This window comes from Muscardinus avellanarius (assembly GCF_963383645.1).
Source record: "Muscardinus avellanarius genome assembly, chromosome: 7".
In the NCBI taxonomy this organism is placed as follows: Eukaryota; Metazoa; Chordata; class Mammalia; order Rodentia; family Gliridae; genus Muscardinus; species Muscardinus avellanarius.
The window spans coordinates 32,022,678-32,094,766 of record NC_137793.1 but is presented as its reverse complement, the minus strand read 5'-3'; the positions used below and the strand labels follow the sequence as shown (position 1 = coordinate 32,094,766).

General features: G+C 40.0%; 1 protein-coding gene across 3 annotated transcripts; it reads left to right on the top strand.

The window, feature by feature from the left end:
• Positions 1 to 12,495: 12,495 nt before the first annotated feature.
• CSNK1A1 (casein kinase 1 alpha 1) lies at positions 12,496 to 57,180 on the top strand (the record flags this gene model as incomplete). Of its 3 annotated transcripts, none has more annotated exons than XM_080699507.1 (11): positions 12,496 to 12,618; positions 13,324 to 13,430; positions 29,392 to 29,518; positions 35,864 to 35,962; positions 38,310 to 38,393; positions 43,577 to 43,716; positions 45,244 to 45,322; positions 46,925 to 46,999; positions 51,646 to 51,752; positions 52,407 to 52,555; positions 57,128 to 57,180. In XM_080699507.1, 11 exons carry the CDS (start codon positions 12,496 to 12,498, stop codon positions 57,178 to 57,180), a joined length of 1,143 nt encoding a protein of 380 aa, XP_080555633.1. The 3 variants fall into 3 exon arrangements, with proteins under 3 accessions (XP_080555633.1, XP_080555634.1, XP_080555635.1); XM_080699508.1 differs by lacking the exon at positions 57,128 to 57,180 and adding an exon at positions 54,539 to 54,573; XM_080699509.1 differs by lacking the exons at positions 38,310 to 38,393; positions 57,128 to 57,180 and having other exon boundaries at positions 52,407 to 52,560.
• Positions 57,181 to 72,089: the final 14,909 nt, after the last annotated feature.

The window sequence follows — 72,089 nt, the reverse complement described above, 5'->3', positions numbered from 1 at the left end:
ATTACAAGCAAGTGCTACCACGCCTGGCTTGACTTTTCTTTTTAAGGATTAAAAGCCCAGGAAAAGCTGGGCGTGGTGGAATACGCTTGTAATCCCCGTGCTTGGGAGGTGGAGACAGGGTACTGGGGATGGACTCAGTTAAGGCATTTCAGTGAACCCTGTTAAATGAGAAAGTATCTTTCTTGACCTATATGACTAGTGAAACATTACCATCTAGTGTATGTGTGTGTGTGTGTGTGTGTGTGTGTGTGTGTGTGTTACTAGGGATTGAACCCAGGGGATTCTACCTCTGAGCTACACCCCTGCCTGATTTTTTATTCTTTATTTTGAAACAAGGTCTCACTAAGTTGCAAAGGGCCTCACTAAGTAACTGAGGCTGGCCTTGAACCCGGATTCTCCTGTCTCAGCTTCCCAAATGCTGGGATTACAAGCATGTGCCACCACGCACAACTGGGTTAATCTTATTTTGGAACAGTGACAAGCAGAATTTTTCCCCATTTCTAACAGTGACAAGAAGAATTCTTCCCCATTTTTAAGGCCTATATCTTTATTTCTGAGGGAAGACTTGAGTCATAAAAAATATGGAGGACTACATGAGATTACTCTTTCTTTCATACTTAATTAACTACGTGCTAGATTGAAGCCCCTTGACCTCCATTTTTTCCCAGGAAACTTATTTCCTCTCTCCTTCAATTAAATAAAAATATGTGTAGAGCTCGATTGCTTCATTGATGGACAACATATGTCTTGTTAGCTGTCATGAAAGGGACATTTCAATAGTCTTAGTACATCTTTGTAAACCACAGACTTGCAAAATTCTTGAGATTTTGAAATGGGAGGGGAGAAGGGAATTGCAATACTAAGTTTATTAGGGTTATGGCAATATGGTGGTTAGAAAGGAAAACTCTTTGGGGAAAGAATGAAAATATTAGTATTTAAATCTATGAAAATAAATTTAAGTGAAAAGAAGGAATATCTCATGAGTATGAATTTAATTATTATAAACTACCAAAACAGAATCAGAAGTTCTTTGTGATATCAGGGATTTTAAGACCAGCAGAATTTCTAGAAAAAAAATTCTGTGTGTGTGTGTGTGTGTGTGTGTGTTTGTGTGTGTATGTGTGTGTGTGTGTGTTACTGAGAATGGAACCCAAGGACATCTTTTTACCTTTGAGCTATACCCCCAGCCCTACTTTTTGTGTGTGGTATTGGGGGTGGAACACAGGGGCATTCTACCTTCGCGCTACACCCCTAACCCTGTTTTTTAATTCTTCATTTTGAAACAGACTCTCACTGAGTTGCAAAGGACCTTACCCACGATCCTCCTGTCTCAGCCTCCCAAATGCTGGGATTACAAGCGTGTACCACAACGCCAGACTCCTATTTTATTTTTTATTTTGTGTTTTTTGGTGTTGGTTGTTGTTATGGTTATTGTTGTTGTTTTTGTTTTTGGTGGAAAGAAGGAAAATAACTTTATTCATTACGGCCATACTGGGAAAGCAAAGTGAAATCCAGCACCTCAAATCCTGTTTTGGCTTGCTGACAGGAGCTTTAGGTTTAAGTAGAGAAAAAATATTCTTTTATTTTGGAATAGATTCTCACTAAGTTGTGGAGGGCCTTTCCAAGTAGCTAAGGCTGGCCACAAACCTGTGATCCTCCTGTCTCAGCCTCCCAAGTACTAGGATTATAAGAATGCACCATCATACCCGGCTTGGCATGGTGGTACATAAAAACAGGAGTGTGTGTGTGTGTGTGTGTGTGTGTGTGTGTGTGTGTGTGTGTTGCTGGGGATGAAACCCAGGAGCATTCTACCTCCAAGCTATAACCCAGCCCTATTTTTTTTTTTTTTTTTTTCGGTACTGGGGATGGAACCCAGGGGCATTCTACCTCCAAGCTACACTCCCAGCCCAATTTTTTATTCTTTATTTTGAAACAGGGTCTCACTGAGTAGCAAAGGGACTCACTAAGTAGCTGTCTGTGAACCGCGATCCTCCTGTCTCAGCTTCCCAAATGCTGGAATTACAAGTGTGTGCCACCACACCCGGCAACCCAGCCCTATTTTTTTACTCTTTTTTTTTTTTTTTTTTTTTTTTGGTGGTACTGGGGGTGGAACCTAGGGGCTTTCTACCTCCGGGCTATACTCCACATCTATTTTATACTTTATTTGGAAACAGGGTCTCATTAAGTAGCTGGGGCTGGCTTTGAACCTGTGCAATCCTCCGGTCTCAGCCTCCCAAGTACTAGGATTACAAGTGTGCGCCGCCACACCCGGCTGCTTTTCGCTATATATTTGTGTATGTGTGTGTGGTATTGGGGATGGAACCCCAGAGGGTTTCTACTTCTGGCCTACACTCCCAGACCTATTTTTTAAATATTTTATTTGGAAACAGGGTCTCACTCTGCTGTTGAGAGCCTAAGTAGCTAAAGCTGGCTTTGAACCTGCATGATCCTCCTGTCTCAGCCTCCCTAGCACTAGGATTCTAAGCATGCACCACCACGCCCGGCTGCTTTTTGCTAATTTTAACAAGTAAAAGTAAATATATATAAACACACAGGCATATATAATAGATATGCTGAGGCTCAGAAAGGAGGCCTGAACATGGAGGCCTCAAACATGCCTCAGAGGCAGTTTCTGACCTTATCTGCCCTCTGGTCTCTTGCTCCTTTCTCCTCCGAAGTGAGTAATAGAAACCAAATCCCTTTTAAGCAAAGCCAGTCATGAAAATTAGAATGAATATTCCAAACTTCCCCTGCTTGCTGTCTAGTAGTTGGCCATAAAGAAATTCTCTGATCTACCTTTTTGATACTAGGTCACAAGATCCCCCTTTCTGAAAGAGTCCCGCCCCATAAGCTGCAACTGAGGGGCCAAGAAAACGCTGAACCGACAGGCCTGTCTGGTTTCTCCACTCGGCCTATTCCCATTAGCTCATACTTTCTATGTTCTGTCACAATTCTAATATAGCTGTCCTGCTTCCTCAGACGAAAGCATAAAATCAAACTGCTTTCCCTGTGTCTTAGGGATTTTAGTATGGAGGCTCCCGTGTCATAAAAAGTATGACCAAATACATTTCTTATGGATTTTCTCCAGTGAATGTGTTTATTGCCAGTTTATTTCAGAAGACTCAAATATTAAGCCTTTAAAAGGATAATCGAAAATTCCCAAGAAGCAGGTGTGGTGGCACACTTGTAATCCCAGCATTTGGGAGGCTGAGACCAGAGGATCGCGGTTCTCTGACAGCCTCAGCTACTTAGTGAGGCCCTTTGCAACTCAGTGAGACCTGGTTTCAAAATAAAGAATAAAAAAAATAGGGCAGGGGGTGTAGCTCGGAGGTCAAATGCCCCTGGGTTCCATCCCCAGACCTGAAAATAAATAAAATAAAATTCCCAAGAAAATATCCCCCAAAGATTCAACATTTATATAGTAAAATATCAATCAATACCAGGTATGGTATTGCATGCCTTTGATCCCAGTATATGAGAGGGTGAGAGAAGGATTGCAGTCTCAGCAACTTAGTGAGATCCTGTTTCAAAATAAAAAATTAAAAATATAGGGCTGGAAGCCAGGTTTGGTGGCACACACTTGTAATCCCAGCATTTGGGAGGCTGAGACAGGAGGATTGAGGTTCGCAGACAGCCTCAGCTACTTAGTGAGGCCCTTTGCAACTCAGTGAGACCCTGTTTCAAAATAAAGAATAGCTGGGCATGGCGGCATACCCTTGTAATCCCCGTGCTTGGGAGGTAGAGACAGGAGGATCGTGCAGGTTCAAAGCCAGCCTCTATGGTTTAAGAGACCCTGTTTCCAAATAAAAATATAAAATAGGTCTGGGAGTATAGCCCAGAGGTAGAAGGGTTTCCAGGAACCCCGGTACCACCAAAAAAAAAAAAAAAAAAAAAAAAAGGAATAAAAAATAGGGATGGAGGTGTATCTCAGAGGTAGAATGCCCCTGGGTTCCATCCCCACTACTGCAAAGAGAAAAAAAAAGGGAAAAAAAAGGGCTGGGGATATAGCTCAGAGGTAGAATGTCCCTGGGTTCACTCCCCAGTAACTCTTCTCCAAAAAGATAGAGAAGAAAAGAAAAGACTATTACATGTGGCTGGAGTTGGGGGCGGGTACTAGGGGTTGAACCCAGTGGCATTCTACCTCTGTGCTATACTCTCAGCTACATCCCCAGCCCTTTTTATTTTTTAATTTGAAACAGGGTCTAGCAAGTCAGGTTTGGTGACACACACTTGTAATCCCAGTACTTGGGAGGCTGAGACAGGAGGATCACTCAGAGGTAGAATGACCCTGAGTTCAATCCCTAACACACACACACACACACACACACACACACACACACACCAAAAAACAAAAAACGGGGTCTAGCTACATTGCTGAGATCATCTTTGAACCTGTGATCCTCCTGTTTCAGCCTATGTACCTCCATGCCCGACTATATTTCTCTCTCTCTTTCTTTTAACTTTTATTAGTGCATTGCAATTATGTATCATAGTTACACAACATAATGAGAATTAAAGTAATACAAACATACATGCACACATCACTTGGTGTTTTCCCCTCTATATCCCACACACACACCTCATTCACATTACTGAGATTGGTAGTGATACCTTCATGTATGGACATAACCTTATTTTGTTTTTGTTTTTGTTTTGCAGTACTGGGGATTGAACCCAGGGGCATTCTACCTCCATGCTACACTCCCAGCCCTATTTTTTATTCTTCATTTTGAAATAGGGTCTCATTGAGTTGTAAAGGGCCTTGGCTAAAGCTGTCCTCAAACCGTGATCCTCCATTCTCAGCCTCCCAAATGCTGGGATAATAAACATGTGCCACCACGCCTGGCTCAGAACCTTATTTGAGTCTCCTTGTTCTTCCTTTCCCTACCTCCCTCCCACAATCCCCTTTAAGCATTCTTTGGCCTCTCTCTTTATTTTACTAAAGTCTCTTTTTTTTTTTTTCTATTTTCATTCTAACTTCCACATACTAGAGAAAACATATGACCCTGGACCCAGAGGTGTCCCGCCTCTGAGCCACATTCTCAGCCTTATTTTGTTTCTTAGTTTGAAATAGGGTCTTGATAATCCCAGCATTTGGGAGGCTGAGACCTGATGATCGCGGTTCACGGCCAGCCTTAGCTACTTAGTGAGGCCATCTGCAACTCAGTGAGACCCGGTTTCAAAATAGAGAATAAAAAATAGGGCAGGAGGTGTAGCTCAGAGGTCAAATGCCCCTGGGTTCCAGCCCCAGACCTAAAAAAAAAAAAGAAAAAAGTAAAAAATAGGGTCTTGATAAGTTGTGGAGGACCTTGCTAAACAGCTGAGGCTGGCCTGGAACCCGTGACCCTCCGGTCTCAGCCCCCCAAGTACTGGGATTACAGGCATGTATCGCCACACCCAGCTCTACCCTTGACTTTCTGAGATTGGCTGATTCCCCTTAGCTTCATTAATTTTCCTTAAAATGACATAATTTTGTTTTTTATGGCTGAGTAAAATTCCATTCACCTATTGACAGACACCTAGATTGGTTTCATAACTGGACTATTATAAATTGTGCTGCTATAAACAGGGGTATGCAAGTATCACTATAGTATTCTGACTTTAATTCTTTTGAAAAGATGCTGAGTAGAATGGCTTGATCATGTGGTGATTCCATCCTCATCTTGAGGAATCTCCGTACTGATCTCCATAGTCATTGTACTAATTCATAATCCTATCAACAGTCCATAAGAGATCCTTTTCCCCACATCCTTGTCAACACTTACTGTTTGTACTATTGATGATTGCCATTCTAATTGCAGTTTGATTCTTGGTGTAGTTTTTATTTAATTTCCCTGATTGCTAATGATGTTGAACTCTTTTTTTGTGGTTATGGGGATGGAACCCAGGGGCATTCTACCTCAGAGCTACACCCTCAGCCCTATTTTATTTATTTTTTATTCTTTCTTTTGAAACAGGGTCTCACTGAGGTACAGAGGGCCTCCCTAGTAGCGGAGGCTGTCCATGAATTGAAATTCTCCTGTCTCAGCCTCCTGAATGCTAGGACTACAAGCATATGCCACCATGCCCGCTCTGTGTGTGTGTGTGTGTGTGTGTGTGTGTGTGTGTGTGTGTATGTGTGTATGTTGCTAGGGATTGAACCCAGGGGCATTCTTCCTCTGTGCTGCAGTGATAGCCCAATATTTATTTATTTATTTATTTATTTATTATTTATTTATTTTTGGTGGCACTAGGGAGGGAGTGAACTCAGGGGCATTCAACCTCTGAGCTACACCCCCAGCCTTGTTTTTTGATTTTTTAATTTAATTTTATTTTATTTTATTTATTTATTTATTTTTGTGGTACTGGGGATGGAACCCAGGGACCTTCTATCTCTGGGCTACACTCCCAGACCTATTTAATACTTTATTTGGAAACAGGGTCTCACTAAGTTGCTGAGAGCCTCACTAAGTAGCCGAGGCTGGCTTTGAAGCTGCATGATCCTCCTGCCTCAGGCTCCCAAGCACAGGGATTGCAAGCGTGTGCCACCATGCCCAGTTTTTTTTTTTTATTATTTTATTTTGAAACAGGGTCTCACTGAGCTGTAAAGGGCCTCACTAAGTAACTGAGGCTTTCGCGGCCACAATGCTGGGATTCCAAGCAGGCACCACCACGCCCAGATTATTCTTTATTTTGAAACAGGATCTCACTAAGTTGCTAAGAGCCTAAGTAGCTGAGACTGAGAACCTGTATCCTCCTCTTTCAGCCTCCCAAGTACTGGATTACAAATGTGCACTGCCACATCCAGGGCATTTTTTTTTTTTTTTTTTCCCTAGGAATGAAACCCAGGGGCATTCTACCTCTGAGCTACACTCCCAATTTTTTATTCTTAATTTTTTTTTTTTTTCGTGTCTGGGAATGGAACCCAGGGACATTTGACCTCCAAGCTACACCCCCTGCCCAATTTTTTATTCTTTATTTTGAAATAGGGTCTCACTGAGTTGCGAGGGCCTCACTAAGTAGCTGAGGCTGTCCACGAACAGTGATCCTTTGGTCTCAGCCTCCCAAATGCTGGGATTACAAGCGTGCGCCATCACGCCCGGCTTATTCTTAATTTTGAAACAGGGTCTCATGGAGTTGCAAAGGGCCTCACTAAGTAGCTGAGGCTTTCCTCGAACTGCGATCCTATCTCAGTGAAACAGAGGTTTCTCCTGAGCCCCCCAAGATGAAACAGGGGGTTTCCTGGGAAGAAACCTGGTGTTTCATCAAAGATGAAACGGAGTTTCTTGAGAAGAAACTCGGCATTTCCTTACAGGGTTCTTTACTATGGTGAGCGAAGAATGACACCTGCAGACCTCAGAAAGGGGAGTAAAAGATTTATTGGAAGCAGCAGGAAATAAGGAAAGATGGCTGAACACCCCAAAGAGGCGGTTGGAACTCTTGGGGTCCAGCAGCTGCCTTCAGGACAATACTTGAGAGTAGCCCAAGCCGAATTGCCTTCAGTTGCAGGCTGTTTCTTCCAGAGTCCACTCAATCTGCCAGAAGGGAATAGGAAGAGGCAGAACACCACTCGGGCTGTTGGGTCTCTGATGTCCAGCTGCTGCCTTCAGGACTTTACTTGGGACTAGCCCAAGCCTAATGCCTTCAATTACAGGCGGCCTTTCAGAGTCCACGCGATCTGCCAGAAAAGAGGTGCAGGTCATCCCTAGGGGCCCTGGTCAGCCTTGATGCCCAGCAGAGGCCTTCAGGTCACTACCAAGAGTAGCCTGAGCCACGTGCCCTCAGTTGCACTCTGCCTTCTCGCATGGCTAATACGATCTGCGAGAGAGAGAGAACAGCTCCCCAAAAAGGGAGGGGGTCCCGAGAGGGAAAAACCCCATTTGCTGTCTGGCTAGGGGCCTTTGCCCGATGTTCGCGAGTCCTCTTTTGGGTTAGGGTGACTTTTGGGATCCCAGGAATTCTGAGAAGCAGTTCTCAGAATTTGCATAGGGTAACTGCAAGTCCTTGAAGAATCTCCTTTCAGGAGTGTCAGACTGGCTCTTGGGTTTGTTGATTAGTAAACAGATGGTTCTGTGTAGCTCTGGTCCTTCTTATCTCTGAGCCCTTGGAATTTCAGATATTTGTTGCCCCTCAGGAAACTCAGGAAATCAACTTTTTCTACCAAGGCCTCTTCCCTATCTGCCTATTTCCTTTCTATCTCCTCATCAGCCTCCTAAATGCTGGGATTACAAGCATGCACCACCATGCCTGGCTTTTATTTTTTATTTTAAAACAGGTTTTCACTAAATTGAGAAGGGTTTCAGTAAGTCTCAGTCTCTCAAGTACTAGGATTATAAGCATGTGCTACCATGACTGGCAAACATCTACCAATAGCACTGTTTTATAAAAGGACAATTTAATGACACATATGTAGAAAGATATAACCGGAGAATAGAGTACAATGTAAAACTAGGTAAATTCATTATATTGCTCTTATTTCTCTAATATCTTTATGGAAAACTCTGCTAGACTAACATTGTTCATACACAGACCATTAGGAATTACTAATTTACTTCATGCTCCTCTGATCCTACCATGTTAAGCAGTTGTATCAATAATAAAATATCAATTTTTGCCAGGTGTGGTGGCGCACTCTTGTAATCCCAGCATTCGGGAAGCAAAGACCTGAGGATGGCGGTTCTCAGACAGCCTCATCTACTTAGCGAGGCCCTTCGCAACTCAGTGAGACCCTGTTTCAAAAAGTAAAAAGACTAAAAAAATAGGGCTGGGTGTCTAGCTCAGAGGTACAATGCCCCTGGGTTCCATCCCCGGTACCGCAAAAAAAAAAAAAAAAAAAAAAAAAAAAAAAAAAATCAATTTTTGTACCCCAAATCCTGTTAAATGTATACCTTATTCCCTTATGGGCAATTACTGAAGGTGATTAACTATTTGTTTATATATATTTTTGGTACTGAAGATTAAACTCAGGGGCATTCTACCTCAGAGCTACACCCTATACTTTTTTTTTTGAGGATTTGGGGATGGAACCCAGGGGCATTTGACCTCTGAGCTACACCCCCTGCCCTATTTTTTATTCTTTATTTTGAAACAGGGTCTCATGGAGTTGCAAGGAGCCTCACTAAGTAGCTGAGGCTGTCCTCAAACTGAGATCTTCAGGTCTCAACCTCTCAAATGCTGGGTTTACAAGCGTGCACCACCACACCCATCTCCTAGACCTTTTAATTTTCTATTTTGAAGCAAGGTCTCACTAAATTGTTGAGGTTGACCTTGAGCCTGCAGCCTTCTTGTCTCACCCTAAGTACTGGGATTACAGGCATATCCCACCACACCAAGCTCAAGGTGAAGAATTCATTAAATTTTGGATGATTAGGATAGAAAATCTACAGAACAGTATTTATCTCTGGAAACCTTAAGAAACTTAAACGTGGTTTTCTTATCATTTTATTTATTTATTTATTTATTTATTTATTTATTTATTTTTGGTGGTACTGGGGGTGGAACCCAGAGCTATGCTCCCAGACCTTTTTTATATTTTATTTGGAAACAGGGTCTCACTAAGTTGCTGAGAGCCTCACTAAGTAGCTGAGGCTGGCTTTGAACCCACGCAATCCTCCTGTCTCAGCCTCCCAAGCGCGAGGATTACAAGTATGCGCCACCATGCCCGGCTTTCTTATCGTTTTATTTTAAACCAGAATCTAGCAGCAGAGAATAAGTTGGTCAAAACATGTTTTAGAATTCATCATAAAGGAATGATGTCTAATAATGGAGTTAGGCAGGCACCGTGGGCTTCCATCCATGTTGAATCTTAGGGAAGTCTCTTCCACAGTTTGGTCAAAATGATCTTCCATGCCAGGCGTGATGGTTCTTGTTGTAATCCCAGCATTTGGGAGGCTGAGACAGGAGGATCACGGTTCCGGCCAGCCTCAGCTACTTAGTGAGGCCCTTCGCTGCTCACTGAGACCCTGTTTCAAAATAAAGAATAAAAAATCAGGCTGGGGGTGTAGCTCGGAGATAGAATGCCCCTGGGTTCCATCCCCAGTACCACAAACAAAGCTGCAGTTAAAACTTTGTTTCCCCCCTCATTTCCATGAGATTATTTTGCTAGGATTACTTCTGTTTTTTATTATTTTATTTTATTTTGTATGGTTCTGGGGATGGTACCCAGGGGCCTCTACCTCTGGGCTACACTCTCGACCTATTTTTTATTTTGAAACAGGGTCTCAATAAATTGCTGAGAGCCTTACTAAGTAGCTGGGGCTGGCTTTGAACCTGTGTGATCCTCTTATCTCAGCTTCCTAAGTACTGGGATTACAAACCTGTACTACCACAACAGGCTTACTTCTGTTTAAATATTTACAACGGAGGCTAGATTCATATTATAGATAACATAAACAATGGAGCTTCCTTTCCTGAACATTATTTATGGAGCCCAATTTTTCCAGGTCAATGTATTTGTTAATAAAAATACGGTCAAGACTTTTTTTTTTTTTTTTTTCGGTCTGGGTCTGGGGGTGGAACCCAGGGGCATTCGACCTCCGAGCTACACCCCCTGCCCTATTTTTCATTCTTTATTTTGAAACCGGGTCTCACTGAGTTGCAGAGTGCCTCACTAAGTAGCTGAGGCTGTCTGCGAACCGCGATCCTCCAGTCTCAGCCTCCCAAATGCTGGGAATACAAGCGTGCACCACCACGCCCAGCTGGGTCAAGACTTCTTTGTGTGTGTAAGCATGGGGAAGTAGTGGGTTGTAGAGCATTCTACTTCTGAACTACACACCCAGCCCTTTTATCTGAACCAGAGTCTTCTTAGGTTTTTGAGTCCTGGGGTTCAAAACTGGGCTTCTCTGTTCTTATCCTCCCAAGTGAAGGGATTATAGGCGGACAGAACCATGCAGAACCGCATCGCACTCGCTCCTTTGATCATTTTTAGTAAATGTTTGTGTGAAGTTTCACACATGATTTTAACCAAAAGGCCGAGAAGCGATTACTGTGTAAAGTTTCAAAAGTTAATTTCTGTATAAGAAACTAATATAAGAAATTTCTGTATAAGAAATTTCTACCCTTTGGGTCAGATTTCAGCATGACGCTGATAAGATTCCTTGTTTTTGCTTTTTGGAAGGGGGGAGTTAGAACAATTTATCTGTGTAGTTTTTTTCGCTGTCAACTTTTTCAGTTAACTCTATCACTAATATTCTTTATGAAGTAGCTTTAAGGTTTTTTCCTTGAAGATCAAATTTATTAGTGGGAGGGACAATAAAGACAAAGGGCGGCAGAACAATTCCTGCTCCTTTTCCCCCATCCTGTAAAAAGAGGTCCTCCAGGGTTGGGGGTGTAGCTCAGCAGTAGAGCGCTTGCCTAACATTTGTGAGGCAAGGGATTCGATACCCAACACTCAAAAAAAGAAATAAAAATAAAAAGAGGGCCTCCAATACTCCGGAGAGCGCAGAGTCCTAATTTCCAGTAATCAGGTAGGCTCTGCCCAAACTGGGAACCCTATAGAATTCCTCATTTCCAGTTCGCCCAGGGCTGTTTTCCTTTCTTCCTCCACCAGAGGCGACAACGTCTTTCCAAACAAAAATTGAGGTGGGGAAAGGCTGGCCCCCGGGAGTGAAAAAAATTGAGGTGGGGAAAGGCTGGCCCCGGGGAGTGGCCCCCAAAGATAAAAGGTTAAAACCCGCCTCAAACAAAGAGCAAACGTCAACAGCCAATTCCCAAGGACGCCTGACGCTTTCATCTGTCGCGCTGAAAAACAAGGTGACCCCTCCCTAAACGGCTCTCTAAGCTCGGGGCCCCGCAGTCTTAGACCAGACAGATGGGAGGTGACTAACAGGTAGTAAGAGTAAATCATCCGCTGGCCGGAAGTGGAGGAGAGCCCGGGGGCGGGGGCGCGGGCTGCCGCGCCGCGCCTGCGCAGTCCGCGGGCGTTGCCGTGCGCACGCGCAGATGGGCGGTGACGCGGTGACGTTCGGAGCGTGGGCCGCGACTCTCACGGATCCGGTTCCGCCCTCCCTCTCGCTGCCGACCCTTCGGGGCTAGCGCCCGAGATCCCTTTCCCGGCGTGCTCTGCGCCGTGAAGAAGCGGCTCCCGGGGACTGGGGGCATTTTGTGTTGGCTGGAGCTGGAGGAACAAGATGGCGGCGGCGGCGGAGTGACAGGGGTCCCTCCGGGCCGGAGCCGGCGGCAGTGGTATCGCCGCCCTAACACACCGCGCCCTTTTCCAGCCCGCGACGTCGCCGCGAAGGCGAGGCAACGGCGGCCGCCCAAAAACAAGTGGCCTGCGCTAAGTAATCGCGAGAGCCTCTCAATAACCGCGGCCTGGCCGAAAGGAACCTGACCGAGCGGCGGCGATCCGGTTTCCTTTGGCCAGTTCTGGGTCCTGTAACGCCGGGGAAGGCCTCCCGCACTCAGTCTCCGGCCGCCCTCCTCCGCAGCCTGGCCCCGTGGCCGAGCCCCTGAGGCCTCCGTCTCTCCCTCAGAGGTTTCGGGGCTTGGCCCCAGCCTCCATCTTCGTCTCTCAGGATGGCGAGCAGCAGCGGCTCCAAGGCCGAATTCATTGTCGGAGGGAAATATAAACTGGTACGGAAGATCGGGTCCGGCTCCTTCGGGGACATTTATCTGGCGATTAACATCACCAACGGCGAGGTAATCACCTGGGGTGGGGTTCATCCAACGCCGCGCGTCTCCTCACCCCCAACCCCCAAACTGCCGGGGCCTCTGCCCACATCTCGCACGCACCGGGGAGCCCGGGGTGAGCCACTTTTCCGCGATAAGGAGCCTCCCCCGCTGTCTTTCCCTAAAAGGAAAAGAGCCCGATAGGAAGGTTGAGTAGACTCTGAAGTTTCCTATCTTGCTAATGCCCCATAAATTTGCCTTGGTTCGCTTTATATATATATATATATATATATATATATATATATATATATATATATATATATATATATTTTAGCCGTTTATTAAGGTGAGTAGGGCAAAATCCTGTGGTCCCTATGTTTTTATCATTTCTGTATTTAATTGTATTGCGGTTCTTCCGACTAACACCACAGTTTACGCTATCCTAGTAACTGGGCCCTAGTTCCTTCAAAATCTCATTACGTTTAGAGAGGTTGCCTCTTTTCTGGATGAATCGTTTCCCTGCACTTTAGAGGACGTGCGGATTTCGTCACTACCCCCTGAAGAGGCCTTTGAGGCTGGTTGTCTCTTTTTATTAATTACAAAGAGAGCGTTCTCTTCCCTGTCATTCACTTTCTCCTTGTAGTCGCGACTTAGAGCTTTGCTACGGTCTCCTCTCCCAAAGTGACATTGAATCCATAGGGATTTTTATGCCATCATCCCCTCTTTCCCCTGCAGGAAGTGGCAGTGAAGCTAGAATCTCAGAAGGCCAGGCATCCCCAGTTGCTGTACGAGAGCAAACTCTATAAGATTCTTCAAGGTGGGGTTGGCATCCCCCACATACGGTAAGAGCCCCTAAACACACAGGCGATCCGCGAAGTACGGGATGGTAAAATGGGTATAGGCAGGTAAAGGGACCAGCTAACTCCAGGTGTTGGTATTGAGTTGTATGGATTTGCCTGTAGCTGGTGGTTCCCTGTGAACCATGAGTCACCGGAATCATTGAGTAAATTTTAGTTTTCCAACTTAGTTGAAATTTTCGGTTTTGTTACACTCCGCTCCATTTAGCTTTTCGTCATTTTTTCCTCTTCCCGAGGCTTATTTGCAGTTAAGTATGCAGGTCATCTTTGATCCCTACCCGGACCAGTTGGCTGCTGCTTTCTTTCTGGCGGCACCTCTGATGTTCTTAGCTTTGTCCAGTAAGTGGATTTGAGGGTGCCCAAGTGACCGTGCTCAGCCAGTTCAGGTTGCTATTGGAGCTGGCTTGGGAAATGGCTGCTCTTTTGTTGTGTTTTTGTTCCAACATGTCTTCCTCCTCCGCTTAGAAAATGGCGGAACGACGTGACTCAACCCCATATTTCTACCCTTTTCTCACTTTGGATTCAGAAGTTATCTTCTTGATTCCCCTATTAGCCACCCAGAGTGAATTAACCCCTTGAAAAGCCAACAATAAAGGTTGGGGGGGAGGTCAAGGAAAGAGGTGATATAATGACAGTATGTTTGTGATCTCTGCAGCAGTTGCGACATGAAATATAATGTGTAAAATCCTTCGTATTCTTCTTAAATATTAAATATGTTAGTTACCCTTTTCTTTCGTGAATAGTCATGTTGGGCACATTTTAGTTTGTATTAGATTTATGGCTAATGGCAAAGACAGTTTGAGCAGCACCAACAATGTTGAGATTTACCCTAGTTGCTAAAAGAAAGCTTCACTTAACCACAGTTTGATGAGTAATTTTAACCTGTTGAATTATTTTGTCAGTGAAACTTCCCATCAGGGAAATTGTTACCTTTTTTGGACGGGATATTGGTAAATGCAAATAGAACTAATAAGGGGAAAGATGGCCAGATGTGTTCTTTTGAATATTTAACATTCAAGCGTTTTAGAGTTAATTTTTTTAACTCTTGAGACTAAATAACCTCTTTAGAGTAGAAACTAAAATATGCTTTAAAATAGACATTTTTCATCACATATTTTTGGAAAACAACATTGGCAGAAAATTGCACAGTAGTTGAGAATTAAATGATATATTTACTGTGTCCTCTTCATTTCTGTTTTTTCAAGTCTTGAAGTACTGGGTTATATATTAGTTTTGATGTGGAAACAACCAAACCAGCACCATACTTTGCAAAAATTCCAATGCTTATAGACATTTTTAATGGAAAAATTGATGATATATACTATTGGTTATTATGAAGTCTTTGGGAAAAAATTCCAAATTTATCTTACATAGTAAAGATGAGTGTGAAATCTGAAATGATCCAGATTTGAGATTTTTAATGATTACCATTTCTTAAAAAACCTACTGTGTAGAAAAGTAAGACTTGGTCTGTGCTGTTTTGCTTTCCATCGCTGTAGTTTTTCCAAAAATTTCTTAAAAGTGAAATCATACAGTATGTTATTTGTGTCTGGCACCTTTCACTTAATGCTGTTGAGGTTCATCCTGTGGGGAGACTATACATTTCACAATTTAGGTTGAATGTAATGTGTTTGAAATAATTTTCAAAAAGCATTAAGCGTCTGGCCTTTTCTGTGTTAAACCCAAGTTAAAAACATGCCTTTTGGGGGGTAGCTTTTAAAGAATAACTAAAGTATAGACTAATAAGGGCAATGAGTAATATATTGGATAAGCACATGAGTAAATTAACTTTTAGCCATAGCCGGGCTTGGTGCAGCTTGTAATCCCAGTACTTGAGAGGCTGAGATAGGAATATTGCACAGTTCGAAGACAGCCTCAGCTACTACTTAGGCCCTTTGCAACTCAGTGAGACTCTGTTTCAAAATAAAGAATAAAAAAATAAGGCTGGAGGTGTGGCTAGGAGGTAAAGTGCCTCTGGGTTCTATCTCCAGTACTGCAAAAAAAAAAAAAAAAAAAAAAAAGCAAAAAGAAATTAACTTGTGAGCAAGCTAATAGGTGCCTATTATAAGTTGGTGAGTTCAGGAGAGAGTTAAGGTAGTTATAGGCTGTCTGAGGGCGGGGCTAAATAGATTAACCTGACTTTCAAATTAATGCCTTCTAGGAGTGGAGATGGGATTTCAGCATCTGACTCTAAGGAAAAAGGCTTGGTGAACTGGTTAGGGAGAGCATCTGGCTTCTGGGAGTAATCTTTCAGGCCCAGTACAGTAATTGAACAAGGGTGGGGAAGTGTTTGTTTCAGAAATGGTAGGGCAGAGCCGGGCATGGTGGTGCACGCTTGTAATCCCAGCATTCAGAGGCTGAGACCGGAGGATCGCAGTTTGCAGACAGCCTCAGCTACAACTCAGTGAGACCCGGTTTCAAAATAAAGAATAAAAAATAGGGCAGGGGCTGTAGCTCAGAGTTGAATGCCCCTGGGTTCCATCCCCAGACCCACACACAAAAAAGGTAGTGACAAATGTGGATCATTGGTTTTGTATGGACGTATGTTCATATTCATTTATTTTTGTACAGGAGATTGAACCCACAGGCATTCTACCTCCAAGTTACATCTTCAGCCCTATTTTATATTATTTTGAAACAGGGTCTCACTAAGTTGCTGAGGCAGGCCTTGAATCTGTGAATATTCTATCTCAGCCTCCCAAGTACTGGATTTCAGGCATGATCCCTGCTGGCCTTCATTGGTTTAAAGTGAAGTGTGAAAGGATTATTTTTTCTACCAGAGGAGAGAGCAAAGGATAAGATAGATTTACATAAAGGTTCTTTGAATGGCAACATCTTCCCATCCTCCATGTTTGTTTCCAACTCTTCCTGCTATATCACTTATATATAGCAATATTTACTTGGTAAACATTGAGTTAAGGTGACTATTTAGTTTTTTTAAACTAGATTAAATACAGTCTTTTTTTTTTTTTTTTTTTTTTTGCAGTGCTGCGGATTGAGCCCAGGGGCATTCTACCTCTGAGCTACCCCCTTATCCCCCCCCCTTTTTTTTTTAAGTTGTGGAAAGCCTAAGTAGCTGAGGATTGCTGTGAACCTGATATCCTCCTGTCTCAGCCTTCCAAGTACTGGGATTACAAGCGTGTACCACCACACCTGGTTTAACATTAAGTTTAAAAATTTAGATTTTTGCTACATTTACTCAGCATGCATACATATCTCACTCACTCACAAACATACACAGACATATCCAGGCCATGTTAACTGTTTATAGGATTTGCTTTTACATACTTTGGGATATCCTAAAATAAGGGCTCAAAATTACCTGGCCTACATAGCTGACCTGCCTAATCAGGTTCTTCCTCTGTAATTTGAGAAACCTATTGTTAAATAGAAGCCTGGCATCCAGTCCCTTGTTATTTTAAGAAATTAAGTCTTTGCACCTTAAGAGTTGACTTTTCAAAGTTCACTTAAAATTACTGTTTCTATTTCAATCTATCTTTTCTTCCTAGTACTCCAGATTGAACTAACATTCTCTGAAACAATTATAAACAAAAAAGAGTGATTATCTAGGTGGATTTATTTATTTATTTATTTATTTATTGTACTGGGGATGGAACCCAGAAGTATTCTACCTCCAAGCTACACCCCCAGCCCTATTTTCTCATTCTTTAGTATTTATTTATTTATTTATTTATTTTTGTGGTACTGGGGGTGGAACCCAGAGACTTTTCTACCTCCAGGCTATACTCCCAGACTTATTTTATACTTTATTTTGGAAACAGGTCTCACTAAATTGCTAAGAGCCTCACTAAGTAGCTGAGGCTGGCTTTGAACCTGTGCGATCCTCCTGTCTCAGCCTCCTAAGTGCGGTGTTTACAAATGTGTGCCACCATGCCCAGTTTTTATTCTTTATTTTGAAATAGGGTCTCACTGAGTTGCAGAGGGCCTCAGTAGTAGCTGAGGCTGGCTGCGAACCGTGATCCTCCAGCCTCAGCCTCCCCAATGCTGGGATTATGAGCATGCACCACTATGCCTGGCTTGCCTTTTGATTTTAAACCACAATTTTTTGCCCTCTTCATCTAAATGTCTAGAAGATTTTTATGAAGTACTAGTTAATGTTTACCTTTCACTGTTAAAATGAGCTTAAATATTAATAGTCTTTTTTGAACTGAGCATGTATATTCTGCAGAAATTGTAATGCTCTTATCAGAGAATAAAAGTAACAACAGCATTGGGTATATCTTCACTGAGATGCATTTCAGATTACTAGATGAATGAGAAATGTGATTGTTAACTCAAAATGTAACTGAATTTATAGCTTATTGGAGATGTTTTATATTATTTGTTTGGGGAGTAATTTAATAATTCTAGGTAGCTTTTTGTGTGTGTGTGTGGTACTGGGGGTGGAACCCAGAGCCTTTCCACCTCCGGGCTATACTCCCAGACCTATTTTATATTTTATTTGGAAACAGGGTCTCACTAAGTTGCTGAGAACCTCATTAAGTAGCTGGGGCTGGCTTCGAACCTGTGCGATCCTCCTGTCTCAGCCTTTCAAGCGCGGGGATTACAAGCGTGCGCCACTATGCCTGGGTTTGGTAGCTTTTTTGAGCTGGATGAAACTGAGAGGTGTATGGAGCCTAATTCCTCATTATACAAATTAGACTTGAGTCTTAGAGAAGTTACTAGGGTCTCCGAAGTCCCTTTTCATCAGAGCCATTAATAACCTTTGTGTCCAGGTTGAATTATACCTGCTCACTTACTCCATACCTTTCCATGGGTGAGCCGTACTTTGCTGCTTCCCTTATTGGTGTTTGGCTTCGTGCACAGAATATGAAAAGCTGTTCTGTAAATGTAAGTAACCTGGCTGGGGATATAGCCCAGTGGTGGAGTACTTACTTGCCTAGCATGCATAATGCTGGATTTGATGCCCAACACCACAAAAAAACTAAATGTTAGTAACTTTAGAGTGTTCTCCCTTTTGTGTTTGTGGATTGCAGGATAAGAACTTTTCATTATCTGGAGTAAATATTATGGACCCATATAAGTTTTGGGTTTTACTTCCTTGTTTTTAGTCATTCTAAGAGCTAGATCATTTTGTTTCATAGTATATTTAAGTTGTACCTAAGGTGTTATTTTCATGATTTGCCAATATTTAGTAAGATACTTGACTGTCAAGAATTATTTTTCTGCCGGGTGTGGTGGCGCACGCTTGTAATCCCCGCTTGGGAGACTGAGACAGGAGGATCATGCAGGTTTGAAGCCAGCCTCAGCTGGCTTAAGAGACCCTGTCTCCAAATAAAAATATAAAATAGATCTGGGAGTGTAGCCCGGAGGTAGAGAGCCCCTGGGTTCCATCCCTAGTACCACCAAAAAAAAAAAAAAAAAAAAAGTTATTTTTCCCAGCTATACCATTCCTGGGTATCTTTCCAAAGGGACTGAAATCAGAATTAGTTATATATACATACCCATGTTCATAGCAGCACAATTCACAATAGCCAGGTTTATGGAACCAACCTAGGTTTCTTTCAACAGATGAGTAGATTACAAAATTATGGGATATGCACACAATGGAATTCTACTCAGCAATAAAATATGAAATGTCATTTGGAGGGAAATGGATGGACCTGGAGTGTTGAGATTATCCAGTCACAGAAAGTGAAGGGTTATACTGTAATTTGTGGAAGCTAGGGAGTAATAGGGATACCAGAGAGACTTCGGCATAATGGAGGAGAAGCTTCAGTAGAGTCAGGGATGTGGTCTAGGAGAAGGGGTGGGGATCAGTGAAGGAATTACAATGTGTTAAGATACCAGATAGATAGAACTAGATAAAATAATACTCTTTGGTTATTTTTGTTTCCAATATAGTCTCAGATGGCTTATAACACTTTGGATGACCAATATTAACAGCATATCTTAATGGAATTGTGTATGTGTTACTAAGGATTGAACCCCAGGGGCATTCTACCTTTGAGTAAAACCCCTAGTTTTTTACTTTTTGTTTTGAAATAGGGTCTCACTAGGTTGCTCATTTTCTCCCTGTGTTGCTGAGACTGTCCTACTACTTTTGATCCTCCTCTCCAGTACTGGAATTACAAGTCTGTGCCACTTAGGGCCAGGTTTAGTGTTAGTGTTTCCATTATAGAACCTCCCCTAATATTACTTTGTATCATTTTTGCATTGTTGTTAGCTTCTAGGGGTGTGTGTGTGTGTGTGTGTGTGTAATTGAACCCAGGGCTACATCCCAAGCCTATTTTTTATTTTTTGTGGTACTGGGGGTGGAACCCAGGGGAAGTCTACTTCTGAGTTACACCCTCAACCCTATTTTTTTTTTTTTATTTTGAAACAGGTTCTCACTGAGTTGCAGAGGGCCTCACTAAGTAGCTGAGGTGTCTGTGAACTGCAATCCTCCTGTCTCGGCCTTCCAAATGCTGAGATTACAAGCATGCACCACCGCGTGTGGCTGTTCTTTATTTTGAAACAGAACTTCGGGAAATAGCTGAGGCTGGCCTTGAACCTGCCATCCTTCATCTTGAAACAATCACTCAGCTGAGCCTAGGGGCACAAGCTTGTTATCCCAGTTCTTAGGAGACTGAGACAGGATCACAGATTGGAGGGCAGCCTCAGCAAGTAGTCTCAGTGAGACTCATCTACCTATTGTGACCCTGTTTCCAAATAAGAAATAAAATGGGTCTGGGAGGTGGAGCTGAAAGGTAGAATGCCTCTGGGTTCAATCCCCAGCAACACGCGCGCGCGCGCGCGCGCGCGCACACACACACGTTTCTTTAGGCAGCTGAGGTTAGTCTTGAACCTGGAATCCTATTGTCTCAGCCCTTTTCCCCCAAGCCCTGGGATTATAGGCATGTGGCACCACAGACTTGGCAGTTTATAGTCTTTAAGGAAACCTCTGATGTTTGAGACTGTCTTGATGGACTTAGTATTTTTTTTGTGTGTGTGGGGGGGGTTGGGGGTGGAACCCAGGGGAATTCGACCTCCAAGCTACACCCCCTGCCCTATTTTTATTTATTTTAAAACAGGGTCTCACTAAGTTGCAAAGGGCCTCACTAAGTAGCTGAGGCTGGCTGTGAACCACGATCCTCCTGTCTCAGCCTCCCGAATGCTGGGATTACAAGCATACACCACCACGCCTGGCTGTTAGTATGCTTTATAATGCCGAGTATAGTACATTATAAGGAATAACAAACATTTCTTTTATTTACTTTGTGTGTATGTGTGCATGCGCACAGAGATTATACAAGTGCACCTACCTGCTTTGTGCCAACATAGTTTAAAATACTGGGCATGTTTCAGTGAAAAGTCAGAATTTTCATGAGGCTTATATTCTTTTTGAGCATCTGTCATGGATATGGCATAATGGCATATGGCAGTGGTAAATTTGTTTTGTGCTGAAAATTAGAAAGTTGTCTGACTCTCAAAATGTGTGAAGACATGAATGTTTTGTTAATATCACAGTAATAGTATACTCGGTATGAGTCCCAAATAGTACCTGGAAGCATTTAAAACTTCCTGTGTTGGTCAGGTCAGTGGGACCCCATTAAGGTTGTGTTCCTATGAGTTCTGCTGAATTAGCATTTCTCAGATATCAACCATGTATAATTACCCACCAAGCTTGTTAAAAATGCAGGCCTCACCACCTCACACCCATATTACTGTTTGACTAGTTCTGGAGTGGGTCCTCAGTCTGATGTTTTAAATTTTATTATTATTATTTGGTAGAACTGGAAATTGAGCTCAGAGGTGCATTCTACCTCTGAGCTATATACCTCCAAATCCCCAACGGCCCCTCCCCCCTTTTGAACAGGGTCTTGTGCTCACTTCAGCACATATATTAAAATTGAGCCAGGCGTGGTGGCGCACGCTTGTAAACCCCGCGCTTGGGAGGCAGAGACAGGAGGATCGCGTAGGTTCGAGGCCAGCCTCACGTGCTGGCTTAGGAGACCCTGTTTATAAATAAAAATGTAAAAATAGGTCTGGGAGTGTAGCCTGGAGGTAGAAGGGCTTCCAGGAACCCCAGTACCCAGTACCACCAAAAAAAAAATTGAGATAGGGTTTCACTAATTGCTGGTGCTGGCTGATAGCCTAAGATCCTCTTGTCTCAGCCTCCCAGGTATTGGGATTACATGCATGCACTACCACACCTGGGTTGAGTCTGTATTTTTTTTTTTTAATTTCTGCTAAAGATCTGGAGGACAAGTGTGGTGTGTGTGTGTGTGTGTGTGTGTGTGTGTGTGTGTAAGTGTGTGTGTGTTTGTTTGTGTCACTGGGGATTGAACCCAGGGGCATTCTACCATTCTACCTCTGAGTTGTTTATTTTGAAACAAAGTCTCACTAGATGGAGAGTCTCACTAATTGGGATCCTCATAATTTGTGCATCCTTTTCAATGTATATGGTTTGGTTTTGTTTTTGAAATGGAATCTCTATGTTGCCAGGCTGGTCTTGAACGCAAGGGTGTAAGTGATCCTCTTGCCTCAGCCTCCTGAATAGTTGCATTACAGACTTAACACTGTCATGCCTGACTTGTCTTATTTGCCCACGAAAGTAGGGATTATGGTTTTGTTTTCTTCTGTTAGCCACCACACGTGTGTGTGTGTGTGTGTGTGTGTGTGTGTGTGTGTGTGTGTCACTGAGGATGGATCCCAGGAGCATTATATCTCTGAGCTACACCCCCGGTTCTATTTTTTATTCTTTACTTTGAAACAGAGTCTCACTGAGTTGCAAAGAGCCCTCACTAAGTAGCTGAGGCTGTCCTCTAACTGTGATCCCTCTGTCTCAGCCTCCCAAAGGCTGGGATTTCGAGTGTGTGCCACCATGCCCATGTGTCACCACACATATCGAATGGTTAAATGAATAGTAGTTTTTTGTGGGAGGGGGCTGGGGATTGAACTCAGGAGCATTCTGCCTCTGAACTACACCCCCAGCCCTATTTTATTCTTTATTTTGAAACTGTCTCACTAAGTTGTGGAGGGCCTCACTAAGTAGCTGAGGCTGACTACAAACCTGCTGTCCTCTCTCAGCCTCCTAAGTACTGGGATCACAAGTGTGGACCACCACACTCGGCTCAGTAGTAGTTTTGGTAGAGATAGTGGTAAATAGGAAAGAAAGTTCTTTCTTTCAAGGCAGAGGGCAATATACAAGGAGATGAAGAAAAATGAAAAGGCCCCCCCCCCCTTTTTGCCACAATTCAAGGATCTTGGATTGTATTACCTGTGAGCAAAGTATTAGTAGCAGTTAGGAAGTAGGGTCAGAGTGGAGAAGACGATATCAACTAATCATCTTAGTTGACTATGTTATTGCTAAGTAAAATCGTGCACATGATCTCAAATTTTAACTTTTAATTCAATAGTCTATTTACCTCAAGTTGATTTAGAGCTGAGATTCTTAGTCCATATTAGGAAATAGCCCCAGTTCCACACCCCTGTGAGGCCTGTGAACTTAAAAATTACATTTTTATTTTCATGAACCCATGAGTAAAATCTAGGATAATGTGATATATTTTATGCATTTGAAGCATTCTGAGAAAATGAATGTTGTGAAGGCGTCATCATACTACTCAAGGGATCTAGGGCACCGAAATACAGAGGTTATTCCACCCCGCCCCACCAACTATACACACACACACACACTTGAGCAAGTTCTTATCATTATGGTTAGTTTGTTTGGTATAGGATTGCTTTATTCAGTATTCTTTTTCTTTCTTATTCCTGTTCAATTTTAGTTTACTAATATACTTTTATGTATTCTCTTAAAGGGCTTGAGGTTAGGTAGTAAATTAGCCAGTTAAAGGTTGAAGCCTGGTGTGGTGGTGCACACCTGTACCAGTACTTGGCTGGGGAATCCCAGGTTCAAATCCAGCCTCAGCAATTTAGTGACCCTGTTTCCAAATAAGAAATAAAACCGACTGGGCATGGTGGCACACCGCTTGTAATCTCAGTACTTGGGAGGCTGAGACAGGAGGATCACAGGTTTGCAGCCAGCTTCAGCTGCTTAGTAATGCCCTCTGTGATCTAGTGAAACCCTGTTTTAAAATAATATATATATTGCCGGGCGTGGTGGCGCACGCTTGTAATCCCCTGTCTCTGCTTGGGAGGCAGAGACAGGAGGACCACGCAGGTTTGAAGCCAGCTGCGTGCACTTGCTTAGGAGACCCTGTTTCCAAATAAAAATGTAAAAATAGGTCTGGGAGTGTAGCCCAGAGGTAGAAGGGCTTCCAGGAACCCCAGTACCACCACCAAAAAAAAAAAAATTATATATATATATATGTTATGTTATTTTATACATGATATATATAAAATTATGTATGTATGTATGTATGTATGTATGTATGTATGGTTGTGGATATGGCTCAGAGGTAGAATGCCCCTGGGTTCAATCACCAGTACCAGCAGCAACAACAAAACAAACTGAATTGTATCTTGAATGGGAGATTGCAAAAGAGAAGAGAATGGCTTGATACCCAATTTTCTAATAACAATTCAAGTGTAGGCATACAATTCTAGTTGTCTTATTCAATGTGAAATGAAGGTCACAAATTAAAGAAGCAAATATGGGCAAGGAAGCTTAGGGAGAATGAGAGTTTAACAGCACCTTTGTTATGATGAAAACTTAGCAGACAACCATCAAGACTTAACAGAAAATCACCACTCTGGGCTCTTGATTTTAGTGTTTATTTATATTTGCCTGTGTGTCTGTATAGTACTGGGGATTGAACTTGGACATTCTGCCTCCAAGCTATTCTTCTAGCCCCCGCCCCCACCCCTTTGCGGTACTGGATATGGAACCCCGGGGGCATTCTACCTCTGAGCTACACCCCCAGCCCTATTTCTTATTCTTTATTTTGAAACAGGGTCTCACTGAGTTGGAAAGGGCCTCACTAAGTAGCTGAGGCTGTCTGCGAACCCCATCCAACTGTCTCAGTCTCTCAAATGCTAGGATTACAAGTGTGGGCCACCACTCCCAGTTTAGCCCTTTTTATTTTATTATTTGGAAACAGGGTCTCACTAAGTTACTGACAGCCTTACCAGGTTGCTGAGGCTGGCTTAAACCTGTGATTCTCCTGTCTCAACCTCTCAAGTACTGGGATTACAAGTGTGTGCCACCATACATTTTAATAAAAAATTAGTAGACACTTCCTAATGTTTCAAAATAAAGGATGAAAATAGTAAAGATTGGGGGTGTAGCTTGGAGGTAGATTGCTTCTGGGTTCAATCCTGAGTACTGGGGAAAAAATCATGTGGGTTTTGTTTGTTGCAATTGAAGGTTCAAACCAGAGGCATTCTACCTCCAAGCCAATGGTGTTCCTAATGGTGTTATTTTGTAAAATAAGTGTATAAAATAAGTATTTTGCTGAGCGTGGTCCCCGCGCTTGGGAGGCAGAGACAGGAGGATCGCGCAGGTTCGAAGCCAGCCGCATGAGCTGGCTTAGGAGACCCTGTTTCCAAATAAAAATGTAAAAATAGGTCTGGGAGTGTAGCCTGGAGGTAGAAGGGCTTCCAGGAACCCCAGTACCACCAAAATCAATCAATCAGTCAATCAATAAAATAAAATACTAAGTATTTTTACCTTCCTTGTATTGTTTTCCTCATTGCCAAGTCCTATACTTCCTTCCTTATTGCAGCCTTTTATTCTTTTTAATTCCTTCATTAAATTACTGACCATTTCCTGTGTATATAGCATTGGATGATGGGAATTATGGTTCTAAAGAAGGCAAATAAAATGGTTGCCCTATCAAGCTAATTGAAGCAGAGGGTCTATATTAAACATTTTTTTTCTTACTTTTTTTTTTTTTTTTTTTTGTGGTACTGGGGGTGGAACCCAGGGGATTTTCTACCTCCGGGCTATACTTCCAGACCTATTTTATATTTTATTTGGAAACAGGATCTCACTAAGTTGCTGAGAGCCTCACTAAGTAGCTGAGGCTGGCTTCGAACCTGTGTGATCCTCCTTTCTCAGCCTCCCAAGCGCTGGGATTACAAGCGTGCTCCACCACGCCCAGCATACAAATACATATTTTTGCTAGAGTGATGAAACGAGTACTTAAATTTGAGTACTTTAATCTGTGCTGCATATTATAAGAATTACACTGATTTGTTCTTGGGAATCATAGGTCTCATAACAATACAATTTCATTTCAGTTACTTGATTTCTTAGAGAAACATAAAATTCTAACTTGAAATCTCTAGCTATATTGTAATCCCAGTATTTGGGAGGCTAAGACAGGAAGATTGCAGGTTCAAGGCTAGCCTTAGCAACTTAGCAAGGCCCTAATCAATACCCAGTTTCCAAACAAAAAAATAAATGGCAGTTGGGCGTGGTAATACACACCTGTAATTCTAGTACTTGGGAGGCTGAAACAGGATGATCACAGGTTTACAGCCAGTCTCGGCAACCTAGCAAGGCCCTCCACAACATAGCAAGGTTCTGTTCCAAAAGAAAAAATTGGGCTGAGGATGTACTCAGGCAGAGTACCCCTGGGTTCAGTTCCTGTAGGAGTAAATAAATAGGGCTGGGTAAATAGCTCAGAGGTAGAATGTCCCTGGGTTCAATCTCCAGTAACTAACACACACACATGCACACACTCCAGCTTTAATACTTTTTTTTTTGTATGAATTAAGGTAGGTGCTAGAGGTCGAACTTAGGACCCCATTGTCATTGAGCTGTACTATATCACAATCTCTATAATATAACCTTCCTAACTGATCCTCCTGCCATTTTCATTTCCTGCTTCTGTTTCCATAATACATCCTAATGCTATTTCCATAATGCCTCCTAAATGCAGAGATTAATGCTGTGGGGTGTGTGTGGGTGGGTGGGGGGTGCTGGGGATGGAACCCAGAGGCTTTCTACCTTTGGGCTTCACTAAGTTGCTGAAAGCCTCACTAAGGAGCTGAGGCTGGCTTCGAACCTCCCAAGTACTGGGATGTGCTACCACGCCCAGCAGTGCTGTGATTTTAATTATGTCATGGCTACAAATTCCACTAGTAGTTCTCTATCATATAGATTCCTGTAGCCTTGCATTCTAAGGTTTATAAACTCTTGAAGCTGAGGATGCAACTCTATGGTAGAATGCTTGCCTACCAAGCATGAGGCCCTGGGTGTAACTCCTCAGGACTATGAACCTCCAAAAAAGATCTTTATAATATATCCTCAGACAATTTGCCACCTTGACTCTTACCTCTGTGCGAAGTGAGTGGTCCAAAATTATTATTATTAGTAGTAGTAATAGTATTTTTGTGGTACTGGGGGTGGAACCCAGGGACTTTTCTACCTCTGGCTACACTCCCATACCTATTTTATATTTTATTTGGAAACAGGGTCTCACTAAGTTGCTGAGAGCCTCACTAAGTAGATGAGGCTGGCTTCGAACCTGTATGATCCTTCTGTCTCAGCCTCCCAAGTGCTGGGATTACAAGCGTGCCCAGCTAGAAAATCCTTTTAAAATCTGTACTACTCCCATATTAAAACTAACTCTAAAGAGCATGTTATTCAGGAGCATTTGCAAATCATTTTGACTGGGCGTGGTGGCGCACCTGCCCGCTTGTAATCCTACTTTGTAATCCCAGTGCTTGGAAGGCTGAGAAAGAAAGATGGCAGGTTTGCAGCCAGTCTCAGCTACTTAGTGAAGCCATCTGTTACTTCGTGAGACCCTTTTTCAAAATAAAGATTAAAAAATAGGACTGGGGGTGTAGCTCAGAGGTAAAACGCCCCTGGGTTCAATCCCTAGTACTGGAAAACAAAACAAAAAACAGAAATTTACTAGCTGGCATGGTTGTAATCCCAGTATTTGGGAGTCTGAGACAGGAGGGTGACAAGTTAGAGGACAACCTCAGAAACTTAGTGAGGCTTTCATCAATTTGGCAAAACACTGTTTCCAGTTAAAAACTAACAAGAGGTAGGGCTGGGGGCAGAGACCAGAGGTAGAATGCACTTGGGTTCCATCCCCAGTAACACAAATACACTCATGCTCTCTCTTACTCACACTCACATCTCATTTACTAATAAACTTTTTGGAAGAATAATATTCAAATCAAATTGGATTTTTGAAGATCCAAGTACCTATAATGTGCACATCATTTAGCAGCAACACATCATGCACCTTTGTTTTTTGATACTGAGGAGTGAATCCTGGGGCATTCTACCTCTGAGCTACGCCTGAGACCTTTTACTTTTTATTTTGAGACAAGGTCTCACTGATTTTTTTTTTTTTAGTGGTACTGGGATTCCTGGAAGCCCTTCTACCTCCGAGCTACACTCCCAGACCTATTTTGTTTTTTGGAAACAGGGTCTCCTAAGCCAGTACGGCTGGCTTCGAACCTGCACGATCCTCCTGTCTCCGCCTCCCAAGCGTGGGGATTGCAAGTGGGCGCCATCACGCTCCGCAGGTCTCACTGAATTTTTGAGGCTGTCCTTTAACCTGTGATCTTTTTGTTTCAGCTTCCCAAGTATTGGAATTACAGGCATGTGCCACCATGACCAATAGCACATCATGTACTTCCAGCATATAAAGATCTAAAGGAGCCAGGTGAGGTGGCATATGTCTGTAACCCCAGTACTTGGAAGGCTGAATCAGGAGGATCACAGGTTTGAGGATAGCCTCAGCTACTTAGGCCCTCCCCAACTTGAGACCTTGTTTCAAAATAAAGAAAAAAATAGGGCTGAGGGTATAGCTCAGAGGTAGAATGCCCCTGGTTCCATCCCCTGTATGGTTAAAAAAAAAAAAAAGGAATCTATAACTCCGTAATATTGAACATTTATGGGTTGATTAATTATTTTATTTTATTTTATTTGGTGGTGCTAGGGAATAAGCCCAAGGCATTCTACCTTGGAGCTATACCCCCAGTCCAATTTTTTTTTTTTTAACTTTTATGTTGAAACAAGGTCTTGATAGGTTGAGAGTCTCACTACTTACTGAGGCTGTTTTTGAACCTTTCATACTCCTGTCTCAGCCTCCCAAGGCTTACAGGCATGCATCACTACCCCAAACAATATTTAACATTTATTTTGTGTGTGGGGGAGGTCTGGGGATGGAACCCATGGGCATTTGACCTCCCAGCTACTCCCCGTGCCCTATTTTTTATTCTGCCCTATTTTTGAAACAGGGTTTCACCAAGTTGGGGAGGGCCTCACTAAGTAGCTGAGGTTGTCTGTGAACTGGATCCTCCAGTCTCCTCCTGCTGGGATTAAAAACATGTGCCACCACGCCTGGCAATATTAAACATTTATAATGGCAAGTTCTTGACAACTTTGTAGCATAGATTTGCTGCCGCCATTAAGTAAAAGGAGGAAGAAAAATGAAAGAACAAAATAAAATGGAGAGGACAAGGGAAGAATACATACAACTTACTTTATTCATTATTTACCTTATGTGTTAGCCAGCCCCACCTTGGATCCCTTCCCCAAGAAAAACCTACTGTAAACTTCTTTCAAGTAAATGAATGAATGTGAAAGATGCTGAGTTTCCATGAAGAGACTAAAGCGGGAAAATAGCAGTAGCTTTGGTATGTGGATTTAGGTGCAGTTATGGCAGTACAACTTTGCAACTATTACATCTGTTTTTTGGTTTCATTTTTGTGGTTTTCTTTTTCTTAGCTAGTGGGCAAGACCTATAGGAGTTTAGGCATATGCTGTTTCCCTAACAGATTACCTTCTATAAAGAGGATGTGAAGTGGATTTTATTTTGTGTGTTTGATGGCAGTTATCTTTATAGGTTATTGAGGTTACTTGATTTTAAAAAAAAAGTCATTACTCTTACATTGTGGTGGACAGTGTAATCAGTAGGAATATTTTTGAATGGGAGGAAAAATGACCTTGAACAAATCCTAACCAGAAAGGAAAACTGTCTTAATCTTAAATAATTTGGAGATTTTTGTGAAATTGTGTGATAGGTTTGCATTATAACCCTTCCTTCTCCTTTTCTCTTTATTTTGTTAGGTGGTATGGTCAGGAAAAAGACTATAATGTGCTAGTCATGGATCTTCTGGGACCCAGCCTTGAAGACCTCTTCAATTTCTGTTCAAGAAGGTTCACGATGAAAACTGTACTAATGTTAGCCGACCAGGTATGTGAAATTTTGACAAATTAAAACTGAGATGACTACAATAGGATATTCTTTAAAATTTTATAAGCTAGAGTATCATAATCCCATTTCCACTATTTAACTTTAGGTAAAGCAAAAAGATCTTATACCTAACAGTACTATTTATTCAAGTGTACCACTCTCTAATATGGCTTGTAAATGTTTTCCTGCATGTATAGAACAAAGTATTATGTTCAGGACTCTTATAACCTGCATTTTTTTTTAAAGAAAAATAATTCCTAATTATTAATTAATTAATAATTTAATCCCTAAATTAAGATGAGTAAGAAGTTCTGATCAAATAGGTGTTTAAGTAACAGATTCTCGTCGGTAGTACTGAAGCAAGATCTGGGAAGTTTCAGAAATATCATGAACTAGATTCGTGTATTGACTGGAGCTTGGATTTAAGTGGTTTGCATCCAAGAAATCACAAAACATAACTTGATACAAAGTGATAATTAGGGAAATGGGATAAGGAACAAACCTAGAGGGAAAAGATAATATTTAAGATAATAGGTAAAGTCAGATATAGTGGTGCATATCTGTTATCCCGTACTTGGGGAGATTCAGACAGGAGAATCACAGGTTTGAGGCCAGTCTTTGCATCTTATCAAGACCCTGTGTAAAAAAGAAAAAAAGAATGGATATAGTTTGGTAAAATGTTCCCTGGACTCAATCCCAAACAAACTCAATTACCAATAAACCAAAGGAAATAATAGATAAATATCAAGGAAATTATGACTTATTATAGTTGTGACTTGTTAACCTTTAAAAAACAATTATTTATTTAAGCCGGGCTTGGTGGTACATGTCTGTAATCCCAGCGCTTGGGAAGCTGAGACAGGAGGATTGCATAGGTTTGAAGCCAGCCTCAGCTACTTAGTGAGATTCTGTTTCCAAATAAAATATAAGATAGGTCTGGGAGTATAGCCCAGAGGTAGAAAAGCCCCTGGGTTCTTACTAACCTCAGTATCACCAAAAAATATATATTATTTTATTTATTTATTTATTTATTATTTATTTATTTATTTATTTTTTGGTGGTACTGGGGTTCCTGGAAGCCCTTCTACTTCTGGGCTACACTCCCAGACCTATTTTTACATTTTTTTAAATTTGGAAACAGGGTCTCCTAAGCCAGCGCGCGCTGCTGGCTTCGAACCTGCGCGATCCTCCTGTCTCTGCCTCCCAAGCGCGGGGATTACAAGCGTGCGCCACCACGCCCGGCTATTTTATTTATTTTTAATACTGAGGATGGAACCCAGAGACATTCTATCTCCTAGATACATCCCCAGTCCTATTTTTTATTCTTTATATTTTAAAACAGTATCTCACTGAGCTGCAAAGGGCCTCCCTAAATACCTGAGGCTGTCTGCAAATCTGTGATCCTCCTGTCTCAGCCTCCCAAGTACTGGAATTACTAGCATGCACCACCACACTCAGCTAAGGAGGTTTTTGTTTAAGGCAGTTAATAGTAGTCTTGCTCGTAGATGACAGGTAACACTTGAAGTGGTCTGTACTTCGTATAAATTATTTGCTCTTGATCTTTTCTAGTGATTTAATAATCATAGGTTAATAGTGGATATTACTTAGCCAAGACAAACATACACATTAAGTGACCTGAATCTTTTGCTTCCTGTAAAGTATAAGTTGCTGCTATACCCAAAGGTTTTATTTATACTTTTTTTTTTTTTTTTTTGATGGTATAAGTAGTTTAAGCCAGAGATTACTGGTTTGGGTTTGAAAGACATTTCTCAAGATAGAGGAATAAGCTGGGCGCACAGTTGTAATCTCAGTACTTGGAAGGTTGAGACAGGAGGGATCTGGGTTCACAGACAGCCTCAGCTACTTAGTGAGGTCCTTTGCAACTTAGTTAGACCCTGTTTCAAAATAAAGAATAAAAAATAGGGCTGAGGATATAGGTTGGAGGTAGAATGAATGCCCCTGGGTTCCATCCTCAATATTACAAAAAAATTTTTTTTTAAATTTATATGTTTAAGGTAATAAAAGCTCTGGGGACAAATAGAATCCTGACACATACTACTGTGAAGAACAAGAATGTATGAGAGTGCAAAGCTCAGAAATTAAGACATTTCTGTTGTATATAAAAGATGCCATAAACAAGACTATATATTTGTGAAAGAGATTGATTGATTGAATGAACCCAGGGGTATTCCACCTCGAAACAGGGTCCTCTTAGGTTGCTAAGATTTTCTTTAATTTTAATTTAAAAAAATTAAATTTATTGCAGGGCGTGGTGGCACCCTATTAATCCCAGCATTTGGGAGGGTGAAACAGGATTGTAGTTCATGGACAGCCTCAGCTACTTAGGCCCTTTGCAACTCAGTGAGACTCTGTTTCAAAATAAAGAATAAAAAATAGGGCCGGGAGTGTGGCTCGAAGGTAGAATGCCCCGGAGTTCCATACCCAGTACCACCACCACCACAAAAAAAAAAAAAAAAAAATATATATATATATATATATATATATATATATTTTTTTTTTTTTTTTGGCACTACTGGGGGTGGGGCTCAGGGGCTTTTCTACCTCTGGGCTATACTCCCAGAACTATTTTATACTTTTATATGGAAACAGGGTCTCACTAAGTTGCTGAGAGCCTCACTAAGTAGCTGAGGCTGGCTTCGAACCTGTGCGATCCTCCTGTCTCAGCCTCCCAAGCACTGGGATTACAAACGTGCGCCACCACTCCCGACAAAAATTTAAATTTATAAAAAAAATTATTCAACCAAGTGTGGTGACGCATGCTTATAGTCCCAGTACTTGGGAGGCTGAGACAGGAAGATCACAGTTTCGTGGCCAACCTCAGCAATTTAGTGAGACCCTGTTTCAAAATAAAAGAATATAGGGCTGAAAATGTAGCTGGAGGTAGAATGCCCAAGGTTAGAGCCCCAGCACAAAAAAAAAGAAAAAAAAAAAATCCAGTTGCGATGGCATATTCTTATAATCCCAGTACTTGGGAGGTTGAGATTTGAGGACAGCCTCAGCAGACTTTCATCAATCTAACACAAGACCTTGTTTCAAAATAAAATTAAGCTGGGTGTGGTGCCACATGCTTGTAATCCGAGCATTTGGGAGGCTGGGACAGGAATGTACACTCCTGTAATCCCAGTACTCAGGAGGTTGAAACATGAGGATTACTTTTTTTTTTTTGTGGTGGTGGTGGTGGTACTGGGGGTGGAACCCAGAGGCTTTCTACCTCTGGGCTATACTCCCAGACCTATTTTATACTTTATTTGGAAACAGGGCCTCAGTAAGTAGCTTATTTTTATGTTTTATTTGGAAATAGGGTCTCACTAAGTTGCTGAGAGCCTCACTAAGTAGCTGAGGTTGGTTTCGAACCTGTGCGATCCTCCTGTCTCAGCCTCCTAAGTGCTGGGATTCTAAGTGTGCGCCACCACACCTGGCTCGAGGATTACAAATTTTAAAAAATAAGCTTTAATAGTGGGAAAAGAATTTCTCATATACTACTGGTAGAAATATGAATTTTATTGCCTATTTAAAAAGGTGGTTGGATTGTTTATAATTTGTGTGTTTAAGTGTAACAGTGATTGAACCCAAGGATATTCTACCTCCAAGCTTTACCCGCAGTCCTATTTGCTTTTATTTATTTATTTATTTATTTATTTTTGTGGTAATGGGGATGGAACTCGGGGGCATCCTACCTCTGAGCTACACCCCCAGCCCTGTTTTTTATTCTTTACTTTGAGACAGGATCTCACTGAGTTGCAAAGGGCCTCACTAAGTAGCCAAGGCTGTCCGCAAACCACAATCCTCCTGTCTCAGTCTCCCAAATGCTGGGATTACAGGCGTGCGCCACCATGCCCAGCTTTTTAAATTAATTAACTTATTAATTAATTAATTTTGGTGGTGCTGGGGTGGAACTCAGGGGCTTTCTACCTCCAGGTTATACTCCCAGACCTATTTTTAATTTTATTTAGAAACTGGGTCTCACTAAGTTGCAGAGTGCCTCACAGGTTGTTGAGACTGGCTGAAAACCTGTGATCTTCCTGTCTCAACCTCCCAAGTACTAGGATTAAAGCGTGCACTACCATGCTGAGCTATAAAAATTATACATACCCTTCATGATCCCAGCTATGGTGGAGGCTAAAACAGGAAGATTGCAAGGTTGAGACCAGTCTGGTCAATTTAGACCCAGTTTCAAGATAAAAGGTAGCTGGGCATGGTGTTGCATTCTTGTGCATGCTAAACATGCTAAGCAGGTGTTCTGGCATTGAATTTCTACCAGAGCACAAGACTGCAGGTAAAAGATTTTACTATATTTTATTTTGTTATAACTGAAATAATTCTAAACACATTACTTTGTTGTTGTAGTTGTCATTATACTGGGGATTGAAGCTGGGAGTGGAGTCCATGTCTAAACTGTACTTCCAGTCTTTTTTTTGTTTTATAATTTTTAGTTTTGATACAATGTCTCACTAAGTTGCCCAGGCTGGCCTCAGTCCCATAGTCCTGTCTCAGCCTTCCAAATGCTTGGATTACAGACATACACTGCCTTGCCTGGCTTGCCTTTCATTTCATTTATTTATTTATTTATTTATTTATTTATTTATTTATTTATTTATCTATTTATTTAATTTTGTTTGTGTGGTACTAGTAATTGAACCCATAGGGATTTTACCTCTAAACTACTCCCCCAGCCCAATTTTCTTATTTGGAAACGGGGCTGGCTTTGAACCTAAAATCCTCCCAAATACCGGGATTGCAGCTGTGTACCACCACATCCAGTTACATTTTATTTATTCTATTTTATTTATTTATTGCTGGCCTGGGGATGGAACCCAGGGACATTTGACCTCCAAGCTACACCCCCTGCCCTATTTTTAAATTATTATTATTATTTTATTTTATTTTGGTGGGTCTGGGGGTGGAGCCCAGAGGTATTTGGCCTCTGAACTATACCCCCCTGCCCTATTTTTTATTCTTTATTTTGAAACCAGGTCTCACTAAATAGCTGAGGCTGTCCTTGAACCGCAATCCGCTGGATTCAGCCTCCCGAATGCTGGGGTTGCAAACATGCGCCACCATGCCCATCTTATTCTTTTTATGAAACAGGGTCTCAATAAGTTGCAGAGGGCCTCACTAAGTAGCTGATGCTGTCTGCGAACCACAGTCTCAGCCTCCCTAATGCTGGGGTTACAAGTGTGCGCCACCACACCCGGCTTACATTTTATAATTGGAATGTTGCAAATACCAAGTTTTCCTAACATGGTTAGTCCCAGGTTTTTAAGCATTAATACTGGAAAGACAAGCCAAAGAACACTGCAGGCTTATGCTGAGATACCTGAAATAGGGAGCTTTTATTCTTTCCACTCTTTTCTTTTTTGTGTGTGTGGGCAGAGGGGTCCTGGGGGTGGAACCCAAGGGCATTTTACCCCTGAGCTATACCTCTAGCCCTATTTTCTTTCTTTCTTTCCTTCTTTCTTTCTTTCTCTCTCTCTCTCTCTCTCTCTCTCTCTCTCGCTCTCTCGCTCTCTCGCTCTCTCTCTCTCTCTCTCTCTCTCTCTTTCTTTCTTTCTTTCTGCAGGTCTGGGGATGGAACCCAGGGGCATTCAACTTCCGAGCTACACCCCCTGCCCTGTTTTTTTTTAATTTTTTATTTTGAAACCGGGTCTCACTGAGTTGCAGAGGGCCTCACTTAGTAGTTGAGGCTGTCTGCGAACCGTGATCCTCCGGTCTCAGCCTCCCAAATGCTGGGATTACAAGTGTGCGCCACCACGCCTGGCTTCTCTCTCTCTCTCTCTTTCTTTCTTTCTTTCTTTCTTTCTTTCTTTCTTTCTTCCTTCCTTCCTTCCTTCCTTTCCTTTCCTTTCCTTTCCTTTCTTTCCTTTCTTTCGGTACTGGGGTTCCTGGAAACCCTTCTACCTCCGGGCTAACACTCCCAGACACCTGTTTTTTATATATATTTTATTTGGAAACAGGGTCTCTTAAGCTAGGGAGGCTGGCTTCGAACCTGTGCAATCCTCCTGTCTCCGCCTCCCAAGCCCAGGGATTACAAGGTATGCCACCAGCCGGGCTTATTTTTATTCTTTATTTTGAAACAGGGTCTCACTGGGTTGCAAAGGGCCTCACTAAGTAGCTGAAGCTGGCCTTGAACTGTGATCATCCTGTCTCAGCCTCCCAAATGTTGGGATTACAAGGGCGTACCACCATGCTTGGCTTCTTTCCACTTTTTGTAATGGTGTTGTTGTGAACTTTAAATAATTAAGATACTCAAGTATTTGAGAAATAATGTGTTAGTTTCTTCTGTTATTTAACTCAATTATCCCCCCCTCTTTTTTTTTTTTTCAGATGATCAGTAGAATTGAGTATGTGCATACAAAGAATTTTATACACAGAGACATTAAGCCAGATAACTTCCTAATGGGTATTGGGCGTCACTGTAATAAGGTTAGTCAAATGCTCTTTGCATGAAAGAACAAAGAGTAAAAAATATTGATAAGAATTGCTTTGGTAAACTTTACAATCTTTAAAGTGCCACAGTAAATTGAATTGCTTTTGATAATTGCTTTAAGAGATTGTACTAGAAGGATAATCAGCTAACTCTATTAACTTAATAACTTGAAATGTATCCTCTTCAACTTACCCAACCAAGGTTAGTTATCTATGTGGAAATATAAAATTCCAAGGGCTTATTTATAAACTAGAACCGGGTATGTTATTTAACTATTGAACAGTTGTATCTATTTTTCACTCAGTTAAATAATGAAAACCATATACTTTTCATTCTGAATGCTAAAAGTCAGATTTTAACCTTTGGCTCTAAAGTGTTGGTTTTTGTAATACATGTGCTTGTGCCAGTGTGGGAACCACTGACCCATCTGTCACCATGGTGTTAATATTTGCTGGCTGAGCATGGTTGATACTGAGAATTCTTTAGTCCTTGGATTTGTGTAATTAAAAGGATAATGTTTGGGCCTGTTTCAAAAGTAGTGGACAGTTTCTTGCCAAGTTGGGTGAGTTCCTCCCTTCCCCCCTTTAAAGGAAAATACAGGGAAGTGAAATGAATATATTCCTAAATAAAACTACCATGCATTGGGGTCTCTGAGAATGCTTCAACTTCTGGGATGATTGGGTTTTAGCTAGTGGCGCATGATTGCAAATAGAAATTGCTTAATTTTTTCTGCATTGATTAGTTTTATTGAGTGAATTGCTTTATTCAATGTGGAGCTCGGGCAGACAGGCAGCATTGGCAGTGCACTAAGCATGTTAATGATCCAATGATCTGATAGAAATTCTCAACTTCAGGACAACTTGGGGGCTTTTTTGTTTTGTATTTTTTTGTTTTATTTTGGTTTTGGAAGGAAGATTCCTATTTGTTTTATTAAACTATTAGGGAATGTTTGATGTTTTTAGGTCCAGCTATAAATGTTTACCTTTGTTTGCCTGTATGAATGCCAACTTGGAGCCATTACTTTTAGAATTGGTGTTATTAATGTGCGAGATATTAATGTTGGTCTAAGTTTTAGAAAATTAATTTTTATTGAGCTTTAAATAATGAGTGTTTCAACCTACATATAACTATCTTGTCATTCACAAATGCATTTTTAGAAAGTACTATGTAGCTTTTGTCTCTGAAGTATCCAGGTTGTTAATTGTTATTATAAAACCTGGTAACTAAATTTAAAAATTTACTGATTATATTTTTGGGGGCTATTTTGTCAGTTTGACTTCTTCTTTCAGTCATTTCCCAGTCCTCTCCTTCCCATTTTCTTACCCCTAAAGACCTATTATCTCCACATAATTCCTGTCCTTTGTGTTAACAGTACAGTAAATAGTTTTGCCTTAAATTTAAATGTTGGCCTAGATAGTAACATTTGGGGATAGGGGGCTTGGTTTTGTTTTGTTTGTTGTTTTGTTTTCCTCTTGAAGAATAGCTTAGTAGTCACCTATTTGTGTTAGGAAGTCCAAGTTGCGGTGGTAAAAGAATTTTGGATCAGTGTTCTCCTTACAAGTATTAAAAAGCTGTACTGTTAAGTTTCAGAACTTATAGTAGAAGTGAAGTGTTTGGCTCACCTAAGTTTTAAATAGTAAATGTTGCTTTGAACATTTTAGATTAGTGTTTTGTTTATTCAGTCGGTTTTTAGTGTTTTCTGTATTGTAGTTTGAAAAAAATGCCAGTTGTATGAGACTGGATACTTAGGTCAGCTTGTTTTTGTAGTTTTTTCTAAATGGGGGAAAAGTTGGGGGGGCTTTGGAGGCTGATTTTCAAGAATTAAATTTCTTACTTGAAAAATTGTTCTGAATTTGATATTTAGAAGTGGTCACTCCAATCTTAGTGACTTTATTCATCTCTTCTAGTAATCAGCCCTGCATGCTTATGAAAATAAATTTTAAGGTGACTAAATGCCTTCTACCTCTTCCTTACTGAAGATTTTTTTCCCCTATATAATATTTTTTTGGGGAAAGGCAGATTGTAATACCAAAGATTGCAGATCTAAATTCCCCATTTTTGGTTTAAAAATTAAAGAGCCAAATGTCACCATTGCTATCCCTGTTTCAGGCAGTGACACAATATAGTGGGAATAAAAACCTGAGTATTCTCTAGAATTCAAATCTTGTTGAGCATGTGATCCTTATTTGGAAAACTGAGAAGTTACAGTGCTTGGTGGAAGAAGGATGGCATTTGGCTACCCTGTTCTTTCTCTAATGCCTCGGTGTTGCCTGTCTGCGCCGGCCATTGTTGCAATGTAAGCAATACTGTTTGATGCACTGCCACCCTCTATTGTCTGTTTAGTGTTTAGAATCTCCAGTGGGGAAGAGGAAAAGAAGCATGACTGTTAGTACTTCTCAGGACCCATCTTTCTCAGGATTAAACCAGGTCTGAAACTGTCTCCTATTCCAACCTCAATCCCAAATTCATGTGCTTTTCTTTTTTATTGTTTTATTTTCATTATTTTTGTTTTGTTTTAATTCTGGAGAATGTAGATCTTGCTCAAGCACCTCTTACCGTTGGCATTATTCAGACATACTTGGCAAACATGTTAACATTACTAAGATGTTTCTTTGTGGCTTTTGCTTTTAAACCAGTAGTGTTTAGCGAAAACCTAAATGAAAATAGGATATTATCTTTATCTCTTAACATCCATATTAGGAAATACTATGTTCTATTATTGAAATTCTTTGCCGGATAGTAAGCTTGAGATAGACTATTTAGTTTTTAAAATGTACTTGAAGTTGCAGAATTTAATGCATAAACTATTGAGTTGCATAGTACTGTGAAAATGAATATATTCTACCTCACCTCTCACCTTCCCAGTGAACTTCAGGTAAGTACAGGTCAGATTTCAGATGTAGTATCTAGAATTGATTTATCATAGTCTGAAAGTTCTCAGTTTCCACCAAATTGATACTTAAATAGCATCATATGCTCTGGATTTAAAGGAGAGTATATTCTTAACAATATATTAGTACCATAATTTAAGCACTCAACAAGTTTTACTATTAGTAATATGGAGGATAAGTGAATGTATAAGCTGATTTTTGACAGGTTTAAACATTTTAGTAATTTATTTCTAAATATTTAAAAGCATCTCTTTTATTTTTTACTTTTGTGGAAGTTAGCTTTTATTGTATAAACTTTAAGACAAAGGAAAATAAAATTTAGATACTCTTTTTTTGTGGTGCTTGTGGTTAAACCCAGGGGCATTCTACCTACTATACTCGATTACAGGCTGGCCTGTATCACAATACCCTACTAAATACTATCTTCTTAAACATCTTTAATATAAAAAATTGAATTTTCTCATATAAATACCAAAAATCCAGAAAGCAAACATGAAACTATGTGACACCATGGATACAGTTGTGACTATGTAAAGGGAGAACCAAATGAGGAAAGTCCATATCAAATAAGCATGGGAGAGTGAATTATATAGGGTCACATAAACAAAGATAGGCAAAACTCTGGTTGGTCCAGCAGCTTTTCTGGGGACTTTTACTAATTGTTACATGTTGTAAAATTTGTGCCTGTTGTAATGAATGCACCCTATTCTGCAACGTCAAAGACATATCAAAGGTGCAAAATATAATTGATTTAATATGAGTTTATATGTAAGTTATTAAATTATTCTACACAATGTTGAGTAAAATATATGAGTGGATAAGTAAAAGTAAAGAGCCCAGAGTTTTAAAAATTTATATTACTAGCCAACATGGTGGCTCATCCCTGTAATCCTAGTACTTGGGAGCCTGAGATAGAAGGATCATAATCATAGGTTTGAACTCAGCTTCAGCAACTTAGTGAGAACTTGTTTCAAAAAAAGTAAAATAGGGCTTGGGATGTGGTTCACAGGTATGATGCCCTGGGCTTCAATCCCCAGTATCAAAACATTTTTGTATTATTTTATAATATGCCCAATTACCTATCACTTGCCCTTATTTTCCAACTAATAGTGTTTTTTTTCCCTTAAATAAAAATCTGAATTTCTGAACCCTTCTTAATAACAGAGAGGGCCCCTGAAACACATTAGGGAGCATGGAAGTGTATTAATTCTTATTTAAGATATATGTAAGTCGAGTGTGGTGGCGTGCACTTGTAATCCCAGCATTTGGGAGGCTGAGACAGGAGAATCGCAGTTTGGGGATAGCCTCAGCTACTTAATGAGGCTCTTTGCAACTCAGTGAGGCTCTGTTTAAAATAAAGAATAAAAAAAATCGGGCTGGAGGTATAGCTCGGAGGTAGAATGCCTAAAAAATAGACAGCCAGCCAGCCAGGTGAGGTGGCTCGACTTTGTAATCCCAGCATTTGGGAGGCTGAGACAGGAGAATAGAAGTTTGTGGACAGCCTCAGCTAATTAGTGAGATCCTTTGCAACTCAGTGAGACGTTGTTTTAAAATAAAGAATAAAAAAATAGGGCTGGAGCCCAGAGGTAGAATGCCCCTGGCTTCCACCTCCAGTACGGGGGTTGGGGTGGGGGTGGGGGTGGGGGGTGGGGTGGGGAAGAAAGTACATAATTAAGGCACTGCCCCATACTGTACTTCTTCCTTCTCTCTTTTCTTTCTTTCTTTCTTTCTTTCTTTCTTTCTTTCTTTCTTTCTTTCTTTCTTTTTTCTTTCTTTTGACAAGCCTGTATCTCTTCAGCATATACTAAATTGAAAAAAATAAAGTTTTGTTTGTTCAGAAGTATCCAAATTTCAGTATTGAGCCAGGTATAGTGTCACACATCTGTAATCCACTACCTAGGAAGCTGAGACAGGAAGATTGCAGGTTTGAAACCAGACTCAAGAACCTAGTAAGACCCTGTTTTTAAGTAAAAAAATAAAATAGCCTGGTTATATAGCTCAGGGCAGATAGCCTCTGGGTTCAATCTCCAGTCACCCCCCCATAAAAAACAAAGAAGATAGTACTTATGTTTTTGTTGTTGTTGTTGTTGTTGTTTTATATGGTTTTGTTCTTCAGTACTGTGAAAGGAAAGAACTCTAGTGAACTGAATTTCTATAAAGCAGTGTTTGGTTGTGCGAAAGTGTCTTGTTACTGAGCTGTAAAAGAAGCTATTGAATATAGATTTAGATTTGAAAGTAACAGATGCAGTTAGGTCAGACTGTTGTCTTTTTTCTCTATTTTGAAGTACTAAAGGAAGCAATTTCAGAAAGTATCACCTAGATGAAATTCCATGCTAATTACTCACTTTTCATTCAAAATCCTTATATTTACTAGGGATGTTCTCAAAATACAATGAAAGCAGTCAGGTGTGATGACATTCAACTATAATCTCAGTACTTTTAAGAGGCTGAGAATAAGATATAGCAGGTTCAAGAACAACCTCAGTGATATGGCAAGATTGTCTGCAACCAATCAAGACCTGTTTCAAGATAAAACAGGAGTTAGGGATGTGCCTCTGGGTTCAATCTATGGATTGAACAGGAATAGAATAAATAATAATTTAACAGCCAGGCGTGGTAGTGTATGCTTGTAATCCCAGTACTTGGGAAGCTGAGACAGGAGAATCGGGGTTCACAGACAGCCTCAGCTACTACTTAGTGAGGCCTTTTGCAACTCAGTGAGACCTTCTTTCCAAATAAAGAATAAAAAATAGTACTGGGGGTGTAGCTTGGGGGTAAAATACCCCTAGTCCATCCCCAGTACCACAAATAATAATATAATAATACAACACCACGACCTTACCACGAAGCTGAATGTCCTTTGTTAATTTTTTCTATTTGCTTTTCAATATGAATCTGTAGAATTTAGTCAGTTTGTTTTGCCTAACAAATATATTTTAGTAAAGATATTTGTGTTCTGAGCTGGTTTTTATATCGAAAAATTATAGTGCGAGCATTTTATTTCTTAGTGTTTTATAACACTAATTTTCTAATATTCTAGAATAGCTTGATTGTTTAGAAAGGGATCTTACTACTTAGAGGACTTTCATTATCCATTTAATCTTTATTCTTTTATAGAAGACCAAATGAAAATAAGTAATGTATCTTACTATTGACATAGTGACAGAAGCTCAAATGTTAGTGTCTTTATCATCCTGTGGGTAACATGATAGTTTATAGTGCATGGCTGAAATAGTTGTTGCTTATTCTAAGGGAGGAACTTAGTCAAATTGTTTTAACAAACTTGTTTTATTTGCTTTTAACACAAACCCAAACAGGTTAGGTGAATACATACTATAAACTGTGAGAGAAGAATCCCAGTAGCCTTATGAAAAGAAATACAAGTTTTAGGCATAACTACAAAAAGAATAGTCTAGGGCTATGATAGTGTTAAGGGCAAATAGACCTGCCTTGCTTAATAATCATTATAGATAAAACTTTATTACAGCATATGACAAAGGTCAAAATGTTAAGTAAAGCCGGGTGTGGTGGCGCACGCACGCTTGTAATCCCAGCATTCGGGAGGCTGAGACCTGGAGGATTGCGGTTCTAGGACGCCTCAGCTACTTAGTGAGGCCCTCTGCAACTCAGTGAGACCCGGTTTCAGAATAAAGAATAAAAAATAGGGCAGGGGGTGTAGCTCGGAGGTCGAATGCCCTGGGTTCCATCCCCAGACACACACACACACACACACACACAAAAAAAATTAAGTAAAGTTTTTTCATTTTGCTTTAAATGGTAGGTAAATATGAATTTATTTTTTTTTTTTCATCAAAATTGGGTTTTAGCCGGACATGGTGGCCCATGTTTGTAATCCCCAGTACTTGGGTGCTGAGACAGAACCACAGGTTCGAAGCCAGCCTCAGCAACTTGGTGAGGCTGTCAGTAACTTAGTGAGACTTTGTTTGCAAATTAAAAAAAAAAAAAAAGGCCTGGGAGTATAGCTGGGAGGTAGAATGTTCCTGAGTTCAATCCCCAGTACTACAAAAAAGAGGGAGGTTTTTTCCTTTGGAAATTTTAATTCTGGAGGGTATACTTGAATTAAAGAATTAGCTGAGTACCCTCTTTTTCTCATGGCATAGTATAGATACAAACAAAACATTTTGTTTTAAAATATTAATTCTGTTCTTAATTAGCCCATTTAAGCTGCTAATTGCAAATCAACTTGATTTAAATGCTAGTACTATTTTTTAGATGAACTCATTGTATTTTCCAGAATTTTAACCTGATCACACAATGTCGGTGAAAAGTAGTAGAATGTAATGCATGCTTCTTCAGCAAAGTCTTGTTTCATTTTTTGTTAATGAAAAAATATTTGTTTTGTTGGCAATATCAGATTTTCAGGGTCATCTTATTTTTAATAATGAACATTCTGTTGGCATACTAAAGAGTAGCCTTTGTAGGAGGGAAAAGTTTCAGATAGCTTATAGATTTTAAAACATGTAAGTTAAGCTTTGAATTGGAGCCTGTGGAGTTATATAACAAAATAAATGATTAGATTCAACTGCAGTTTTTAAATTTGATTTGTTGTGGAAATTAGTATAAAGCTTTTTGGGGTATAAGTCTATTTATTAACTGTTCAGCTTATGAAACTTCATTTGGATGAATTTAATGTAGAATACATGCCATTTAATTTTGAACAAAGTTGGAACCCTAATGTCTCTCTATTTTTTTTTAAAGTTATTCCTTATTGATTTTGGTTTGGCCAAAAAGTACAGAGACAACAGAACAAGGCAACATATACCATATAGAGAAGATAAAAACCTCACTGGCACTGCCCGATATGCTAGCATCAATGCTCATCTTGGGATTGAGCAGAGGTAAGTCTGGAAATTTGAAATCTTTTCTTAATTTCTTATGTTAAGAATATCTCTTGGCTGAGGATTTGAAGGATGCTTATTGTTTTACCTCCTGCTTTTAGTCAGTTTAAAGAAGCCAATTAAATGAAGTCCTTTGTTTTCTTTGTAGAAGGTTGTCTCTTGGGGAGAAATATTACATGATGGAAAGTTAGAAGCAGTAATTAGAATTTGGCTTTCTTTTTTTCTTTTTGCAGGTGAACATAACTTTTTTAAAATGCTGATTTGGGGTGTTTTATATTTTAATAGTATAAGTTGAGTTTGGGAGAAGGATGTATGCATTTTTCCCCCCTTGCACGATGGATTGAACCCAGGGACATTCTACCTCTGAGCTATATCCCCAACTCTATTTTTTATTATTTATTTTTTTAAAAAAGGTCTCACTAAATTAGCTGAAACTCTCACTAAGTTAACTGAGGCTGGTCATGAACCCGGATCCTTCTTTCTCATCCTCCCAAGTACTGGGATTATAAGGGTGCACCACCACAGCCAGCTGCATTGGGGTTTTTTTGTTTGTTTTTTTTCCTTACTGGAGATGGAACCCAGGGGCATTCTCCCTTTAAGCTACACCCCCATCCCTGGTTTTTATTCTTTGAAACAGGTCTCACTGAGTTACAAAGGGGGCTGTTTGTGATCCACAGTCCTCCTTTTTCAGCCTGCTGAATGCTGAGATTAGAAGCTAAACTGCCACACCCGGCTTGCAAAACCAGTTTGCATTGGTTATTTTTACAAGGAAAATGTTAGGAGAGACCTAAGGAAAGAAAAGGGAATGGGTGGACCATCTCCTGTTGTACTTTTATACTGAGGTACATACTTAATAGGATCTAGTTTAAAATATATAATTTTATAATCTCCAATCTTTGCAAGTTCCCTTCATCTTTTATTTTTTCTCTAAAGTAAACATAGAAATAACAATATGCATCCAAGTTAGGAACTTCATGAGAATTATTTTATTTTATTTATTTTTGCGGGTCTGGGGATGGAACCCAGGGGTTTTTGACCTCCAAGCTATACCCCCTGCCCTATATTTTATTCTTTATTTTGAAGCTGGGTCTCACTGAGTTGCAGAAGGCCTCACTAAGTAGCTGAGGCTGTCCGCGAACCGCGATCCTCCAGGTCTCAGCCTCCCGAATGCTGGGATTACAAGCGTGCACCACCACGCCCAGTTTCATGAGAATAATTTTAAAGAAACAATTATGAATATCGTAATATTTGGGTTAAATGAATTTCACTTTTATCTCATTGCTAAAATATTACCTATGCTATACACATGTATGTATATCTGGGGAGTATAGCTCAGTGATAGAACATTGAATATTATGCTTGAGGCCTTGAATTCAGTTATCAGTACTACAATAAGTAAATGTATGTATTTTTGTATTTGAAATACATATTTATGTATGTATGCATGCCAGTGTTTTTTATATGTACATAGATATGTATATACATTTATTATAGTTCCAGGTCATAACACCACATTCTCTTTTCTAGTCGCCGAGATGACATGGAATCATTAGGATATGTTTTGATGTATTTTAATAGAACCAGCCTCCCATGGCAAGGACTAAAGGTAAATCAGACTCAAATTACTGGAGACTGTTTCATTTAGTTTTAAGAATAGAAATAAGCTGGGCGTGGTGGCACATGCTTGTAATCCTGGCATTTGGGAGACTGAGACAGGAGGATTGCAGTTCCCGGGCAGCCTTGTTTCAAAAAATAAAGAATAAAAAATAGGGCTGGGGGTGTACTTCAGAGTTAATTCCCCTAGGTTCCATCCTCAGTACCATAAAAAGAAGAAGAAGAACATAAAAAAAGAATAGAAGGCCGGGCGTGGTGGCGCACTCTTGCAATCCCAGCATTCAGGAGGCTGAGACTGGAGGATTGTGGTTCATGGACAGCCTCAGCTACTTAGACCCTCCACCACTTAGACCCTGTTTCAAAAAAAAAAAAAATCAAGAATAAAAAATAGGGCTGGGATGTAGCTCGGAGGTTAAATGCCCCTGGGTTCCATCCCCAGACCTCCCCCCCCCCAAAAAAAAAAAAAAGAGTAGAAATAAGCCAGTGTAGGGGCTCATGCCTACTGTAATCCCAGCATTCGGTAGCCCACAGCCAGAAAATTACTTTAGTCCAAGACATAGGGAACACTCTTAATGAATGAAAAATATTGGGCAGAGATGTCCTTTAGTGCGGAGAGGGCTGGAAATTTAATCCAGGAGCATTCTATCCTGAGCTGCACCCTCATCCCTTTTTTATTCTTTATTTGGAAACAGTCTCCCTAAGTTGTGAGGCTCGCTGCAAGACTGCAATCCTTCTGTCTCACCCTTCCAAATACTGGAATTGCAAATGAGTACCACCACGCCCAGCTAGTGGTGTCCTTTAAAGTCCCTTTCAAATCTCTGATTTAACTGACTTTACTTTTGCCTTTTATTTGGGAAAGTAAAACCTAATCATTTAAATGAAAACTTAGTTAATAGAAGTTATTGTTAAAGGTAAAGAAGTTTTTTTGTGTAAACGTTGGTAATCACTATCTCTGTCTAGATTGAAGTTGACATAGAGCAAGAAAAGTGTAGACATTCTTATTTTGATGTGGAACCATTAAGTTCATAAAGTTTTGTTTTGGGTTGGGTGTTTTGTTTTGTACTAGGGATGTAGCCCAGTGATGTTCTACCCCTGAGCTGTATCCCAACCCTTTTTATTTTTAGACAGAAACTTACTAAGTTGCCCAGTAGTAGTGATCATCCTCCCCTTACTGCCCTAGTAGCTGGGATTACAGGCATGTACCACCATGCCTGGTAAGGTGTGTGTTTTAATTTACAGGTAATCCTGTTTATCCAGCACTACTAGCTTTTTGTCCAATTATAACAACATTTCGTTTATATTAACTAGGAGTTTCACCATTATTTGTTCAGTGTTAATATTAAGTCACTATGTCATCGAATTTTATGACTCTGATCCTTTATGGGTCCTTTAAAGGAAAAGGGTACCTGTGTTTATTGGGTGACTATGAAACAGAGTGACCAGTTCTTGTGTGCCTTTATCCGATATAAATTTGACCCCACCCCTTTTTTACTTGAATCTTACATCTTGAATTAATTGTATGTGTAGTGAGCTAAACTGTTAGGGTTCTTATTATTATTACTAAGTATATTTGTGCATGATTCATTTTCAACAGGCTGCAACAAAGAAACAAAAATATGAAAAGATTAGTGAAAAGAAGATGTCCACTCCTGTTGAGGTTTTATGTAAGGTAAATATATATTATGGGTATTTAAAATATGTGACACAAGAACAAAAAGCCTTACTTGCCAGCCCATTAGGTAGCTACTTGACATTTTAAGTTTACATTTTGATTATTTAAATATCTTTAACAGTGGTCCATACATGAATCTTTTGTGTTTTGGTGCTGAGGGTAAAACTCAAAGGCATTTAAATGAAAGTTTTATGTCTTTGGTTTGTTAAAGCTCTCTAATACCCCCCCCATTCCCCCCCCCATTTTTCCCCCCCTGGAACTGGGGATTGAACCCAGTGGCATTCTATCTCTGAGCTAAACCCCCAGCCCTATTTTTTATTCTTTATTTTTTGAAACAAGGTCTAATTTGAGTTGCAAAGGGCCTCACTATGTAGTTGGGGCTGTGTGTGAACAACAGTCCTCCAGTGTTTTGTTTTTTGTTTTTTTGCGGGTCTGGGGGTGGAACCCAGGGGCATTCAATCTCCGAGCTGTACCCCCTACCCTGTTTTTTTATTGTTTATTTTGAAAAACATGGTCTTACTAAGTTGCGGAGGGCCTCACTAAGTAGCTGAGGCTGTCCATGAATCGCGATCCTCCTGTCTCAGCCTCCCAAATGCTGGGATTACAAGCGTATGCCCGCCCAGCTCTTAACCTGTTGTTTTTTTATGGAGGAATATTAACAGGGCAGGCAAGCATTTATAATAGAATCTCATTGATCTATAATAAGAAAAACTAAGAAATATTTTTGTCAGTGTAAACTGATGCCAGAAAGAAAAGGATATCAGAAATTGGTACATTCAAGAATAGAAAAATGGCCGGGCGTGGTGGCGCACACTTGTAATCCTCGTGCTTGGGAGGCGGAGACAGGAGGATCGCGCAGGTTCAAAGCCAGCTTTGCTGGCTTAAAAGACCCTGTTTCCAAATAAAATATAAAATAGGTCTGGGAGTGTAGCTGGATGTAGAAGGTTTTCTTTTTTTTTTTTTTTTTTTTTTTTTTGGTGGTGGTACTGGGGTTCTTAGAAGCCCTTCTACCTCCAGGCTACATTCCCAGACCTATTTTTACATTTTTATTGGAAACAGGGTCTCCTAAGCCAGCGCACGTGGCTGGCTTTGAACCTGCGCGATCCTCCTGTCTCTGCCTCCCAAGCGCTGGGATTACAAGCGTGCGCCACCACTCCCGGCATGTAGAAGGTTTTCATCCCCAGTACCCCCCCCCCCCCACACACACACACACACACTCTGTCTGTCTGTCTGTCTGTCCCCTCTCTCTCTCTCTCTCTCTCTCTCTCTCCCTCCCTCCCCCCAGTTAGGCGTGGTGGCACACGCTTGTAATCCCCACGCTGGGGAGGCGGAGACAGGAGGATCGCAGAGGTTCGAAGCCAGACCCTGTTTCCAAATAAAAAAACTTATAAAATAGGTTTGGGAGTGCAACCCGGAGGTAGACGGGCTTCTAGGAACCCCAGTACCACCAAAAAAAATTTTTTTTCAAAAAAAAAAAAAAATAGAGAAATGGGCATATAGATCACAGCCATCTAAAATGCTATGTTTTCCAATAACAAATATATTTCAGAGACTGTGCGTGCGCGCGCGCATGTTTTGCTGTGGTTTGAACCCAGGGGGCATTCTACCTCCCACCTATATCCCCAGCCCTATATTATATTCAATAAGTAGCTGAGGCTACCACAAACTGGGATCCTCCTGTCCCAGCCTCCCAAGTACTGATAGTACAATTGTGCGTCACCACGCCCAGCTCAATAACAGAAATATAGAAACACTGAGTAAGGTTCATGTTCCTGAAATCTCAGTGAGACCCTATTTCCAAATAAAGAATAAAATAGGGCTGGAGGTGTAGCTCAGAGGTAGAATACCCCTGAGTTAGTTCCCAGTATCACAAAAGAAAATAGCATAAGAGTGCTTTTAATGATTAGTTTTGAGGTGTGTGTATTAATATGGGTACATTTCTATACAATTGCTTATGTTCTTGGTGATTCTACTTTTTTATTTAAATAGGTATATACTGAGCCTTATGTGCTGGCACGTTTTTATCAAACCTGGTACTTAGGAGGCTAAGTTGCAGAGGGCCTAAGTAGCTGAGGCTCTTCTCGAACTTGTAATCCTCCTGTCTTAGCCTCCCAAATACTGGGAGTACAAGATATTGGCCACCATACCTGGCTGAAAGTTTGTAATCTTTAACATCTGAGAAATTTTTCAGATTTAGCAACTTAGACCCTTTTCAAAAATAAAAAATTAAGTCTGTGGTGTAGCTAAGATGTTGATGATCCTTAGTCCATACACAAAAAAGTAGTCAGCTAGGCATGATGGTATATGATTTTAATACTGTTTGGGAGGTGGAGGCAGGAGACCCTGTCTCAAAAAAATTTTTTTTTGAGTTGGGCATGGTGGCACACACTTGTAATCCCAGCATTTGGGAGGTTCGAGGACAGCCCCAGCTACTACTTAGTCTGGCCTGTGCAGTTCAGTGAAACCCTGTTTCAAAATAAAGAATAGAAGTGGAGGTGTGGCTCGGAAATAGAATGCCCGAGTTTCACCCCCTGTACAACATAAAAAAAAATTATTGGTACTAGGGATTGAACCCAGGTATATTCTACCTTCAAACTACACCCCCAGCCCTATTTTTTCTCATTTTGTATTTTGTATTTTTATTTATTTTTTTAAATTTTTATTGGTGCATTATATTCATACATCATATTGGGGTAAAAAAAAAAAAACTTGTGTGTACAGACATGTACATATCACTGATTTAACCCTTACCCAGTTCCCACCCCATTCCTTCCCCGTCACTCCCTCCCTTGTTCGGCTTAGTGGTTGACTTTGATATGTTTAAGTACATTGTGTGTTTTAGAGATTTTCCTCTTCCCCCCGCCTTTCTCCTCCTTTAGGTTGTCTTGTTTGCTCCTCTATAGGATTTCCTTTTTCATCTAGAGTTTCTCCTATGACCCATTTCTCCCTAACTCTCACATACTAGGGAAAGCATCTGATTTCTTATTTTTTGTGACTAATCTCACTTAGCATAATGTCCTCCAGTTCCATCCATTTCCCTGAAAATGATGTAATTGAGTTTTTTTTTTTATGGCTGAGTAAAATTCCATTGTGTACATATCTCATAGTTTTGTAATCCATTCATCTGTTGATGGACATCTTTGCTGGTCCCATAGTTTGGCTATGGTGAATTGTGTAGCTATGAACATAAATACACATGCATTAGTTTGGTAGTTTGGTTTCTTTTCTTTTGGGTAGATACCCAGAAGTGGTATTGCTGGATCGAATGGTAGATTTGTTCCAATTCTTCTGAGGATTCTCCATACTGTTTTCCAAAGTGGTTGCACTAATTTGCAATCCCACCAACAATGTCTTAAGAGTTCCTACTTCTCCACATCCTCGCCAGCATCTGTTGTTTGTATTTTGAATGATTGCCATTCTAGTTGGAGTTAGGTGAAATCTCAGGGTAGTTTTGATTTGCGTCTCTGATTGCCAGTGATATTGAGCATTTTTCATGCATTTATTGGCCATTTGAATTTCTTCTTTTGTGAAGTGTCTATTTAGTTCACTTGCCCATTTTTTTTTTTTTTGGATGTTTTGTTTTCTTAGTGTTGAGTTTCTTGAGTTCTCCGTATATTCTAGATATTAGTCCTCTAGTGGAGGGGTAGGTGGCAAAAATCTTCTCCCATTCTGTTGGCTCTCGATTGAGGTTCTTGACAGTTTCCTTTGCTGAACAGAAGTTCTTCAGTTTCATGCAATCCCATGTATTGAGTCGCCTTTTAATTTGTTGTGCCTTTGGGGTCTTGTTGAGAAAGTGAAGCTGGGTCTTACTAGGTTGATGAGAGTCTTATTACTTGATGAGGCTGCCCTCGAATCTGCAATCTTCCCGTTTCAGCCTCCTGGTATTTGATATGCGCTACTGCACCAGACTTAGATAATTTTTATTTTAACTTTTTTCCGGTACCCAGGGTGGAACCCAGGGACATTCTAACTTTGAGCTACACCAGCAGCCCTATTTTTTTTATGCTTTATTTTGAAACAGGTTCTCACTAAATTGTGGAGGCTGTCCTCTATCTATCTAATCTGTCTCAGCCTTAAGTATGTGCCACTACATCTGGCTCTAAATACAATTTGAAAAATAAAAAACAGGTGGGTTTTTTTTTGTTTGTTTGTTTGTTTTTTTTTTTTTTTTTTTTTTTTTTTTTGCGGGTCTGGGGATGGAACCCAGGGGCATTCAACCTCCGGGCTACACCCCCTGCCCTATTTTGTATTCTTTATTTTGAAACCAGGTCTCACTGAGTTGCAGAGGGCCTCACTGACTAAGTAGCTGAGGTTATCCACGAACCGCGATCCTCTGGTCTCAGCCTCCCGCGTGCTGGGATTACAAGCGTGTGCCACCACACCCGGCTACAGGTGGGGATTTAGATCAGTGGTAGAGCACTTGCAAGTAGAGTAGCTGAATTGTTTGGAACATAGAGCTACAAGAAAAGAATACATATTTCCTTTAGCTGTATGAAAAGATACTGTATGTGATGGAGTGCATAGGAGCTGAAATTTTGTTATATTCCTACAAAATAGTAGAATTCTCTACTTGAATGCACTGTTTTGCTAATGTATTGTATTACATTATTTGTTGTTTACTATTTTAACTTTTGAACCTATAGGGGTTTCCTGCAGAATTTGCCATGTACTTAAACTATTGTCGTGGGCTGCGCTTCGAGGAAGCCCCAGATTACATGTATCTGAGGCAGCTATTCCGCATCCTTTTCAGGTCAGTTTTTAAAGTATTTTTTAAAGACAACTCCATAAATCTCTCTAACTTATCTGTTCTGATAGTGAACTAGATATCTAACCATATGAATAAAAGTTTGAAGGAAATATGAGTTCTGTGGTACTAAGTTGCCACTTGTTCATTTGTAGTGCAAATATATTTGAGATACTAGTTGGAGAAAAAGAGTTGAGGTAATTCTTTAATTGCAGAGAAGTCTTCCTAAGGCCACCAGCACAGATATATCTGTCGAAAACTTCCAGTTGCATGCCCATCATACCTGTTTCAAAAACAATAAATTAACTGGACGTGATGGCACATGCTTGTAATCTGAGTACTTAGAAGCTGAAATAGAATCACAGGTTTGCGGACAGCCTCAGCTCCTTAGTGAGGCTTTGTTTCAATAAAAAATAGAGCTAGGGGAGTAACCCTGGGTTCTACCCCCAGAACCACCACAAAACAAAAAACCCAGTAAGTTAAAGTGGGTGCGCTGGGGTATAGCTCAGGTAGAATGTCCCTAGGTTCAGTCCCCCCAGTACCACACAAAATATAAATATATGTTCTTTAGAATGAATGCCCTGGAAGTCTTGGAAAAATGAATAGGGTATTTAAACATGTTATTAAAGGTTAACATGTGAAATTTTATATACTTTACAGGACCCTTAACCACCAGTATGACTACACATTTGATTGGACAATGTTAAAGCAGAAAGCAGCACAGCAGGCAGCCTCTTCCAGTGGGCAGGGTCAGCAGGCCCAAACCCCCACAGGCAAGCAAACTGACAAAACCAAGAGTAACATGAAAGGTTAGTAGCCAAGAACCAAGTGACGTTACAGGGAAAAAATTGAATACAAAATTGGGTAATTCATTCATTTCTAACAGTGTTAGATCAAGGAGGTGGTTTTAAAAATACATAACAATTTGGCTCTATGTTTAAAAAAAAAAAAGACGTCCTTGGAAAATTTGACTACTAACTTTAAACCCAAATGTCCTTGTTCATATATATATGTATATGTATTTGTATATACATATATATGTGTATATTATTATATCATTTCTCTTGGGATTTTGGGTCATTTTTAACAACTGCATCTTCTTTGCTCATTCATTAACTCTTTTCCAAAATAAACATTTGGTGTTGGGAATATGGTATTATCAATCAATCCAAAATCCTAGACCTAACACTTGTTGATTTTTAATAATGAATCTGGTTAGCCATGGTATTTTGACTTTCTTTCAGACTAACAGTGTTAAGAATGTTTTTGCATGTCAGTGCTTTAGCATTAAGCTTGGAAACTTGTGAACATGATCTGATTTCAAGAGGTGAGTTTGGCATTGCCCCGAAAATGTCTATCTTCTCAGTTGCAGAGCATGTCATTTACTCCTACATGTTAGATAACTGCAAAGCTCAATGTATCTTTTGTCACCAAAAAAATTGTGCTTGCTTTCCAACCGCAAAAGTTCTTAATTTCAAAATAATTACTTTGTTTTTGGCTTTACTGTTTTTTAATGTTGTAAATATCAGGCTCTCAGAGTTTAATGTGGAGTTGGAGTCTGCAGTTAGGCCTTGCAAATTGAAGATAACTGGGGCAAATGCCATTGAACTGCTGATCTATTTCCTTTCTGTCTTTCTCTGGCATTCTTAATACTTGTAAGGGAGTGGAACTGTTAAGGCACAGTTTCGTTCCTTATCACTGTAGCCAAACAGTTCATCTCCCTTTTCATGTTTGTGTTTTTCTTTTCCCCTCTTTGGGGCTTACCTCCTGATACCTGCCTACTATCTGCAATTGGTGGGCTGGTAAGGCTTGGCTTTTTTGTTTGTAATTATTTAATTTCTGAATGATTGCTCTAGTCTGAACTTAGTCTTCCTAGATTAGGCTTTGGTCCATATTTTCATTGTTATATTTAAACAATTTTGTAATTTAAAAATAGATTTTAATCTGAGAATACTTTAAAAGAAAGTACAGTTAACTGATGTCATCCTCATCCCAGCAGCTCATCTATTAGAAAGAAATGAAGTTGAAGCCAGGCATGGTGGCAATATGTCTGTAATCCCATCTGCTCAGGAGACTGAGGCGGGAGGATTGCAAGTTCAAGGCCAGTCTGGGTAACTCAGTGAGACTCTTGTCTCAAAATAGAAATTTTAAGAAGGGGCTGGGAATCTAGTTCAGTGGTAGAGCATTTGCCTAGAATGCATGAGGCCCTGGCTTCAGTCCCTGTTACTGTAAAAAGGAGATAGAGAGAGATGCTTCCATGTTTCTATATTTAAGAATGACTCAAAGTTGAAAACTTATATAGCAGAATTTCTTAGATTAAATTTAAACTCAGAATAGCAAGCACTAATGCTTTCTTAGTACTGTGCCTCTGCATCTCAATTGGAATTGGATTGCCTTCTTTGAATGTTTTAATAATTATGTAACTAATTCTAGGGCCAAGAAGTTCAGAATGAAGTATAGGTAGCTAGTGTCATTGAGAAATGGCTCTACCATTTAGTTGAGACCAAATAGTCTGTAGACCAAGGACTTGACTTGACACCTGTAGTGTATATTTCCTCACAAAATGTTAAGCCTGTTTTTGCCTAAAGCTAGCTGGGATAATAGGATCATCATGAGTTGCAGTTTCTAGAACTAAAATTAGGTTGAAATCTCATTTAGCCTAGGATATTTTACTTTAGGCATTCAGCATCCTTCAGAAAGAATTGCCTTATTTTGAGCTAGTTTCATTGTTAGTTTATTTGTATGTCTTTTATTCAATTAAACAAGCAGAATTTTTGTCCTACCTTATCCAGGTCTTAAAGATGAGAAGTTGGATCCACTGAGTTAGTATGTTTCCTTGAAAAAGAAAAATTGTAATTAAACTTAAGTTTAATCCTTATTTCGTATTGTAGCTATTTTTCATAAAAGAAATTAAAATTTTTAAAGAGCATTTCATAGCATCATTAGACACAGTGATCACACAAATTATTGCATGGACTCATTCTGGAAAACCAAAATTTTTAGTAAACAATAACATACCATTGACTACTTTCAAAGATGGATTTCTAAGGCCAGATGTAATGGCATATGTGCTGTGGCCCAGCTTCTTGGAAGACTGAGGTAGAAGGATCATTTGAACCCAGGAGTTCAAATTCAATTTTGACAATACAGAAAAATCGCATCTAAAAAAAAAGAGGTATTGCTAGGGTGGCCTATTTTTACTCTAAACAAAATTTGTCTGCTACTAAAATATGCCATTTTACAGAATACAAGTAACATTCTTTTTACACTTTGGCTTCTTGAAAACATCTGTTATTTTTTTGTTCAAAGGACTTCCCAAGCAAATTCTATACAAATCTCTTATATAATCGTGAAATAATACAGTTGACCTAAGGGCAGCATGACTCAGGGGATATATCTTGGAGTAGAATGCTGCTAGAAAGCCAGGCGTGGTGATACACACTTGCAATCCCAGCATTTGGGAGGCTGAGCTTGGAGGATCACAGCCTCTGCTACTTAGGCCCTTTGCAACTCAGACTGTGTTTTGAAATTAAAGAATAAAAATAGGGCTGGGGTTATAGCTCAGAGGTAGAATGCCCTTGGGTTCCATCCCCAGTACTATACACACACACACACACACACACACACACACACACACACACACACACAAAGAATGCTGCTAGATTACAGTTTCCAATACCCACTCGCCCTCTCACCACCCCCTAGCTGTATCCCACCCCCCAAAAAAGAACACCATCGTGTTACTTTCCTAGTTAAAAGTTTTATGCCATATAGTACCATTTTTTCATGGAGTTACACTTTGAGAGGCTTGCATTGCAAGAATTAAGTTTCATATGTGAATCTTCAGCAAGTAGCTCTCTTTATCAGCAAGTAGCTCTCTATTGCCAGAATACACATTTCTGGAGAATCTTTCAGTAGTAGCATCAATGTATTTTATAAGGTTGTCTTCTGTGGAAAATTATGGTGGTTGTCCCAGCAAATTACTAGAAATGTCCAAAGATTTCCTTGATGTCTAGTTTATTTTGCTAACTTGGACTTGATATGAAACAGGCGGTTTCTTTCTTTTTTAATACTTCCAAAGTTTTTTTTATTATCCACATATTGTTAAAGGTGTGATACATTAGCAAAAAGCTTTGTTTACAGAGCTTGTCTTCTCTGCCTCTTCCTTCCCATAGTGTTCCCTTATTCTGCAAACCAATAATCACAGATGAGCACAGCTTTACAGGGTACGTAGATTTTGGCCTATAGCACAGGGCCAGAACAAGCTAGTCTTCTTAGACTCTTCAAAATCAAACACTGCTAGGAACCTTCAAGGCCACCTGCAGAAAAGCTTAGTATAAACGCTCTAAACCAGATTCCCAAAACCAGTGATGCTGTCCCCAAGAAGATGATGAAGGGGGAAGGGGACAGTAAGCCTCAGGTGCAACTGGGTTGCAGAGTAATTTTTTTGAAAAGGGAAAGTGGTTAAACCACAAAGTTTAACCCACATGGAAGTTAATGGAACATGCTTGGATTCAGGTGGCAGGCTTCAAACACAGGAGCTAACATTATAGGACAGGCTAGTAGCAGCTACAGGTATTGTGTTGACTCTAGCTGTTAAGAGTCTTTCCAGATTACTGTCGCATGTAGTTGGAGAAAAACAGGTAATTTTTTTTAGGCCTTTTGAAATATTCTGTTCCACAGCCCAAATATTCTATCAAAAGACCAGGAAAAAAGCTTTTATCCTAATGCCTATTCTAATTCATACAGTTTTTCAGTGCTAAAGTACCACATTATCATTTTTTAATTTAGATTGAAGAGAAAAACAATAGTTAAACCTGACACACTTCCAAATTCATTTTACTCACTTTCCTTCAACTATATGTAATTATTAGAAAAGTATTTTTTGGAACATTTGAAAATTAGTAAAGGAAAGGGAAATAGAACATTTAAAACCCACTTAATGCCAGGAATAATGGTGTATGCTTGTAATCCCACGTCCTTGGGAGGCTGAGGCAGGAGGATTGAGAATTTGAGGACTGAGAGACCACACTTAAAAGAAAACAAGGTTAAGTTCATCATTCTTTTTGTTGTGGGCAGTGGTCGGGAAGAAATCTAAAAATGGCAAAGCCAAGGTGGATCCTCATGTAATTCTGCTGTATTCTTGTCAACTTAATTAACTTACTTGTTCATCATCCCAACCACATGTATTAAAAGGTTTTATCATAATAATATAAGTAAATGTCAAAGTTGTTGGCATTTAAAGAAGATTAGAAATGTTTTTTGATCACATTAACTTACCGTGGCACTGGACTTCATTGAATTACCTTCCCGTATTTACTGGGCTTCAACTGCTGCTGATATCTAGCTTAACTTTTTCTGACTTCACCAATTGCTGCCAGGAACATGGCTGGTCATTCAGCAGTGTAAACCAAATCACAGAGGAACACCTTGAAATAACCTGGACAGACTGATCTACTCTGAATACGCTCAGTCCAAAGAAATACCAGGCAACTGCATCTTATCAATGAAATCTTGGATTTTTGTCAGCTTTTTTTCACTGTGGATAGTAAAACTGGAGAGAAAATAACTCAGCAGGAAATGAAGATGAGAGTGCAAGACTTGATTTTTTTGGTTATCTGGAGCCCTGTATTCAAGGCTCCCTGGACCTATAGACTTTTCAACTTGTACTGGATGATACAACAAAGGTTCGAAGACCTACAAGAGTAGCAGTGTTGCTGTGCCGCAGTGGTGTGTGTAATGCAGACTCTACCAGTTGAGGAAGGATTCAGTTGCAACAGGTATTTTAAAGCTCAACAATCTAAGAAATCTGTTGGAGAATGAATTCTGTAATAGAGAAGACAAAAGAATTTAGATCATTAGTCTGTTGATGCAGTTAACTTTTACAGTTTCTGTGGGGGAAGGAAACATTATGGTAGTTTTTTATTGTTTTGTTTCTTTAACTTTACTGCAAATCTGATCGAAAACTCTCCAGGCTTAGCCAGGTGTGGTGGCACACACCTGTAATCCCAATACTTGGGGAATTGAGACAAGAGGATCGCAGATTTGAGGCCAGCCTCAGTAACTTAGCAAGACCCTGTTTCAAATTAAAAAATAAAATAGAGCTGGGGACGTAGCCCAGAGTTAGAATGCCTCTGGATTTATTCCCCCATTTAAAAAAAGAAAAGAAAAAAGAAACACCTCCAAGCTAATTCTGTGCAATTAATAAAGCACAAAAGCATGTATATAAAAAAACTTAAAATAACTTTAAACCTTTCTTATACTTTGAAAGGATCCTGCCTTTTAAGAGCCCATCATAAGTTTATAAACCTTACTATTACATAAATAACCTTTTGAACTAGTTTCTGGCTATCCTTGGAGACATTTGAAATGAATCCATAAATTTGAGTTTTTTTTAGATTTTAGATTTGAGGGGTAGAATATTCTTGTTATATATGTAAATACCTTTTTCCCATTTAAAGATTTGAAAAGAAGCATAAATGAAGCAATTAACTCCTGAATCATCGCATTAATTCTCCAGATGTGTTTTAACATTTTTTTCCACCTCTCTTTTAGGAACAGAGGAATTTATCCCTCATTTTACCTGATATTACAGTGAAGATGGTTCTTGAACTTTTGGAAGCCAGGAGATGCCCATCAGTCTGCAGGATAAAAACCAAAGACTAAAGCACAATGAAGAAAAGAATGCTTATTAGTACTTGAAGTTTGAATGTTGGCTACCTGCTGAATGTTCTTAGTGAGGGTTTTCCTACTTCAGTAACATCTAGGACAGTTCTTTGAAGAAACATTACTTTTGGGTGGAGTATCCTACATTACCCCATCAAGTGAAATCTGGATTTGACTGTTGTATTCTAGCAGGCATATTGTTAGGCTAGCCTTTAATCCATAAGTAGTTGTAATCATTAATTGACCCACCAAATCTGAACCGATATAAATCTCATCTAGAGTTTACCTATTATTAAAGACAGAGAGTTTTTGTAATACTTTTGGCTTGACAATATCACTTATGTTTCCTTTTTAGTTTGTTAGTAACTGGTTTTATACTTAAATACCATTTGGGAATGTACAACGTAACATCATTCACTGGAATGTGGTTATATAAGCAGGCTATGATAAAGAAACCTCACCAGTTTTAGTATTGTGAAAACATGTTGCTTTTTGTCATGCTTAAGAATAATTGTATAATCCCAGTGCTTGGAAGGCTGAGACAGGAGGATCTCACAGGTTTAAAGCCAGCCTTAGCTACTTAGCCCCTCCACAACTTAGACCCTGTTTCCAAATAAAATAGAAAATAGGTCGGGGAGTAGTATAGCCTGAAGGTAGAAAAGTCCCTGGGTTCCACACCAAGTACCATCAAAAAAAGAAGAATTGTAAGACTTGAAATCAAATCCTGATGGGGGACGGCATTGATTTATCCTATAAAATTGGAGTTAGGTCAGAATGTGGTCAGATTTTTAAATGAAAATTTGATTGGACAGCTTTTTGTTTTAATCTTAGCTAATTCTATTTAAAATATGCATCAAATAAATATATTCCCTGTGATGAAGTATATTCTTAATTTTGGCTTTTGCTTAGCACCAGAGAAATGGATCATATTTAAGTACTGAGAAGAGACAAAGAAACAAAGTATTCATATCTTGTCCTCATAGCTTAGTAAAATATATTTATCAAATGAATGAAGATGTTAGCCAGCCGTGGTGGCGTGCACTTTTAATCCCAGCATTCGGGAGGCTGAAACCTGGAGGATCGTGGTTCGCAGACAGCCTCAGCTACTTAGTGAGGCACTCTGCAACTCAGTGAGACCCGGTTTCAAAATAAAGAATAAAAAATAGGGTAGGGGGTGTAGCTCAGAGCTTGGGTTCCATCCCCAGACCCGCCCAAAAAAAAAAAGGAAGATGATTGTTTATGCCCTCAAGTGGTAAAGTTTCTCATTACCAAGTGAGAGAATGTTTACCATAAATGATATGTAAATCGTTTTTTAAAAGTTATACTTGAAAAAAAAAAGTTATACTTGCCCTAAGAAGTAAATTAACAATTTTACTTATTCTGTGAGACCAAAGTTTTTAATATGTTTGAGCAGAATGTCCCACAGAGAAAAATTTATAGTTGACAGGAAACCATGGTTTGTGCTAAATGAGTGAGGAGGGGTCAGAACTGCAACTAGGTCATCTATAAGGGCTTAAAAGGGGCATTAGTGTCTCAAAGAGTTGCTGTAGGTGAGAGGAGAAAGTACTTAATAGGATTTTCAGGTTATTAAGTGATGGTCCTATTTCCTTTCTTTGCCTCTAATGATAGATAAAGCCAGCAGCTATATAACCTCTAGGCTTCATGTTTTTAAATCAGTTATGAAGAAAGCCCTAGGATCTGCTTGTGGGGTAAAGGGAAATGTGTACAGAGTGGGAGCACTTGAGAACAAAAATAAAGCCAAAAAAAATTGTGTTTTGAATTTGAAGTGATGGAAGTAAAATAGTTTTAAAAGTCTGTGTTAAGGTTTCCATACAGAAATCACACACTTTGAAAGTCTGTGGTTAGTGGAATAACTCAATTATGCTTATAGCCTGGCCTGGTGATGCACACCTGTAATTCCAGTCCTTGGGAGGCTGAGGCAGGAGGATCACAGGTTCAAAGCCAGCCTGGGCAACTTAGTGAGACCCTGTTTGAAAACAAAACGGGCTAAGAGTATAGCTTAGAGGTGTAGAATGCCACTGGGTTCAATTCCGGATACCTCCCCCCACCCCAATCCATGTGTGTATATGTGTGTGTGTATAGATGCCTTGTATGCGTTTATCATTAAAGTTTACCTAGTTTGTTCCTGGTTTGTATCAGAAATAATGTACACAAAAATTTATGCTTATAATATGATTGAAACTTCTTTAAAGCAATCTATTTTTCATTCAACAAATTTTTGAAAATACAGTATGTTCTAGGTACTAAAAGAAGTAAACTGAACATGTTCCTTTGAATATTAGTAATTCTCTAGCTTATGAATCATATGCTAAAAGGTTTAATTTGCTCTATGCCACTTCCTAGAATCATCTAAATCAGAAAAAATTTTACTAAATTTGTGTTTTTGTGTTTTAAAGTCTGAGGCTAAGCTGGGCATGGTGATGTATACCTGTAATTCCAGTACCTGGGATGCTAAAACAGGAGTATTGCAGATTCATAGTACCCCTCAGCAACTTAGTGAGATCCTGTTTCAAAATAAAATAAGGCTGGGGGTGTGACTCAAAGGTAGAATGCCCCTGGGTTCAATCCCCAGTACCCTCCCCCCCCCCAAAAAAAAAAAAAAAAACTGAGCCTAGTGGTTTTCAAATACAGAAAACTAAAATGAAAGCCGGGCGTGGTGGCGCATGCTTAATCCCTGCGCTTGGGAGGCTGACAGGAGGATCGTGCAAGTTCGAAGCCAGCCTCAGCTACTTAGTGAAGCTCTCAACAACTTAGTGAGACCCTGTTTCCAAATAAAATATAAAATAGGTCTGGGAGTATAGCCCAGAGGTAGAAAGCCTCTGGGTTCCACCCCCAGTACCACCAAAAAGAAAGAAAGAAAGAAAGAAAGAAAGAAAGAAAGAAAGAAAGAAAGAAAGAAAGAAAGAAAGAAAACTAAAATGAACCACTATAAAGCAGCTGTTGTCCTAGTCCCGCTCAATTTTCCTTTTTGATCCTGTTCCCAAATAAAAAACAAGCTGGGTGTGGTGTGCATGCTTTATAACCTCAGTACTTAGAAGGCTGAGAACAGGTTGATCACAAGTTTGCAGCCAGCCTCAGCAACTTAAGCCCTCCACAGCTTAGTGAGACCCTGTTCCAAAATGAATAAAAATTAGTGCTGGCAGTATAGCTCGTAGGTAGAATGTCCTAGGTTCAATCCCTGGTGCCAATAAGAATAAAGTAGGGATAGGGTGGAGCCCAAAGGTAGAAGACTCCTAGGTTGTATCCTCAGTACCACCTCCCCCCAAAGAGGATTATTTTAACTTGGAATTTTAACATTTTTTTCTCTCTTGATTTCTTTAAACAGGTTTCTAAGCATGAATTGAGGAACAGAAGAAGCAGAGCAGATGATCGGAGCAGCATTTGTTCTCCCCAAATCTAGAAATTTTAGTTCACATGTACACTAGCCAGTGGTTGTGGACAGCCATTTACTTGGTGTAAAGAACTTAATTTCAGTACAAACTGGCTCGGGCAGCCTTGGTGATGCTGCATCACGAGTTGTAGCCGCTGTAATTGTGAATATTAACAGATAGTGAAACATGGTGTCCGGTTTTCTATTGCATTTTTTCAAGTGGAAAAGTTAACTAAATGGTTGACACACAAAAATTGGTGGAGAAATTGTGCATATGCCAATTTTATGTTAAAACTTTATTTTGAACTATACTGCTTTGAGATCTCATTTCAGAGGAATGGCATGAACAGTCTTCAGTCACAGTTGTGATGGTTGTAAATGCTCACAATTGTGCGTTCTTAGGGTTTTTCCACCCCTGGGGTTTGCAAGTTGTTAACTTAAAACATTCTTTAAATGGTTGGCTTCTTGTTCGCAAGCCAGCTGGTATGGTAGCAACCAAAGATTCCAGTGTTTGAGCATATGAAAGACTCTGCCTGCTTACCTGTGCTAGAAATAACAGCATCTAAAGTGAAGACTTAAGAAAAACTTAGTGACCACTAGATTATCCTTAGAATTCTGCATTAACTCTATAATGTTCTTGGTATTAAAAAAAAAAAAAAGCATATTTGTCACAGGAATTTAGTTAACATCTTACAACTGAACATGTATGTATGTTGCTTAGATAAATGTAATCACTGTAAACATCTATATGATCTGGGATTTTGTTTTTATTTTGAAATGGGAGCTTTTTTGTTTACAAGTTCATTAAAAACTAAAAACTTTCTGTAAGGAAATGAGATTTTTTTTTAAACAACAAAATGCCTTGCTGACTCACTAATGAAATAAAATCTCCCCAATTTTTTTGATAGACTACTTTAAGACATTTGTTACATGATATATCTTTGCAAGTCTTAAAATTTAGTGTTACAAAATCAAAATTGTTTCTTATTTAAGTTTTTTTTCCCCCCCTTTGGTCTGAAGGGAAAAGGCATTCTTACACTTTTTTTTAATGACTTGCAGGCACAATACCTAGTGCTGCAGCTGCCAGAACTTGGCATTGTAAATCCTGCTGCCACCGACATACAGCTAGACTGATTTTATATAAGAATTAAAGTGTTAAAGGGTTTGACTACAAAGGGTTTTTCTTTAAAATACGTGTGAAGTGGCTATAAGCAGTTTATTCTCTACCCGCTTCTCCGTAGTTACGTGTGTGTGTGCGCGTGCTTCTTCCCAATCTTTATTTGTGTATTCTTTTTCTCTCACCCAAGAGAAAGGAAAACTTATTAACCATAATTCTTTAAATAGGGTAATTTATTCATAGCATGTCAGAATAAATTAAGAGAACATTTTTCTGAAAATGTCAGGAGCCTATTGTGTAATTGTAGGTATTTTGTAAAGTAACCTTGGAAATGTAAAATTGACACACTTGGTCAAATTGTGTCAAGTTTAATTTGATTCGGGGCTTTTTTTCTTTCTTTCTACTTTAGCAATAATTACTTCCATATTGCCACATTTCTGCCATTAAGGAATATGTTAGTACCGTAATACTGAAGAAATATCAGTAAACTGAGCTTTGGGATAGGAAGCTTCTTTTGTTTTTTTTCTAACCACCTTGTCAGTTAAGGTATTTGTTTCTTGACTAATAAACCCTTTGATACTTTTAGCCAGAAATCAGTCTCATAAAGCTATTTTTGATTATAGTTTGTGTAAAATAAAACTGTTTAGCTTCGGTAATAAACTTTCCAAGCTGAACTCCCTCTAGCAAGATATTTTTCAGTGCTTTTATTTACTATGCACTTAGACTATGCACTTTTTCTGAAATATTTTTGTAACACTTTTTTGTATTTTTGCCATTTGAAAAGGTTGTGGTGTAGTTGGTCTGTAATTAAGTTGCAGATTTAAAACTGCTGTTAGCTTTGTAAATCAAAATATAGGTGTTTTTGTCCTGGTATATTGTTATTACATCTGCAGCTGGAGCTGGAATCCCAGTGATCTTCTAGCTACCATTCATTTTCTTCACAGTTCACACAAGAAGAATGTGAAATTCAGTGAATGCTGTTACTAATCCTGTCGGGAGATGAATCTCATTTCACCAAAATTAAATTATGTTTTTCCACTAAAATGATGAATACAAGTTGAAGATAACATCACTCTGAAATGGGAAGACCTCACCACTTAAGGCTCCACAGTGGCTTTTTCAGCTGAACTCTAGGTTACTACTTTACTTCGTTCACCCATTGGGGGTTACAGTTTTTTTTAATGTTGGGAGATGGCCATTCTAACTACTGTTGAATGTCTCTGTTTTGGGAAGGTATAACAAAATAAAAAGAATATATATGAAGGGAGAGACTGGTTATCTCCTCCCATATGGTTGTGCTTATGCTCTTATGGGCCTATAGTGGATATGGAAATTTGCTCTTCTGATTTCCTATCAGCAAATACTTTAGGTAATTTTCCTACTTTTACTAGTCTTTGCAGGACTATTAGTATGAAATGTTTTAAATGGCATATAGTAATTAATAAGCTTAATTCCATTATAAGAATATCAAGAATTTTACAATCCAAGCCAGTAAGCTAGTTTACCCTAAAGTTTGGTGAAATATTGAGAGTAATTTATTTTAGCTTGTTTGGGGGGGGGGTACTAGGGATCAAAATCCATTTTTATTTTGATTAAGATCTAGAGAAATTGCCCAGGATTGCCTCAGAATTGTGATCTTCCTTCACTTCCTGAGTCACTGGAGTTAGAGGCATGTGCCACTGTGCCTAGCTCTTCTAATTTGATTAGTATGAGCCATAGGAATTTCTAAAAAGGGCTGGCTCAAACGTTTTTAGCTCAGCTAAAAATTCAGTAGCTCTCAACATAGGTGATTTTATGATGGCTCATTCACAGTCTGGGATAGCTTGCTGCTTTGTGAACCAAAACAATATCTAGCAATGTTCTTTACTTGTTTTTAAACAACAGCGATAAGACTAAGATATGAAGTATAGTGAAGAAATGTTATAAACAGGGAATTTAGTCCAGATGTACTGTTTCCTACCACTATCCCCCCCACCCCCAATGCTGGAGATTGAATCCAAGGCCTCACACATGTTAGGCAAGTATTCCACCACTGAGCCATACTTATTTTGAGATAGGATCCTACTAAATTACCCAGCCTGAACTCAAATTTGTGATCCTCCTGCCTCAGCCTCCCTAGTAGCTGAGATTATAGACCTGTGCCACTATAGCCAGCTCTGCTAAAATATTAATTTTTTAGTATGCTTATTTTTTTAAATGGCTAAAGATGGTGATGAACGAAGAATAAAAATGATCTCAACTGGCTATGCATTATGCTTAATCATCAAATGTTATCTTTTTGAAGTATAGTGATTTTTTTTTCTGATAATTTGGTTAACCAAGTTTTAAGGGCATATTCAAAATATAATGAAAATTTCCAGCAGTGGCAAAACTGAATAGGTATCCAATACACGTACTACAGAGAGCCATGGCTCCTGGAGAGTTTCTGGATTCATGGATGGGGCAGAGAAATGTAAGATGGACCTGGAAAAGCCAGAAAGGAAATCTCAAAATGGTGTACATATGTCAAAGGACCCAGAGCTATTGAAGGGTTCAGAGTGACCGAATCTGTCAATTACTTTCTCAAAATAACTAATGATAGCAAAATAGTTTCTATCAACTCAAGAATATTGAGCCCATGATTAGATTGTTATAAAAATTGAGAAAATTTTCCAAGAACAACTGAAGAATGCTAATAAAGGGAATGGTACATTTGAAAATCATTTTGCAACCTAACATCTCAGTTCTTAGGTATGCCACCTCACTGTTGTGGTTGTTTTTCTTCGTTTTGTTGGGTTTTTTTTTTTTTGTGTGTGTGTGTGTGTGTGGTACTGAGGGTGGAACCCAGGGGCTTTTCTACCTCTGGTCTATACTCCCAAACCTATTTGATACATTATGTGGAAAGAGGGTCTCACTAAGTTGCTGAGAGCCTCACAAGTAGCTGAGGCTGGCTTCAAACCTTTGGGATCCTCCTGTCACAGCCTCCCAACCGGTGGGATTACAAACATGCGCCACCACACCTGGTCACCTTACAAGTTTTACAGGTCTTCTGAAATACTTACAAATGTTTGAAAAAAGTGTGGGCTACGCAAAGTAAGCCATCTTGGTAAGCTTTGTAGATTCAGGACCTAGATCTGATTACTTTCAGCTTTCATGCTGTTAAACTGTTGTGTCCTTTTATTTTTAAATAAGTTGACAATATTAGCCATCATTTATTGAATGTTGTGTGCCAGGTACTATTATAAGTGTTTTACAACTATTGATAGCCTTACAATACTCAGCTTCTTGTAATGTAGGTCATGTTTGCCGTTTTACAGAAGAGATATTAGGATGTGGAGTTAGAGGAGATAGTTACATTCACTTAGATTCTTAGATATAGTTAATTGCAGATTGAACCCGGGGATGTTGTACCTCTGAGCTACATTTCCAGCCCTATTTTATTTTCTTATTTTGCAACAGGTTCTCATTAAGATGCTGAAGGTTTTGCTAAATTGCTGAGGCTGGCCTCAAAACTGTTCCTTCTGTATCCAGATTCCCAAATACTAGAGTTATGAGCATGCTCCACCATGCCCAGCTAGTCCCCCCTTTTTGTGTGTGTGGTACTGGGGATGGAACCCAGGGACATTCTACCTCTGAGCTACACCCCCAGCCCTATTTTTTATTCTTTATTTGGAAACTGAGTTGCAAAGGGCCTCACTAGTAGTAGCTGAGGCTGGCTGTAAACCGCGATCCTTCTGTCTCCGCCTCCCCAATGCTGGGATTACAAGCGTGTGCTACCACGGCCAGCCTTAGCTTTCCCCTTTTAAAAACAATTTATATTGCTGTCAGGATAGCAGCTTAATGGATTAAATTAAAAAGATGGGGATTGGGAGTTTAAAGACTTGAAGGCAACTAAGATTTCTTTCATATGGAAGTATATGGCCTTTATTAAAATTAGGATGGGCATAACAGTATGGATAGAGAATATGCTTAGCGTGTGCAAAAATAGCACAAAAATTGACTAGGGCACAAATGGGACCTGTCTAATTCATTTATAAAACTTGGAGTTAGGAAAGTGTGACTAGGAGCCGGGCGTGGTGGCGCATGCTTGTAATCCCCACGCTTGGGAAGCTGAGACTGGAGGGTTACATGGGTTCGAAGCCAGCCTCAGCTACTTAGTGAGGCTCTTAGCAATTTAGTGAGACCCTGTTTCCAAATAAAATATAAAAAAGGTCTGGGAGTATAGCCCGGAGGTAGATAGCCTCTAGGTTCCACCCCCAGTACCACCAAAAAAAAAAAAAGTGACTAGCCTCATGTGGTGGCACATGCTTGTAATCCCAGTATTTGGGAGGATGAGACAGAAGGAATACGCAGGTTTGCAGCCAGCCTCAGCAACTTAAACCCTGTTTCAAAGTAAAAGAATAAAATAGGACTGTAGATGTAGCTTGAAGGTAGAATGCCCAGTACCACACAACTGTGACTACATTGACACAACTCAAACTTTGGCAGGGCAGAGCCCATCTAGATATATATCTAGCCCAGACTTTACACAAATAATGGATTCTGTGTCTGTCACTGGGAATTAAAGTAGTTCTCTCTGAGCCACACCCCCAGTTCTATTTTACTTTTTAGTTAGAAACAGGATCTCAGGAGGTTAGGCTGTCCTCAAACCTGTGATCCTCTTCTCACAGCCTTCCAGGTAATGTTCGTATTAGAGGTTTTTGTTGTTTTATTTATTTTTGCGGTACTGGGGATGTGACCCAGGGGCATTCTACCTCAGAGCTATGCCTCCAGCCCTGGATTTTAATTTTACTTTGAAAATGTGTCTCACTGAGTTGGGAAAGGCCTCACTAAGTAGCTGAGGCTGTCCGCAAACTGTGATCCTGTCTTGTTCTCCCAAATGCTTACAAGTGTGTCCCACCATGCTTGGCTTTCTTTAATCCCTAAAATACGCACACTTTAAATGGCAAGGGCAATCGGTAGCTTCCCCAATAGTAAAAAGCAGTTTTTAAAGGGCTTGAGTCAGTTTGGAGTACCTTGGTTCCTTTGTAGCATTTATGTTTATTTGGGAACAGGATCTCAGTTGCTGAGAACCTTACTAGGTCGCTGAGACTGGCTTTGAACCTACAATCCTGTCTCTTCCCAAGTACAGGGATTACAGGTATCTACCACCATGCCCAGTTTTAGTTTTTATTTTGAAACAGGATCTTGCTAATTTACTGAGGGCCTGGCTAAAGACTCAGAGGTCTTAAGACCCTGCAGAAGTTGTCCTTCAATCTGCAGTGCTGTCTTGCCTCCTGGGTACTGGGATTACAAGCTTGGGCCACTATTAAAGAATAGTTAGCTTTTGTAACTTCATCTAATCGTGAATTACTACTTTCACTATATGGGATCTGAATCTGCCATACGCAAAAAGCTGCTGCGTGTCGTAAAATTGAGGCGAGGAGAAGAAAGTCAACAATTCAAATAGACTGAGGCAGAGGGGTGAGAGCCATTCATACAAGTTTGGAGGAATGAATGTCTTTAGAAGGTATAGAAGGTGTGGCCTGTATATGTAATCCCAGTGCTTGGGAGGCTGAGAGTGGAGAATCACGGGTTCAAAGCCAGTCTGAGCAACCTAGTTAGGAGGACAGTCTCAGCAAATAGTGAGACCCTGTAGTGGGGCTGGGAGTATAGCTCAGAGGTAGAATGCCTCTGGGCTCAATCTCCAGTATCACACAAAAAATAAAAGCAGGCTGGGGCTGTAGTACTCAGCAGTAGCATGCCCCTGGGTTTAATCCCCAGTACCAAAATAAAGTGTTCTGGCTTAATTTAAGTGCATTAAAAACTTTTTTTTTTTTTCGGGTTTGGGGATGAAACATTTGACCTCCAAAATACACTCCCTTCTCAATTTTTTTTTTTAATTGAAACAGCCTCATTAAGTTGCTGAGGGCCTCACTAAGTAGCTGATGCTGTCTGCAAACTACGATCCTCTGGTTTCAGCCTCCGGAATGCTGGGATTACAAGTGTGCGCCACCACACCCAGCTACTAAGAACATTTTTTTAAATGGAAGTATTTGCTGGGCATGGTGGCGCACACTTGTAATCCCTGCGCTTGGGAGGCGGAGACGGGAAGATCACGCTGGTTCAAAGCCAGCAAGAGACCCTGTTTCCAAAAATAAAAAAGTGAGTGTAGCCCGGAGATAGAAGGGCTTCCAGGAACCCCAGTACCACCAAATAAAATAAAATGGAAACATTTGGTGTGATTTTTAGTCTAAGGTGGGATTCTTCAACACCTGTGTATGTGGAGATTCCTCTCCGGGACTTGGGAGGGAGAGACCTGAAATGAAGGCACGGACAATTGTCTCTTGGACAACTGACAACTTTATTCTCTAGGACAGTTTTTATACCCTTTTTCAGTTATGCTAAAATCATGACTTCATGAGAAAGAAAACATCAAAGTACAATACAGAATGATTGATATAGAACATAAGTCATGTGCTTACAAAATACAATTATTAAAGGGAAATTACAAGAGCAAGGGGGAACAAAGAGACCTGGTTAAAGATTATTAAGTGTGATTGTGGCCAGTTCCCGCTTTCACCGGTAGGCCGGGGGCATGAAATTCCGGAAAGACCAGGAGTCACCCAGAGTCTCGGAAAGGTTGGCCTTTCGCCAAACCACCTTAACTCTCAGAACCTTTCGTTACTCAGGCTTCGTCCATGTCCATCATGTGTACATCTTTCTTGGTTTCACTTTCAAATAATTAAGGGACAGTAATACATGTTTACTGACCTTTACTAGTCACTGGTATCTCATGTTTCTTGGGAGCAAAAAGAAAAGTAAAATGTCAATTTTGCTGTTTAGCAATCTTACTAAATATTAAATTCTCTGATTTCTAAATTCTAGGGTACCGTTTGTTTTGCAGTGCTGGGGTCAAGCTTAGGGCTTTACACATGCTTGACAGTTGCTCTCCTGCTGAGTTATACCCCATCTCATAGAGCACAATGTCCATGTGTGTTTGGGATAAAAGGATCAAACCAGGGGCATTCTACAATCCCCAGTTACATCCCCAACCCTTTATATTTTGTAATGTTAGGTTGCTGAGGCTGGTGTTGAAATTGCAAACCTATTGTCACAGCCCCATAAGTACTGGGATTACAAGCATATGCTATTATGCCCAGGTTTTTTGTTGTTGTTGTTTTGCATTGTTTTGTTGTTTTGTGATACTGGGGTTGGAACTCCGGGACATTCTACCTCAGAACTATACCCCCAACCCTAGTTTTTATTCTTTACTTTGAAACAGGGTCTCACTGAGTTGCAAACCCCCCCCCCCCCCCACCACCACCAAGTAGCTGAGGCTGTCTGGGAACTGTGATCCTCCTGTCTCAGCCTCCCAAATGCTGGGATTGCAAGCGTGCGCCACCATGCCCAGCTCAACAATATTTTTACAATTACATTTATGGAGCAGTGTCTTGGGTTATAAAAATGTAGCCTCTTTTCAACATTACCATATTAGGTCTGCAATTTTACTGATTCAGAAAAGGAAAATAGTTTGAATAACTGCCAGAGAGAATTTCTGTGGGTTTCAGGCAGCTAACCATTGATTCTGTATCCCAGTGCTGTATTATACCTGTTTGGAATTGGAAGAGAGGAAATAGGTATTTTTAGTAACTGCTTATAGCAATTGCTAAGTAAATATTTTAATTAGTTGCATAACTGATTTGCACTACTAGCATGTCACTTAAGAGTGTAGTGGAGCGGGGTGTGATGGCATACACTTGTAATCCCAGTACTTGGGAGGCTGAGACAGGAGGATTGCAGGTTCAAGGACAGCCTCAACTACTTAGGCCCTCCACAACTTAGTGAGACTGTGTTTCAAAATAAGGAATAAAAAATAGAGCTGGGGGTGTAGCTCGAAGCTAGAATGGCCCTGGGCTCAATCCTAGTTAAGCAAAAAGAAAAAGTGCAGTGTTTGCTGGGAGTGGTTCACCCCTGTAATCCTAGTACTTGGAGACTGAGACAGGAGGATTGCAGGTATGAGACTGGTTTCAGCAACCTAACAAGACCCTGTTTCAAGACAAAAATATACATAGGACTGAGAATTTAGCTCAGGGGTAGAATCCCTGTGTTAATCTCCAGTACCACGCACACACACATGCACACACACAGAGTATAATGTTTAGCTGGGCATGGTGATGCATGTTTGTAATCCTGGTGCTTGGGAGGCTGAGACAGGAAGATCTAAGGGTTCAGCAACTTAGACTCTGTTTCCAAATAAAAACTAAAATTGGTCTGTGGGTGTAGCTCAGACATAGAATGCCTTGAGTTCAATACCCAGTACCGAAAAAAACAATTTAGTATGTCTTGATTTAGAGAGTAGAACTGGTAAATTAAACTCTATTTTTGTATGTGGGCTATAAGAAAAAGTAAAAAGCAACTCCGTCAATTAGGTAAAAAAATGTAGATTGTACATAGAATTATAGGGATTGATTTTACTCAGAGTAGCAATGAAGGAGCACTGCTGGCTCTCACTGATTTCACCAGGCAATTGACTACTCCTTGCCTTGAGGAAACTAATTTTGGAGGGATGAATAGTCGCAGTATATACCCATGTGAATAAGCTTTCCAGTTGAGTTCCCCATTCCTTTAGCAAAGTGAGATGAGATGAGAGAAGATACATGCTTGAGGTTCTTGTGTGTTTTTGTGCTTTTGGTTATATGTAAACATACCAAAAGCATACAGAGTAAGAAATAGTCCCACTTCGCAGTGTCTCCTATTCAGTAACACAGGTTAATCCGTCTACAAATCCTTGCATTGCTACCAAAGGATAGGAGAACAAGAACAGTGAGGTCAGGTGACCTCAGGTGTCAAGGTAGCAGCCCTAGTGGTAGAAAACTCATGGGACAGTTTTCTGATCCCTGATGGGGAGCTGTCATTCCTTAACACAAGTCTAATCTAAAAAGTCCCACTGTGGTGCTAACAGTCTCAAAAGTTGGTAATGACTTGTTGGATTCCATTATGTATTAAAATTTTTATATTTAAAAGCCCATAATCTGCCCCTGTGGGATAAGTATATTTCAATGTCTTAAAGTGTCATTTGTCTATGATTTCTATCCTTAGAGGAACATATACAATATAACTAGGTGTTGGGAAGAAAAATACTGTACTTTTTTTTTTGTGTGTGTGGTGGTAGTGGGGATGGAACCCAGCGGCTTTCTACCTCCGGGCT